This window comes from Onychostruthus taczanowskii, unplaced genomic scaffold (genome assembly GCF_017590055.1).
Source record: "Onychostruthus taczanowskii isolate IOZ18803 unplaced genomic scaffold, ASM1759005v1 scaffold9, whole genome shotgun sequence".
Classification (NCBI taxonomy): Eukaryota; Metazoa; Chordata; class Aves; order Passeriformes; family Passeridae; genus Onychostruthus; species Onychostruthus taczanowskii.
The window spans coordinates 1,548,315-1,619,686 of NW_024506993.1; the positions used below are offsets into that span (position 1 = coordinate 1,548,315).

The window sequence follows — 71,372 nt, forward strand, 5'->3', positions numbered from 1 at the left end:
CAATTGCATTTTTGATATTCAGGCCACTTCCAGTTTGCCACTGCAAAAAGGAGGCTGATGACCTCATCTGCTCTCCTTCGAATGAGAATAAGTTGTTCCATGTTGTCAAATAATTATTTTCATTTTCTCCATTTCTACTGATTTCTGGCTTTATTCCCAGCTTATGTGGTTGTTCAGGGCAGGTGAAGTAACTGTAGCCAAGGCTGTCTTTTACTCTCTCTTGTTATGTCTTATTGTTAACTCCACGCTGAATCTTGATATAATTTAGAGCATTCTGCTGCAGTTGCACATCATTTGATGTCTTCAGAAATCCCACTGTGTCCTCAGCTTCTTAAGGGGAAAAACGTATTTATTCCTTAAGAATATGTAATTCAGAACAAATCCAGGGCTTGTGGAGAGCAGCTTTGGAGACTTTTCCCAACATTCCAGTGGCTCAAGGATGTATCAGATGCTTCCCATTCCCCATCTTGTTGTACATATGAACGCAGTGATGATGCAGTTCAAAATTCTTTGTGATTATGAGATGGATTGAAGAACCATGTGGAAACACCAGATAATATTTATTTAACATTTTAGTTTGACTTGTGAGGATTGGGTGGTAATTGGCTGAAGGAAATACTTATTTCTGTTTCGTTCATCCTATGTTATCATCAAATCTGTTCCTGTGAGTGTTCTTCACATCTCCCAGCCTGGTTTTCTCTTTGCCTTTGCTGGCCAGCTGATGAAATGCACACACTGGCTCAATTTTAAACCCAGTTTTTGACTTAATTTTTGTGGACAGGAGCTGAGGATTTTGCTCTGAGCAGCTGCTCCGGTGAAAGCTCTTGGAAAGCACAGCCACAAGCTGCCAGTAGCTCACAGCTCCAGGAGCTGCCTGTAAATCTGAGCTCTCCAGGAGCTGCTTTACTGCTGTCCTGGAGAGCAGGCACTGCCCTGTAAATTCTGTCACCCAGGAAGGGCTGGTTGACCTGTTCTGCTCACAAATGCTCAGCCCCTCGGGCTCTGCCAAAACCAGGCTGTGCCGTGGGACTGTGTAAATTCAGCAGGTTTTTTCTGGGACTGCCTGGAGTCTTCCCAACACCTTCCTGGCCTTGGCCTTGGATGTTTGCTCTGTAAATGATGTAACAGAACATCGATGTGGCTGTGTCAGGACACTGGGAGTGCCCCAAGTGCTGTGAACACAGGAATTGTCCTGACAGTGACACCAGAGTTATTTGCTTATGGTAACAGAGAGGATGGGAGCCCTGTCATTTCAGCACAGGTGCACCTGGTTTTCAGGCACAGGCAATAAATTGTGTTGGCAGGTGAGGGATTTGAAACACGCATTGCCATGTTGTGCCAGCAGATGATCCTTGGCAAAATAAACTTGGATGTGGGGGTGTCAGAGCTCTGGCTGGGGAACAGAGCTCCTGACACCTGAGGAATCTCCCTCACATCAGTGCCCTGTGCCAGTGGAGGCTGCATCCATGTGAATCCAGTTTTTCCTCAATCTCCTCTTGCTTTTATTCCTTGTAAGTAAGTGGCATTTAATTGAAACATCCTTAATACTTGGAATTAACCACTAATTGGGTGAGCTAGTTAGGTGTGTTTAGCAGCAATCCCCCCTAAAGTGAATGAGCAGTCACTCACCTTCTGTCTGCTGACCTCATGTCATTGCCCTCAGAAGAAAATTCCTTCTAATAAATGGCTTTCAGGCAGAAAAATGTGTTTATTGTGGTATTGATAGTGTAAGTGGGCAGGAGCATGCAGGAGGATGGCCAGCCAAGCTGATCCACCCTCACTGCTGCATCACTGCAGCCCTCTTCAGAATGCTTAATTAAACCCCAGGAAAATGATGGAAACAATTAATTCCCTATTGTAGTTTGGATGACAGCTTATTGAAGATGTCTTGAAGAAGCCATAAATCTGGTGCTGACAATGAAACCTTTGAACCAGAGGGTTGGGTTACATCAGTATTGATCAATGGCCAGCTGGATAAACCATAAACATCAAAGCCTGGGGACTGGGAGGTGAAACTTCTGAGCAGCTCCTGAGCTGTGTGCTCACATCAAATGATGCCCAAAGTCTGAGGCAGGAGGTCACAGCCCAGCATGGCAGGTGCATCATTCCCTTTGTGGATCAAATATTGTCCTCCTGCTACTGCTCTTCCTCCTCCCTGGCATCAGCCTTTCCCAGGAGCCTCCTCACTTGACTTCCAAATCTGCTCTGTGCTGTTGGAGCAGCTCTGAGCAGAATTCTGTTTGCTGAGGGAGAAAGGAGAAACCGGTGTGTTATTGATGGCTCAGGTATTGTGACTTCAGGCAAAGACAGAGTGTAAGAACAGCTCCTTTCCTGGTGCTTGTGAGAGGAGAACTTGTCTGCTTGCACCTGTTTGTGAAACTCCCCAGGGAATTTTCCTGGTAGATTTGACATTCTGTGGATCCATGACATTAGTGCCAAATCATCCTGGTGACCTTCCTGCACCTTCCCAGGTCCTTTCCAGATTTCAGGGGGGTATGACCAGCAGTGCTTCTACAGGCTGTGAGGGCTGGAAATGGCTTCCTGCCAGTAATCAGCTCCACAATGGCATGTTCTTTTGAGAGAGCACAGAGTTCTTTAATAAGAAATAGTTGTAAGATACTGCAGTCTTCAAAAAGAGAAGTTGTTTTGTCACATCTGAAATAATGTGACAAGTGGCCCAGGGACCTTTCAGTGGAAGGTGTTGGGAAGGGAGTTGGAACAACATGAGCTTCAAGGTCCCTCCCAACCCATACCATTTATGATTCTCTGAAATACTCTAAAGGTGATGAAGAAACCAGGCCCTGGCTTTTGGTAGAAATCTTATTCATTGTTGTGGATTTCAAGATCAGGAGAGCTGTAATGCAAAATGAAGAGATGACTTCAAATGGTGTAGTGGGAAGGAGGTGTTTTCTAGTCTTTTGATTATAGTGCTGATCTGAATAGAAACACCCAAATCTATTTTGACATGATGATTGGAAACAAAGCTAACTCAGTTTTCACAAGTGACAATCATACCCGAGGCAAATTTATTTCCCTCTGTCATAAAACTGTACCACCCACTGGAATTAAGCCTTTTCCTTTGGTTTGTCAGGTAGGAGCATTCTTGAGCTGAATTTCAAGCGCTCTCTGTCCCTTTCAGCATTCAGGCTGAATTTTGGTGATATTAAGATGCACTGGGAGTGTGGCAGTGACTCCTCATTATAAATCTGAGCTCGGGAGCCCCGGCGTGCGCAGCGAGGGTCGCTGCTTGCAGAGCATATTTGTTTTCTATTTCTTAACCTGCTCAGATTCAAATGTAGCTCTGTTCTTCTTGCTGTTTAGCTTGATTTCTAACAGTTGGAACAATCAAGCCGAAGGCAAATGTTGTAACAGAGACTGCAAACCGTGGCTGGGATTTGCTAGAAGAAAGCCCCACCTGATGCTTGTCCTTTAAAAGCAAAACTCCTAAAAAGTTTCCAAAAGTTTGCTTTGATCTCAGGTGACCGAATTCCAGGGTCACTGAGGTTGGAAAAGCCCTCCCCAGAGCAGGGAGTCCAAGCTGGATCCCCACCTTGTCCCCAGCCCAGAGCACTGAGTGCCACATCCTTGGGCACCTCCAGGGATGGGGACTCCAAGCCTCCCTTTCCAGTGCCTGAGCACCCTTTCCATGGAGAAATTCCTCCTGATGTCCAACCTGAGCCTCCCCTGACACAGCCTGTCCTGTCCCTTGTTCTCTGGGCCATCTGAGTTTTCCCCCCAAATCCCAGAATGGTTTGGAAGGGACCTTAAAGACCAGCTCGTTCCCACCTCCTGCCGTGAACAGGAACACCTTCATGGCTGATGCTGTGTGCTCCCTTTGAACCAACTGGAATTTCATTCACTGTTCAGTGAGAGCTGAAGGGTTTTAGGCCCTGCTCAGCTCATGTTTAAGTTTGATAGCCAGGCTAAGCCCTGACAGCAGAGGGATTGTGGTGACCATCAGTGGCTCAGCTGTGTGTGGAGAAGGATTTCCAGGGTGTCAGTGTGCTGGGAGAGAAATCAGCCTGCTTACAGTGGCTGCTCCTGCATGTCAGCCTAATAGAATCAGGAGACATGGCAGGAAAATAATTGCATTCTCTTTACTAATGAAAGAGCCCTTCAAGTCGCCGATGGTTTTACTGCCCTAATTACTTTGCAATGGCAATATTCAGTGCCTTTGATTTGAGTTTTGTAATAACAGTTACTTGGACTTATTAGTTCCTGTGTGAACCAGGCAATCTTTTATGCAATTACATCTGAAATGTCTTTAAGTACATAAGGAAAAGTAGAGAAAAAAGAGGGAGGGGAAGTAATTAGTGAGCAGGATTGGGTGTGCTGGGAGAGATCCCAAAGGAGCCCAGAGCTGGGGTTTGAGCTCCTGCTTGTTCCTCTCGTGGTTTCAGTCCCATGGTGGCTTCAGCACCTTGAGGTCTTCTGAAAATACATCCATTTACTTAAATCAAAGTGGATGTAGAAATAAGCTCCTTCTGGGTGAATAAAGGAAAATTAAAGAGTAACAAGAAGTCACAACGTTTTTTAACTTTGCTTTTTCAAACCCTTCTTTTGGTTTCTGAAGCGTGATCTTGGAACTGCTGTTCCCGTTCCATCGCTGAATTCTCAGAAGTCAGTGCTAAGCCCGAGGTGTATGTTCAGCTTAACAACCTGTGTAGTGTGTCTCACTAGGCTGTGCCTTTCTGCCTTGGCCAGCTTGTAATTTCATTTCCCCACTGAGCCTGTTTTCCCATCCGTCAGGAAGGTTTTTATTCCGCTGGATTTTGTTAAACTCTGTGCAGAACCCGCGAACAACTGCGGGCTGTGCATTTCCAATTGTTTCTCCTTCTTTGTCTGGGTCTCTAGCCTTTTGAGATATCCATGGGGTGGTACTGTGCCAGTAGTGAACTGCTGGGTTCAAAACCAAAGGCAGGCATTCCAGAACATTTTTATTTTTAGATCCTCCTTTTCTTACTCTTGGATGCCGTTCCTGCCCTCCTTCAGCGCGATCGCTTGCCAAGCCGCGCAAGGCAGCTTCAAACTGACATCCAACCACAGCTTGAAATGTGCCTGGAAATCTGTTTTAATTAGATATGAGCCATAATAATTTAATTACAGATCCACCCACTAAATTGTCTGTTTTGAACTGGAGCAGCCACTTTGTGTACAGAAACAGAAATGTTTGGAATCGACACTTCGCTGACTCCTATCAAGGGCATTCAAACTTGGAATAAAGGCCCAGAGTTCTGTGGCTGTTTAACCTCTAGCCACTAATTATCCACAATACTTGGAAAATGTGCCAGATTTCTCTCAATACAAGTCAGCTCTGGTTGCTCCTGGGGGATGAGATGTCTGGGACATCTTGCTCTGAGGGTGCTCCCAAGTGCAGGATCGCTGCTGAGGAATAATGCCTGGAGCTAGGGAAGTGTCTCATTGCTTTCTGGACCTTTCCAATAAGTATTTCCCATTAATTTGACTTAAATATCCATTTAGGAAGGAATTCCACCCTTCAGTGTGGGTGCATGGAGGCTGCTGTCCATGAGGATTCCCTGCTGGGAAGGGTACCTGGGTGGTGTGCAGCTCCCTGCTATTGAAGCTGAATTATTCTGGCAAATTGGCCATCCACAGAAAGAATGATAGAGGAATTATTGCATACATATTAATTATACAGAGCGAGTTAGGCTACTTGGAAACACAGGATCACCAGTGCTGTGTGTTGGCATCAGCAAGGAGTGCAGCCCTCAGTGATCAGAGCCAGAAGAAGCAGGGAGGGGCAGACAGGTCAGGCCATGGGAACCTGTGTGATTCTGCTGCAAAACCTCACTTAGAACCCTCAGATTGATTGAATCAGTCACTCAGTCTCTCTGTCTATTACAGACAAAAACAGGGCTTGTTCACTTAGTGAGAGACCAGTGCAATGGCCTTGGGGAAAACACCTGCAAGCAGGCAGGCCAAAGTGACTGCATGAACATCCCTAAAACAATGCAGCACGGTCAGACAGGAAAGACTAATTTAATTTCTTCTGATTTTCATAAAATAAGACTTTAGGTGAATTCTTGAAGGGCTTTGTATGTTGAAACTAGTGTCTGATGCAACCATAGAAAATGTTGGGGTTGATAGCACAAATTTTCTTTACTGATTCTGGTTCTTGCCTGTCATCTTTATGATGTGGGTTCCTTTCACCTTAAAGGTAAGATAGTAAAGATAATCTGAAGATTTGGAATGTTTTTTTTATCTTCATATTTACAGATGAATGGGCTTTAGTTTGGTGATTTTTGCTTCTGTCTAAATCCATGAGATGCTTTGTGGTTAGTTTTTCCAAAATTGTTGGACAGTTACTGTGATGAAATCCCATTAATGGAATTTCTTAACAGTTAGCAGTTAGGGGAAAACTATGAAATCTAAAACCAAAATATCTGCCAGATACAAGCTCCAAAAGAAGATCACAGAATCCCAGAATGGTTTGGATTGGAAGGACCTGAAAGCCCACCCAGTGCCATCCCTGCCATGGCAGGGACACCCTTCCCCTGTCCCAGGTGCTTCAGCCCCAGTGTCCAGCCTGGCCTTGGCACTGCCAGGGATCCAGGGGCAGCCCCAGCTGCTCTGGGCAAGATGTTTTGTGTTGTTTCAGATGGTTGCTGGAAAGAATTAATTTGGCTTTTGTCATCCCTTCTTTTTTTGAACAACTCTCATTAAATGCTCCTTGCTGGTCAGCACCGTGGTGTTGGAAATCAGCATGATTTCATGATTCATTTGGCCATCAGCTGCTGCAGGATTGGCCCAAACTGTTCATCTCTGCTGCCTCTGAAGGAGAAGGCTGGGGGATAACATCTGTCAGGTGCTCCTCTGTTTCCTTGGCTACCACATCATTGAAATGCCATCTCTTTTATTGGCATTAATGAAAATCTGCTGGGATACACAACTTTGCATGATCTGCAGGGATGTCTTTGGAATCATGTGCTGTGTTCAACATTAGCTGGGGTGATGGAGCACTTTGGGTGCCAACTGTACACCTCTCCAACAGGATGAAAATGGTTAAAGAAGATGAAAATATTAATAATATCTATTAATAATCCGTGGGTGACATGTTTTAGTTTTTGAATTTTTCCTTCCATGACACTGATGTGGCACCAAGGAATTTTTTCCCTGAGAACTCAAGTGTGAGTTTCTTAGCAAACACCTATAATTAGGTCAGAATTTTATAAAAAGGCTTTCTATTTGCATAGAATAGCATTAATTTTGCATTCTTCTATCAGATGAAACACAGAGAAGGCACAAATAATTTATTCATGCAAAACCAACCCACATGAATCATTTATTTACCTCTTCTGGTAATTTCACAAGCTTACTTTTTATGCATTGAGCTGCAAATTAATCAACATTTTCTAGGAGTTGATTTTGTCCAGGAAAAAAAAAAAAAGTAATAATGACATAAATATCTTCTTATGTACAGGAAATCATCCAATGAATTTGGGCAAATAGTCTGTGCAAGTCGTTTTGGGGATTTTTTGGTGCAGTTTTTTGTGGGGTTTGGCCTTTTTGTGGTTGTTTTTGCTGTTCCTTAAGGACAATTTGGACTCCAGCCCCCGTTGAATTTTCTTTTCCAAATGTGCACGAAATTCATGAAACCTCTTGGTGGATTTGGCACCTGCAGGTCCCCCTGTTTAAACATTTTGCACTATTGCAGAGCTCTTGGTTTTTATTGAAAATAATGCTGTGCAGCCTGTGGGTGTTTTAAATGCAGACTTCTTTTCCTCCCCACTGTCAGCTGGCACCAGAGCTTTGTGCAGGGAACTGGGATTTTGGCTCTGGAGGGTGCTGGTGGCATCACTGCTGTGCTGCACTTCAGAGTTTTAGGTTCATACGAAGTATTTGTGCTCAGTGCTTTGCCACGTGAGACACTAGAGAACTATTTCAGCTGTTCTGCAGTTAATCAAGCTTTTCTTGTCTCTTCTTAGGGTTTGGACTGAGCTTTTCTAGCAGAGGTTTCTGTAACATTCTGCACTATTAATGTCAGAATCATTTCCTTGCTCTGCTGTCCCAGCTCTTGGGCCCTGGTTCGAGGGCAAGGCAACCAGTCTGATGTTCTGTATGATGGATAATTGGATTGGTAACAAAAGCACTTTAAAGTTTATTGGCTCTTCACAAGTCCTAGTTTCAAGGGTAATTAAACGTCTCATTATATCTGGTAATGTTAATTGCGGTTTTAATTTTATTTGTACACTGACATTTGCTTTGGCTAAAAATAGTGTTTGTAATTGGGACTGAAAGGGGGAACTGGAGAGAGATTTATGAGGTTTTTTTATTGGGAAGGGGAAGTGGGGAGATACCTGTGTCAGAACAAAGCTGCCTGTTCTGATTAGTCCAAAGTGTTGATTACTCAAAAAAGGGCATTTTAAACTGATCCAAGGCACACTGGGGTTAGTGAGACTGCAATGTGGTTAACACCTTGTTTGTGTAGCTTTAAAAACACTATATTTAAATATCATATTTAAATCCATCAGTGTGCCTAAAACTGACACCAGCAGGTTCTTCCTCCTCCTCTGCAAAGGTGTTGTTTGTGTTATTGAAGCCTTAGGGTTTTAGTTTTTACAAGTATGTCTAAAATCTTGCAGCTCTTACAAGTGACACAGGGATTTTTGTTCCCATCTCATGCTTCTTTAGAAGGAAAAAACTGAAATTTATAAATTCTGTTCCCATCCCATACTTCCATAGAAGGAGAAAGCTGAATTACCAGGGCTTGGTAGACTTGAATTGAGAAAAGAAAAAATGTTAATATGTGTTTAAAATCCACAAGGACAACATGAAACAGAGGAAAGTGCGAGTCTGGAAATAATTTATTTGCTTTCTGAATAATTAAAAAGTTATTGTGAGGTAAGTGATAATGCATCTTGTTGGCTATGCTAATTTATTCAGTGTATTAGAGTTGCCAATTAATGTTCTCCTAACAATGTGCCAATTAAACATTCTTGCCATTTATTAGTGACTCCTCTTAGTTTGCCTTGAGATAAACATTACAGAGCACTTTTCACACGTGCCCAGGTAACCCTGGCCAGGTTCATTTATGGGCAGGGCTGGTTTGTTCCCTGGCAGTGCCCAAGGCCAGGCTGGAGCACCTGGGACAGTGGGAGCTGTCCCTGCCATGGCAGGGTGGCACTGAGGTGGCTTTAGGCTCCCTCCCATCCCAACCCAGTCTGGGCTTCTGTGGCTGCTGGAAACAGCTTTTGAAAGGTGAATCCTGATAATTCCCAGAGGAAATTGCAAATGGCTCAAGACATCACCCTGTGTGTTCATTTGCATATATGTAAAGAATTGAGAAAAGAAAAAATGTTAATATGTGTTTAAAATCCACAAGGACAACATGAAACAGAGGAAAGTGCGAGTCTGGAAATAATTTATTTGCTTTCTGAATAATTAAAAAGTTATTGTGAGGTACGTGATAATGCATGTAAGTCCTCATCTTGTTGGCTATGCTAATTTATTCAGTGTATTAGAGTTGCCAATTAATGTTCTCCTAACAATGTGCCAATTAAACATTCTTGCCTTTTGTTAGTGACTCCTCTTAGTCAGTTTGCCTTGAGATAAACATTACTGAGCACTTTTCACACGTGCCCAGGTAACCCTGGCCAGGTTCATTTATGGGCAGGGCTGGTTTGTTCCCTGGCAGTGCCCAAGGCCAGGCTGGAGCACCTGGGGAAAGTGCGAGTCTGGAAATAATTTATTTGCTTTCTGAATAATTAAAAAGTTATTGTGAGGTAAGTGATAATGCATCTTGTTGGCTATGCTAATTTATTCAGTGTATTAGAGTTGCCAATTAATGTTCTCCTAACAATGTGCCAATTAAACATTCTTGCCATTTATTAGTGACTCCTCTTAGTTTGCCTTGAGATAAACATTACAGAGCACTTTTCACACGTGCCCAGGTAACCCTGGCCAGGTTCATTTATGGGCAGGGCTGGTTTGTTCCCTGGCAGTGCCCAAGGCCAGGCTGGAGCACCTGGGACAGTGGGAGCTGTCCCTGCCATGGCAGGGTGGCACTGAGGTGGCTTTAGGCTCCCTCCCATCCCAACCCAGTCTGGGCTTCTGTGGCTGCTGGAAACAGCTTTTGAAAGGTGAATCACAGTGCTGGTTTGTTCCCTGGCAGTGCCAAGGCCAGGCTGGAGCACCTGGGACAGTGGGAGCTGTCCCTGCCATGGCAGGGTGGCACTGAGGTGGCTTTAGGCTCCCTCCCATCCCAACCCAGTCTGGGCTTCTGTGGCTGCTGGAAACAGCTTTTGAAAGGTGAATCCTGATAATTCCCAGAGGAAATTGCAAATGGCTCAAGACATCACCCTGTGTGTTCATTTGCATATATGTAAATGACCTGCCTGCCATCAGTGCTGCCACAGCTGCTGGATGCTGAGGTTGTGGCAGAGAGCCTTGGCGAGCCTGTTCTTGCTTTTGGGGAAGTCATCCCAACTTCTTACACGGGATATTGTCGGATGGCACAGCCATTCCTTCTCAGGCATGTTTTGGAGAGCAGCATTAGCCTCTGCTGCTCTCTGGGGGCAAACCAAACCTCTGAGAGGTGGGAGGGTTTTATCTGTGGAGGCACTAACAAAGAGAGCTGGAGCGGCTTCCTTAACGAGGCGCCCGTGGCAGGAACAACAAGGTGATTTTAATGATGGCTTTTCTGCCTTGACTCACAAAACGATTCACCAGTTGGCAGGAATATTCCCGAGGAGGTGCCTGTTGGATGCAGGACGTGTCAGCATCTCTCTCGACAGGGAGCAGCATGGTCTGTGCCCCCTGTCATCGTGGGGAGCAGCTCAGCCCTTGCACTCCTCACACCTGCACTTCCATGACTCCCATGAAAAATGGCTTTGCTCTTGTTGCTGCTTGGCAGCTTTGCTTTTTTGTCGAAGCGGCGTTGAACGCAGTGCACTCCTCACTGGATGGACTTCAAATCAGGTTGTTCCTTTGTGGGAAATGGAATTGTGTGGCTCTGGGGTAGTGTCACCCTCTTCTGAAGTGATGGAGAGAGAGGTGGTTTCATGAGAGCACGGGAATTATCTTAATTGACATAAATCATTTGCGGGACTGGCAACAGAATATTGCTCCTAATCTGCTTTTTCTGTTTCGTGTAGGGATTTCTATTTCTTTCTAAGGATTAATGCAAATCACACATAATTACAGATTTTGGAGGTGGAGGCGAGTCCTTTTGAGACATTAAGCAGTGTCAGATTTACTCCTTCACATAATCCTTGGGCTCCCTTCTATGGAGCTGTGTCAAACAGACTCAGGGAACGTCTTCAAAACCAGTTTCAAAGTTCTTGCTCAATTTCTTCCACTGAGTGTGTTTCCATTGTAACTGGGAGTGTGGTCCTCGATGGTGAGAGTCACTAATCTCCTTAAACAACCTAATGCTTAATATGATTGTGTGAAAGAAATCCAAGAAAGCGAGCAGCAATTAAAGCTGAAATACATAAAATCAGCTTTGTCCTTAGAAGTCAATTAAAATGTCACCAGGACAAAGGGAAATGCCTGGCTGGAAGATTTATTATCCCAGCAAATCCTGTATTAAACACAAGCAGTTGATCTGCTATCAAACACGGCCGAGATGACAGGTGAGATGATTGAAGTCCAGATGAGTTAAATGAGTTTTAGGCTCTCCAGTCACTGTGGCTCCTCAACACAAACTCTCAGTGATGGAGCTCAGCCAGGAGGATCCAGTGCCCTCAGCACAGCCAGGAGTCCTGCAGGGTTTGTGGGGTCAGGACACGTTGCTGAGGAGCCTCTGCTGAAATTGGGGCATCTCAGATGTTCAGTGATTTCCAGTCTTGTGCAGAGGATAAACTGCACCCTGCAATAGCTCCTGGCTATGTCTGTCTCCAGCACTCCTATTTATAGCTGCAACTTTGAAGCTGATGTGGACTTAAAAAAAAAATTAAAACCCAGCTTTTTCACTGATTCTGAAAACTGCATTAATATTAAACAGCAATTAAAAATCTTTATATGGAGGCAGAGGAGCACCATGAAGGCATTTAAAGAACAAAAACGTCATCCAGAAGAGGAGAGTGCTCAGGCAAGGAGTGGGATCTGCTGGCTTGGGGCCACAGCAGGCAGCACATTCCACTGCAGAAATTCGGCTGTAAATCCAAAAAGTGCATCTTGGGCCTTGTGGTTCAGGGTAACACCACTGCTTTTTAACCTGATTTTTTTTCTTCTAATGTGGAACAAGCTGTCTCCTAACACGTCCTTCAACTTTTTTAAAACTCACTATGGAAGGAGGGAGCTCATCCTGCACATTCTTTAGGAGATGTTCCCTACTCCTGTGATGGAAATTTAGAATAAATTCAGTAAATAAATAGAATAGCATTTAAAGGCTGTGATCTCACAGCTAATTTATGGGGAAACAGTGGAATGGGATGTAACTTAAAGGACTGATTGTTTTAATTGCTCTGCAGCAGTGATACCTGGAGCCAGGGAATTCTGTCTCCCTCCAGAGTGTGAGAACTGCAGGAGTCACAGTGAGCTTCTTGGAGCAGCAAAATCTGCTTTTATTTCCAAGTGGCAAACACACACCTGAGTGTGTTACTTACTGGGGGTCTTATTTTATATCCAAAAGCATCTTCTGTGTTCAGTTATCACATTTACTGCCCTTGAGACTGCCCTGAAAAAGAGAGCAGGGTTAGGTGGGATATTGGGAATGAGGAATTGGGTCGCTTCCAACCCCAGCTGTTCTGGGATTCTGCAATTCTATGAATGCAAAATTCCTTTGCGTTGTTAAATAGAAAAAATAGTTCTGTTCAGGGAGGATTTTGGAGGAAATGGAGGAATTCTGCTGCTTTAGTACAAATTCACTGAGCCACAATTGGTAGCTTTTAGTGCCAGGTTAAACTATAGGCAAGAAAAACTAAGTTCTCTCTAAAACTCGAGTTAAGACTAATTTCTCACTCTGAATGGGAACAATGTACTAAATACTATATAAATATAACTAAATGTAAGATTTTATAGAGCATTAAATATTTATGGCACATCAGCTGCCTTTAAAATGCATTTCCTTTCTCTTCCTGGGCATTTTAGTCAGCTTTTCATTGCCTGTGACTGGTTTATTATGGGCTCTGATTTCTGAGCAGGAATTACAGATGCCCTTAAGTTTAAGTGAATGCATTTGTGGTGGTTGCTGTGTGATGACTGTTTTACTCTGTAAATACACTATAAATTATGTATGGAGAATTTATGAATTAATCTATAGTATGTATCTTGCACTCATAAATATTGTAGAGTACCTTGTAGCCTCTTTAGAGCTCTCTGGTGGAGATCTTTAAGTGCAGGGTTTTCCTGCTGTTCCCTTGTATCAGAAATAAGTAGTTTTGATTTTCTGCAGGACTATTTTTGTTCATCTTTCACTTCTGCACCTTGCCAAGTGCACAGCAGAATTGTCCAGTGTGTATAATGGAACAAGGTGCCTTGCTTCACCTTTCTGTTTTGAAAGGGAAATAAATCACGAGGTTCAGACCTCAAAGGTGTTTTTTCCATTCACCTGGCTCCACTGGATAGTAACACGTTTTCCCCAGGCAGCTAATTATGGGGTGAGATTAATATGGCAGCAGATTGTAACCACAACTGAAGAGCTCAGTAACTAACTATTAACAGACCCTTCATGTCTGTGGAGTGCAGCACTACAACCTTCTGTTCACTGAAATCAGCCTTTAGTGCAGTGCTGAGCACGGAGGAGTGTCCAGCAGTTTGAGAAATTCAAACCCCAGCCACGGTTCAGCTCCCTCTGTGTCACCTCATTTTCTCTTCAGTTAGCTGGGCTGAGAGAGTTGGGGGCTCTGCTCTTTGGGGTGGGATCAGTGAGCTCCAGAATGGATTTCCACACAGGGCACTGTGCTCTGCAGGCACTGCAGACAGTGCCTGGGCTGGGAGCTGGCTCTGCTGCCCAAAGAAACAGCAGAAGATGCTTTCCCTGGCAGCTCTGAGCTCTGTGTGAGGTGCTGCTGCCCCAGAGCTGGGCTTTGGCTCAGGCAGTGCCCAGAGGGAATCCAGCACTGGGGTGTGAGGCTGTGCAAGAGCCTTCTGCTGTGCAAGAGCCTTCTGCTGTGCAAGAACCTTCTGCTGTGCTGGTGTTTCCTCCCGGAGCTGCTGGTGTCAGGAGTGATGGGTGATGTTCCCTTGGTGTTCCCTGATGGATGCCTGGAGCTCACTGCATGTGTTTCTCTCATTCCATCTCTTTTCTCCACCCTGTTCTTCTCTGCTGCTGTGTAGCCTCCAGCTCTGTGGGACTCTCCTAAAGCTACCCACTCTGGAATTTGCCATCAGTGCTGTGTCAGAAGGGGTTCATTTATCCCCTGCTCCCTGCAGGGGTGTGCCAGGAGCCCAGGGAGGCTGCTGAGGAGCAGGATGGGCACCCCAGCATCCAGCAGGAGCTTCCCTGGGGTCAGCACAAGGACAAGGAGAGCAGGAGGCTTGTTTGGGGTGGGCTGGGTACAGGAAACCCTAACGTGGATGTCACTGTGCTCCTCCCCTCACCCAGCAATCATGTACAGAATCCCTCCAGGGATGCATGTCAGAGCCAGCCTATTGATCCATCTGGGTTATAAATTCAGGAGTAGCCCTGCAGAGATTTATCATACCCGTGACTACCCACAAAGATAGTTGAAAATGGAGCAAGGCAAGTATTTAGCAGTACTATAGATTATTCTTTTTGTATTGTAGTTCTAGGTGATTTATACTGGAACAATGGGCATTGGAAGAATAATTAGGTTCCAGATGGATTTGGCTTGTCATATTGCTGGGAAAAGGGGATAATTTGATTTATCTGTAGTGGTTGGTGAGCACAGAATAGGGTGCAAGGTGGAATTCTAGCTCCAGATTTCTTCAGAAAATGAGGAACTGGGAGGTCATTGGAGCAAGGCAGGTGCCAGCAGAGGGAAACCCCAAACTCAGAAAGCAGCTCTGAGTTCTCTCTGCTCCTTTCCTGCCTTTCCACGAGGTCCCAGGAGCCCGTGGTGGGTTTTATCAGCAGTGGCAGCTGAGCCTTTCAGAGGGCTGTGCTGTGAGCAAGGACTGTGCTTTGAGTGCAGGTAGCTCAGAGCAGGATTCCTTGGATGCCCAGGATGGGGAGTTTCTCTGGCCATTGATAATCTTTGGAATTTGGGGCTTTGCTAAACCCAGCTCCTCATTCTGCAGCAGTGCCTTGACCACAGCAATTGTTCTTCACCCTGTTTTTCAATTCCAGCTGTAAAACTGATCCTTAAGTAGTGACTTTCTTAGTGCATAATGAAGGAAAATGCTTTTTGAAATGCAGGATTTTTTTAAAATGGCCATTAAACACGAAAAGAGGGTGCAAAATGCAATTTTTGTGCTTTGGGGATGGATCTTCAGATCTGAAAAGGAGGTGGGGTTTGCAGGAGCTCAGCCACTGCCAGGAGCCCCTGTTCTCCTGGCTGTGCAGTGAAGGGTGTGGGATTCACAAAGGACTCAGGTAAACTTCCACAGAAACCCACATTTGTCTGGTTTGCTTTCAGCTTACTAAACAAACCCTCTGTTATTTGCACAAAGCAGTAATTTTGCTTCCAGCTGTCTGTTTACCAAGGAATAACAAACACCCCTGGGTAGATTTATCTCACCACACAATTCTGCAGGTGCCCTTGTTTTCATATATTTGGGATCTTCTGAGATCATTACCTAATTTCTAGAATTTTTCTCTTTATGCATCCCAAAAATAGTCTGCAATGGGTTGCATCACCAGCAGTGAAAAGTAGGAAGAAATGGCAAATCAGGGGCTATTTTTCCAGACCCAGGAGAAGGGGCTGGATGCATCCTGGAAAGATTTTTCTTGAAAGACATTAAATGTGATGGATGTGGTAAGGTGAGGGTCTGTTTGCAGCTTTGTGCCTACAAGATTTGGGGAAAGATGGCTGGATAAATGTATAGCCTCAAGCTAAAACATGATTTTCTGTTATTTCCTTCAGTCAAGCTTTAAAGTACATTGCCATCCTCAAAGAGAGAAATCCACTTCATCTTTTTTTAAAAAAAAAACTTAAATACTCTAAAAATTGTGCATCTCCTTAGAGACATGTGGAGAGTAAAAATCAGGAATTCAGTTGGTTTTGGGACTCCAATTCTCACTGATTTTAACTGAGCTATTGCTGTTTTTAGTATGAGTCAAAACAGAGCCACCAGCTCCGTGTGTTGATTTCAGAGGCTAAAAAGGCAGAGTAGAAGACAGGGATTAGCTGGGGAGAACATCAATCTGGAGTTCTATCTCACACCTAGGAATTGTCAGGAATTCTTCCACTACTAGAAAAACCTGTGGGATGGAAAGGGTCCATACATACTGCAGGAGGATTTATCCCCTGGGATTAGTGCACGTAGCTCTGGACATCAGCTAGGGTGGTGTGTTTGGGTCTGGTCCATGAGAAAAATGATTGCTGAACCTTGAAACAAAGCTTGATCAAATTCAACATTGAGTAAGATGTAAAAAGCAAAATAATACATTATTAGTCTAGTAGTGATGAAATGGTCGAGTCTGGTTTTTCCCTTAAAATAATCACAAAATCCCAGGCTCGGTCCCTGCACAAGGGACACCCAGGGCTGAGGGCTCCTCTCCAGGCTGAGCAGCCCCAGCTCCCTCTGCCTTTCCTGGGCATGCAGAAGATCCAGGCCCTTCAGCATCTCCCCTGCCCTGCTCTAGGGGCTCCATGTCCTTGTTCTGCTGAGCTTTAACATCTCCCCTGCCCTGTTCCAGGAGCTCCATGTCAATGTTCTCCTGAGCTTCAGCATCTCCCCTGCCCTGCTCAGGAGCTCCATGTCCTTGTTCTGCTGAGCTTTAAACACCTCCACTGCCCTGTTCCAGGGGCTCCATGTCCATGCTCTCCTGAGCTTTAACATCTCCCCTGCCCTGCTCCAGGAGCTCCATGTCAATGTTCTCCTGAGCTTTAACACCTCCACTGCCCTGCTCCAGGGGCTCCATATCCTTGTTCTGCTGAGCTTTAACATCTCCCCTGCCCTGCTCCAGGAGCTCCATGTCAATGTTCTCCTGAGCTTTAACACCTCCACTGCCCTGCTCAGATTCTCCATGTCCTTGTTCTCCTGAGCTGGTCCAGAACCCTGGTTTGTGCTGGGTTTGGGAACCACCATGGCTTGGCACCAGAGCCACCTCAATGGCACAGACACTCGTGCTCAGTGAAGATTTCAGCTCTGCCTTTCCTGTCCTGGTTTCCTTGGCACCTTCAGAAGCCAATCCTAGAGGAAAGCCTTCCCATGAGCTGCAGCCCAGAGGAGAACACCGAGCTTGCTCTGGTTCCTCACTCACTCCATCAGTCTCCCTGCTGCCCTGCAGCTGGAGAGGGCTGGAATTAAACAGCAGGCGCACGTTGAGGGAATACAGTTGGGAAAATAGCAAATAGGATGTTCTCAGGCTCTTTTCTGACCCCAGACTGAAGCAAAAGCAGCAATAAAACACAATTAAATCATGTATCGATTTGTGTATTGGAGAAGAGTTTTCTCTTGAGCTACAAGTGTGATTTCAGATTCATTTCTGTTGTAATTCAGCACAGGCTAAAGGACACTGATGTTTTACAAACCGTGGCATTCTGGCTTTACTGCAATCAGACTTAAAAATGTTATTTCATTAAATGGCGCTTTGACTTTTAATAATAATAATGTCATGAATAATTTAAAAAGAGAGTCTTTCTCATTTGCAGGGAATATGAAGGAGGAGTTATTCATATCCCAGGCTCTTGAGAAAATTCAGGGGATTACTGTGGGGATGTCACATAGCAGACAGCTCAGAAAGCTGAGATTTTCTCTGCATTCACAGAAGTGGTGTCAGTGCAGAGGGGCTCAGGGCTCCCCCCAGGAGTGTCCTGGAAGGATGGGAGAGGGAGCCCCTCGCCCTGTGGTGCCTTGGAGCTGGGCTGAGCTCAGCCTGTCACGTCACAGATGAAATTCCCAGTCCCTGCCAAGCCAGTTGGGGTTAAACTGTTCCCTGTCCCGTGCTCAGCTCCTCACCCATCCAGCAGCCAGGCTTGCTCCTCGTGCAGCAGGAGTTATCTCCTGCCAAGCAGCCTGGGAATCAAATGAGCTCACTGAGCTGCAGGAGCTGTTTCTGGAGGTGAAACCTGGTCCCAAACTCGGTGCCAGTTCCAGTGGTGAAGTCAAAATCCCTCTGCAGGCCTCGGTGCATTTGTGCCAGCAGCTGCAGCAGGGAATGCCCCGAGTGGAGGATTCCTGGCTGGGCTCCAGAGTGCCAGGCACTGCTGGTGGCTGCAAAGCTGGGAAACCAGCCTGACCCGGGGCAGGGTTTGACTCTTGAGCAGTGGTTAAAGGCTGAGGGCTTGCACTGGGGTGATGCATCCTGACTGCTGCAAAAGCACAGCTGCACTGGGGCTGGGTGTGGTGCAGGACACGTCCCCTGATCTGAGCTTCCCAGGGGCACATCAGCTGTGAGAGCTGGACACAGGGTAACTCCTTTTCCTTCTGATAAAGCATTTGAAGGAAGTTATCTTTGAGTGGAGAGATTTGTACTCTGTTGCTGAGGAGGAGGCAGTGCTGGGTTTAATTGTGTTTTCCTGCTTAGACTGAAATTTAAACTGCTTGATCTCTGCTTGCTGGGGGACCTGGTGCTGAGCTTGCTTCCTGTCCTGGAGGCTGGGCTGCATTGCTGCTGCTATTCCCTGGTGACACCCCAGCCCATTCCCTGCTGCCACCCCAGCCCATTCCCTGCTGCCATCCCAGCCCATTCCCTGCTGCCATCCCAGCCCATTCCTGGACTGCTGCTATTCCCTGCTGCCATCCCAGCCCATTCCTGGACTGCTGCTATTCCCTGGTGCCACCCCATCCCATTCCCTGCTGCCATCCCAGCCCATTCCTGGGCTGCTGCTATTCCCTGCTACCATTCCCTGCTGCCATCCCAGCCCGTTCCTGGGCTGCTGCCATTCCCTGCTGCCATCCCAGCCCATTCCTGAGCTGCTGCCATTCCCTGCTGCCATCCCAGCCCATTCCTGAGCTGCTGCCATTCCCTGCTGCCATCCCAGCCCATTCCTGAGCTGCTGCCATTCCCAGCTGCCATCCCAGCCCATTCTGCTGCCATCCCAGCCCATTCCTGGGCTGCTGCCATTCCCTGCTGCCATCCCAGCCCGTTCCTGGGCTGCTGCCATTCCCTGCTGCCATCCCAGCCCATTCCTGGGCTGCTGCCATTCCCTGCTGCCATCCCAGCCCATTCCTGGGCTGCTGCCATTCCCGGCTGTCATTCCAGCCCCTCCAGCAGGACCAGGGAATTACCCTGTCCAGTGTCCGAGCTCTGGGGAGCGATGGAATGAGTTTGGATCAGGGCTGGGAGGGCAAAACTTCCAGCCCCTCCAGCAGCACCAGCGAATTACCCTGCCCAGTGTCCGAGCTCTGGGGAGCGATGGAATGAGTTTGGATCAGGGCTGGGAGGGCAAAACTGGGATTCAGGGGCTCCCAGAGGCTCATCACCCTCCCAGGGAGCAATTCCTTCCCTCTGGCAGTGGGAAACCATTCCCCTGCCCAAGGTGTTTGGCTGCTGCTCCGGGTGTGCTCTTCACCCACGGCGCGTTAGTGGAACAAAGCCAGAGTGTTTCCTTCTCTTTTGGAACCTCATGCTTTGGACAAACCCAGCCTGTTCCATCCTTGGCATGATGAATTCCCAGATGATAAAGTTTCCACAGCACTCCCAGCACCTTGTTTGGTCCACAAAAATCCGAGGATCCACAAAAATCTGAGGATCAGTAATGAGTGTGCATTTTTCAGGCTGCATTTAGACCTTTTTTTGCTTTGAAGGACATCAGTGTAATGAGGGTTGATGTGTTCCCCCTGTGAGGAAGGGTTTGGTTTATAGCCTGTAAAATGGAGGCTCTTTCAGGTGTGCTTTTAATCCACATCCCTCTGATCCAGGGAGTGAGTTCTGCTGTGGTTTTACCAGCACTCTTGTTGCTGTTTAGCATATTATTTTCTGTAGCTCAGAAAGGGAAATCTGAAGGTGGCAGACAGAGAGGTTGAAGCATATGGTATCCAAATAAAACATGATTTAAGGTGGTGTGAAACAGAGAGGACAGACAGCTGTCCTGGCACTTCTCTGTGCTGGAAATTAAAACCCCATCCTTTTGGAGGAATATAAAATACAATTTGATGACACAGGAATTCCTTTGTATATTTTTATGTATAATTTATGTATTTGAATGACTTATTGAGTATAAAAATATGGATTGGTAGGATGCTGTCATATCTTACTGGTGATCTGCACTGGTACAAAAAAAGCTGCATTGATGGAATGGAAACACTGGAACTGAAAATGTTTTTAGTCAGTTTATAATTGCATATTAAATTTTGTCATGTTTGTTTCTAATCATTCTTAATGAACTTTGAAAAGCTCTCCACTGCAGCATTGTGGGAAGCATAAGAAGGGAATCCATGGGTTCTTTCCTTACAAAGCTCTGCCAAGATATTTTTGCTGTAGGTGCTGCTGATTTGGCCTTCAGCCCCTGACATTTTGTAACTAATAAATAACTAAATAGTTATTAGTTAATAGTTATTTAATAGTTAAATTGAGAGGAGCCATGGGAGGAGTCCCAGGCAGATCCCATCAGCTGGCCTGAGCTGTTGCACATACAACAAGTGTTCAGCTCTTTGTGATGGGAAATTATCCCAGGTGCCCCCAGGGAGCACCAGTGGGAGGATGAGCAGCTGCTCGTGCAGTTAATACTGAAATTATGAAAATATTAAAATGCATCTGATGCAATCTTGGTGCCTTCTCTGTGAGATGAAAGCAGCCAGCTCAATGCTGAGCCTGCTCAGCTCCTCCAAAACCCACTTCTATTGTCACAAAGGAAAGGCAACAGTAGGACTTGGATTCCACTTGTGTTTATTTGGAAATGGCACATTGTTCTATCATTTTCTTCTAATATTTTCTGTCTGCTCATTCAAGAGCTCTTCTTCTCTGATCTGGAGTAACTTTCTATTTCTCAGCTTTATGAACTGTATTTCACATAGAATCTGATTAAGATAATTCTCTTGTTTTAAATTTCAGATTCTTCCATGATTTCCTTACACTTGAAATTAGCTGTAACTTGTTATAATCTAAAATATTTGCAGATTGCTCCATGTGAAAGGTGCTATTCCAATAACTGCATGTCCAGCCTGTTTCAGCTGCTCTTTTATGAGGATGATGCTGAAGTTCAGTTCCAGGCTGGGCAGGGCTTGGAGCATCCTGGGACAGTGGAAAGTGTCCCTGCCATGGCAGGGGTGGAACAAGATGAGTTTTCGGGTCCTCCCAGCTCACCCAGTCTGGGATGCTTTGGGCTGTGCTTCCCTTCCTGCAGCACAGGAGCCCAGCTCCAGTTTTCTGCTCCCTCAGCACCCAAAGCACAACCTGGCTCTTTCCAGAATTACTGATTTTGCTTCATTCCATTGGTTTAACCCATTGCAAAGTAGTCTGATCTCTGAATAAATCTCAATTAACTGGAAAAAATGATAGTCTTTGATCTAGATCTCAATCTCTTAATTTGCAGGAATATATTTGATGCAAATTTCTTTTTTGTCTCCTTTTTGACTGAATATACCTTTTTCTCCTTTCATTTGGCTGCTCTGCTGTATGATGAAGGAAGATTAAGCTTCCAGTCCTCATCCTGACATTTGACCTTTACTTATCTCTTGCTAATTCTGTCAGCTTTAACAAAATTGTCTTATTCCCCCCATGCTGATAGACAGTGGAGGTCCTTCAAATTATTTTAAAAAAGGGAGGGGGTGAAGAGGAAAAACTAATGACCTTTAATTAACTTTCTTTAAATTTTCCATTGAAATGATTCATGTGTGCCACAGGATTTCACTGGCTAGAGATGTGGGAACTGGCTGTGTTAAATGTATTTCTGCATCATCAAACAAAGCAACTTAAACAGATAAAACAGAGCAGAGGTTTGAGGTGGATCTCACAAGGTTATAATGAAAATATGGGTTGTATTTCCTGGTTCACTTTGCGTGTGTAAATACCTTGAGTATTATAAAATACATTAATAACTCTTATTATAAATACGCAAGGCTATTAAAAGATAAAAATGCTGCTGTTCCACCCAGCAGAGGAATGGTTTTATGGAAGGCCAGAGAGACGGGAGAGCAACCAAGAGCTGAAAGATGGAAGGGCTGCATTTTCCCAGTGGAATTGGTTTGCATGCTGAGATGGGAAGGGAGCAGCAGGAATTCAGAGCCGGGCTTGTCCAGGGGCTGGTGTGCAGCTCTGCCTGGCAATATTGTGCACCATTAACTTGAACAAAGAAACGGCTTCTGGAAAAACACTGGGTTTGTTAATTAAGTGCTTTGCACCCTAGGAGTGGGGACTCATTAGCTGCTCTGTTCCCCCAAGGACACGGAGCTGTTTGTGAGCTCAGGGATGCTGGGCATCAAGGGCTGTTTATTTTCCAGGCTTAGATTCGTCTGCTTCTTTCAAGTAAAAATAAAAAGATTAAACAATCGCGAACAAGCTCTGCAGCCGAGCAGGAGAACGAAGCCGTTGCGTTGCCTCTAGTAATGAGAAGGATTAAATTTGCACCGAGCCTTCCCTGGGCTTTCATTCTGAGCGTGGCCAGATGTTCCCAGAGCTGGGAGCTGCATTATGAGCAGCAGAGTCAGAGGAGCTGCCAGGTGCTTTGCTGGAATGCCGTACCTGGTTTGGTGATGGGCTTGGAGCATCTCTGGAGCTGCTTCATCCGGGCAGCAGCAAGGCAGAGCCCTGAGAGCAGCTCCTGGTAAACATTTAACTGCTTCGTTTCACACCCCGCTGATCCCGGGCAGCAGCTGCTCATTTTCATCTGCCTTTCTCTTTTGTTCTGTGCTTGCTGGGGATTGGGAGTGACTTTGGTATCGACCACATCAGCTCGGGTGAAATTTTTCCTTTAAATTCCAACTAAAAGTCTGAGATGACTTCACTGTTTTTTAATGGGGTTCTTGTCAATTATACTGAATTATTTATAGAACTGTTCAGGCTAGCGAGAATTCCCTGTGGGGAATTTCTGGTGTTTTCAGCAGATTTCCAATCTGCTGTTTTATTAAGGCACAGATCCAGTGGACAAACAAAAGGCTGTTGCTCCTTCATTAGGAAGGCACTTGTTTAATGAAGCTTTGCCTTCATGTCCCCTGGCCTGTTTTGCTAAGGCCCAAACTCCACAAGTCAGGAGTGAACACCGAGGTCTGTGTCTTCTGTTTCCTTCTAGGCCTTTAATCACTGAAAGGCACCTGATTTGAGCATAATTCTCCCTTAATCTCATTTGATCTGGAAACAGATGTCTCAAAGTCCTGATCCTGTAAGGTCATGAGCTAAAGAGGTGGTGATAAATCTGTTATAAAAAATACCCAAATTGTGCCACATCTCCCATGGCAGCTCATCCCAGAGACATCCCCAGCACTGAGAGCTGCATCAGCACCCACTCCCAGCTCTTCCTGGGAACTGTAGAATAAAATAACAAAGTTATTCAGGCTGGCAGAGCCCTCCCAGCCCATGGAGTCCCAGCTGTGCCCATCCCCACCTTGTCCCCAGCCCAGAGCACCGAGTGCCACCTCCAGGAATGCCTTGGGCACCTCCAGGAATGGGCACCCCAAAACTCCCTGGGCAGTTCCAAGGCCTGAGCACCCTTTGCATGAGGAAATTCCTGCTGCAGTCCAACCTGAGCCTCCCCAGCCCACCCTGAGGCCATTCCTCTCCTCCTGTCCCTGTTCTCTGGAGCACAGCCCGACCCCCCTGGCTGTCCCCTCCTGGCAGGAGCTGTGCAGAGCCACAAGGACCCCCCTGATCTCCTTTTCTCCAGGCTGAGCCCCTTCCCAGCTCCCTCAGCCCCTCCTTACAGGACTCAGCAGTGTTTTTTCAGATCCATTTTCTATGTGTGCTCCTGGACTCACACATTTCCTGGCTGCACACCTCCGAGAGGAATAATAATAATATGATAAGGATGTGCAAATGGAGTGATGAAAGCAAACAGATGAAGTCAATGACAGCACGGTGGTGCAAGGCTGTGTCTCTGAGGTGTGAGATAATGGGGAGAGATCTGAAATACAGAAGGATTTGGAGGCTGGAGGAGAGAGAAAACGTCAGCCCTCGTTAATGGAGTATGGTTGTGTTCGAGGGTGCCAGGACGAGTGAAGAGATGCGAATCTTGACTCCATGTTTCACAAGGCTGCTTTATTATATTATGATATTATATTCTATTAAAATGATATACTAAAACTATCCTAAAAGAATAGAGAGGAAAAGATCCATGAGAAGGCTAGAAAGAAAAAGCATGGAATGCATAACAAAATGCTGTGACTGCTCACAGCCTCGACACTGGTGGCTGTGATTGGTCATCAATTGAAAACAATCCACATGGAGCAATGGATTTGCTGGTAAACAATGTCCAGATCACATTCCACAGCCATCAGATAGTTATTGGTTACATTTCTTTTCTGAGGCTTCTCAGCTAGAATAGGAGAAAAATCCTAGCAAAGATTTTTTCATAAAATATCATGGGGCAATGGAGCACAGGGACAAAACGGGTGCTGGAAGGATCCGTAATCTGGAGATTTTTTTTTAAATTCTGGATTCCAGCATCTCTCCAGAACCAAAGCAGAGGTTTTATGCAGGGCTACAGGGTCAAATGTTTGAGCCAAGGCTGGTCTGACAAGGGGCAGGGCTCCTGCTCAGCCTGGCTGAAGGATAATGCTAATTCTTGTGCATATCATTAGAGCTGCCTTTTCATGATTTTCAGGGACCCGTGGGCTTTGTTTATCTCACACTGGGTTTTGAACTCTTATTACTCTTCATACAACTTTATAAATTACTAATGGTATTTTCTTTAGCATGAGAATATCAATGAACTAACTGTTCAAAAGAATAATGTTTGGGAGTAAGGTTTCTTCAGAAATATGGGCTGCAAAAACACCACCTCTCAGTTTGGGTGCATAGGATTGATGAATATTATTAATTAATTATTAATTTGGATGGTAAATGTTTTAAGGAATCTCTTACAGGAGTGAAGCTGTACACTGAAAGAAAAAAAAAAGTAATATTGTGTGGTTTTGAATATATAGATTAAGCCCTCAGTTGTAAAGGGCTGGGTTTTTTTATGCAGATGATCTTCTGCTGGGCTAGATCTGGGTGATTTCTGCAATATTATTCCTGACTTTAAAATGTCTGGAAAAATTGAGGCCAACAAATGATGAGATTTGCACTGTTTTTCTGTGGGGATTATTGCTTCACTGGACTATGGAAATAATATCTATAAATCCTTTGGTTTCATGAAGAGCAGTGTGCAGAATAACTGTGCTGCAGATGGGGAAGAAAGGAGGAGGTGAAATGCTAAAATCCTGGTAGATTTTGCTGTTGTATTTACAATTAAAAAAAAAATAATTTACAAAAACCCCTCACTTTTTGAAGATTTATCATCATTCCTTTTAAAATGGAGCTTGAAAAGGTTCTATCCCCAAGATAACAATACTTAAATTGCACTAAAATTAATACAATTAATTAAAATAAGGACCTTAAAATACAGAAAATATGGGTTGTCCTACTCTCATAACACTTGGATCATCTCTTTAGAACTCCCACAGGTTCCAGACTCCTGTCCCATAAATCAGCAAATCTTGGGCTAACTCTTGCTACTCTGTTATGGAATCTGTAATTTTTAAAAATTTTTACTTACCTTAAACCTACAAAGATTCATTAAATGCACAATAACCTTTAGAGGCAGCAAGGGAGCCTCTCAGGCATCCAAAACCTGCCCAATTACCCTGCTGGAAGGTGAATTTCCCAAATGATCCCGACCCATGCTAGTCACTTTTATTCCCAATTACTAAGAAAAAATCTCTTTACAGGATGGCTGCTCCCAGTCAGGGGAAGAGCTGAAACGTCAGAGGATGTACAGAGTGGAGGAGAACAGTGGAGCCTCTGCTAATTAGTGCCTGGAGGGAGAGCAATTCCCCTGGCCTGGCTCTCATTCAGCCAAGGGCTTTCCAAAAAATATCCCAAATCCCTGAACCCTGCACTCAGGGCAGCTACAGAGCACAACCAGGTGTAATTTTGCCATGATTTTATAAAAAAAAAATAGGGTCGTACAGAGATTGTCCCACCTAAATTCAGGCTGTACAATAAATGTCTTGTGAAAATCCCTGGAAAGGTTTGGTGTTTAAATGCCCAGGGTAGTAGGAGCTTTAAGGTCATCACTTTGAGAGGGAGGTTTCCTTTTCAAATTAAAAAAAAAAAAGCCAAATTAGGGCATTGCACACACACCAAAGGCAATATTGCCTTGGTGGTGCTGAACACTGTGTTTTATCTTATCCTACAATGTATTAAATATATTTAATTGGTGCAAAACAAACAAATAATGCTGGTGAAGGTGCCCCTCTGTTTGTGCTTTCTGCCCTTCTGTGCTTCATCCCAGCATCACTGAATTCCTGACTCTTATCTGTTTATTTACAGCAAATAGGAGAGGTCTGTGTCATTTCCTTATCTGGTTTTATTTGAAGCTAATTAATAATTTGAATAGTTTGAAGTCTGGAGGCAGTTTTGAAGAGCTCAGTTTTCAGGATTCCACTTCATATTGTCCTAAAAATATTTTCCCACCCCAGCCAGCCCCCAAGATTCAATATGCATTTGAGCCAAGCAAGTGCTATTTCCCATTTATATTCAATAGCAAGTTTAATTTAGATGTTCAAATATGATTCAGGGCAGATTGAAGGTGTGGCAGCGTGACTGCAGAGACAGCAGGGTTTTGTTGTGCTGTCCCAAAATCAGCTCAGGGAAAGAGCTGGAAATTGCACCCTGGTTTTTCTTTCTCTGCATTCAAAAAAATTCTCCCCAGACCATGGTGGCTCCTGTCTCCAGAAGGGAATAATTTCCCTGTCTGTGTGTTAATTACACTGAGCCTGCTGGGGAGGGCTGCAGGTCCCACCTTCCATGGGGAGCAGGAACCTTCATCCTGCCCCTGGCTGTCCCCACAGATCCAGGCTGGGATTCCATAACCCAGGGAGAAGATGGGAGGATTTATTTTTAAACATTTAGCAATTCCATGGGGAGCCCAGGAACGTTCATCCTGCCCCCGGCTGTCCCCACAGATCCAGGCTGGGATTCCATAACCCAGGGAGAAGATGGGAGGATTTATTTTTTGGCATTTAGCAATTCCAGCAGTTCCCCATGGCTCCCCAAACCAGGGCTGGGTGCTGGCTGCAAGTGGAACATTCTTTTGCCCTTTCTTTGCCCTTTGAAAGCTCAGGAGCATTAGAGGAGGTGGAATATAATTTTTTTCTCATGGGAGCAGGGGTCTGAGTGGCCTGGGCTGTTGCTGTGCTGTCAGCAGGTGCTGCATGCAGTGCTCCCTGAGCTGACACAGCTTCACACCCTGCTTCCCTGGGCTCTGTGGCACTGAAAGCAGCTCTGGTTATCCCTGCAATGTCCCAGGCCAGGCTGGATGGGGCTGGAGCAGCCTGGGACAGTGGGAGGTGTCCCTGCCATGGCAGGGGTGGCACTGGGTGGGATTTAAGGTCCTTCCATGTGGCAGCCGTATTTTTTGGAAAAATCCCTTTGCCCAGGATTTCTCTCCTGGGAAGCTGAGAAGCCTCAGAGAAAAAGGAAAACAATTTTATCTCATTTGCTTCTCCTGTGTTTTGCTGCTTTGGAATGTGGTTGTGTTTATCCAACAGGAGGTTGGTTCATTGGTTTCATGTGACTTGTTTTGACTCAATGGCCAATTGGGGCCAGGCTGTGTCAGGGCTCTGAAAAGAGTCAAGAGTTTTCATTATTATCTTTTTAGCCTTCTGTCTGTATCCTTTCTGTATTCTTTAGAATGGTGTAGTTTATTATTCTTTAATATAATATAGATCATAAAATAACAAATTAGCCTTCTGAGAACATGGAGTCAGATCCATCATCCCTTCCTTCCTACAAATACAATACCTCCATCCCAGCCTTCCCAGGGGTTATTGCAGGGCTGGCTGTGCTGGGAGCAGAGGCAGCCAGAGCTCCGAGTGGGGCTGGGGGCTGCTTCCCCCTGTGCCCAGCAGTGACCAGCTGCCCCCAGCTCTGGGGGTTTCTGTTTGTCACAAAGCCCTGGGACCTTTGCACTGAATTGCTGCTGCCCCCAAGGGCACCTGGAGCTGTGCCCTCTTTGTTCCTGCTCTCTTCGTGGCAACATAAAGCTTTTATCATCCGTCTGTGGAGCAGCAATGACAACCTGCTGTGGGCTGGGCTGACCCCAGTGCCACAGGAAACGAGAGGAAGGGCAAAATTCCTCCCCCAGAGCTTTTACAGCAAGAGGCGTTTGCTTTCCTCCCCAGCTCTCCCCTCCTGCACCGGGCACGCAGCAACTGCATTTTGCTAATTAATGCCTCACTTCTTTTATACTTTTATCTAATTGATACAGAAGATGGAGGTGGTTCACCATGAAAGAGCATCAAGTGTTTTGTTGAGCTGCTCCTGACAGTGACTGTTCTGGTGCAGTGATGGTGCTAATGACAGATCCTTGTTCACTGACACTCTTCCCAGGAGAGGATGCCAGGGGATGGATAATTGGACGTACAGGAACCACCTAGAAACTTTTATATCATTTTATATTGAAAAGATAATGACCATTTCTGTCTTGAAGTGACCTCAAACCTGTAGAAAGGCAATATGCCAAAGCACATGGAAGCTGGGTCCTGTCTGCCTCCTGACAGACATTTGTCAGAGGATTCCATATCAATCTGGGATAAATTTAAATGTACTCCTAGCTGCATACTAATTCTGGGTATAAGTGCCTGTGACAGCCTGGCTTGCATGCAGAATGAAAGCTTGTGTTTTATATCTGAACAGCAGCATTGCATTTCATCAAAAATAGAATGAAAAAACCAAAGATTTTAAAAGTCGGGATCTGGAGAGGCTCAAGAGAGATCACTGCGAGCCCCACTCTCTGTGGGCACGTGGACATGGGACAGAGGGGACAATCCTGGCTGTCACTGGGCTGTATTGAACAGTCAGCCCCTTTCTCCCAGCTGTGTTCATGTGAGAATGGAATTCCAGACTCTTTTGGGTGGGAAGGCTCCTCAGAGCCCATCCAGCTCCAGCCCCTGGCATGGGCAGGGTGGCCTGCCACAGCCCAGCCCTGCTCCCCTCTGCTGGAGTTGCAGTTACTCATCAGGAGTTGTTTCCCTCTGGTGCATTTTCAATCCACTTTCTTGTACCATTAATATTTTTAGCAGCCCAAAGCAGGATGATTTTTCTGTTGTCAGTGGGAAGGGAAGAAGGCGCTGCAGGAGAGGAGAGGGGATGCTGAGGAGATCCCAGTGGATCTGTTCCAACACACTGGATACAGTGCCTTGCTTTGCCTGCAGATTTTTTGGACAGGTGTAAGAGGAACCTTCCAGGTGCAGGGGGCTGGAGCTGGGTGTTCCTCAAGGCCCAAGCAAGCCCTGCTGCAACTCTGTGATTCCACAGGATGTCATTCCGGGCAGCGGGTGCTCCGGCATTCCCCCATCCTCCAGGGAATGTTCTTTCTGTGTCTCCAGAGTGACATTTCCTCAGCAGGGGCTGATTTGTGCAGGATGTGGCTGTGACACTAGGGCAGCTCCACACAGCACAGCTCAGGCTCGTTGCCCTTGGATCACCTGGCATTTTGGGATTGGGCAGTGCCAGGGCCTGACAGCAGCCTGGGCTCCTGCCTGGCTTCCAGAAACCCGAGAATTCCAGCAGATTGCAAACCTGCCACGGAGGTTTTCCTCACAGATCCATCACAGTCACAAAGTCCTGGCGTCATACCTCAGGCAGCTGAAAAATCTTGCAGGCACTTCTTGTGTATAAATCCCAATTTTGGCTGTTTCCAGAGCAGTGCAGCTCTGCCAGCCCAGGTGTGGAAGCGTGGCACACCCAGTACCGGTTCCTGCAGGAATTTTTGTACATTTTCAGATTTATCTCTAGGGTTTTTTCACTTATATATTTAGGATGATGTAAATACTTTTCATTTATGTGGAGTTAAATGTCTTGTAGTGGTGTAATGAAGCTTTCTCACTCCAGCCAGGGGTTTACTGCTCCTTGTCCCCAGGAACTGTTAATTACTGATGGGATTTTCATCAAGTGAGATCCTGTGCATGTGTCCCAGTTCCAGTGTTGGCTCATTTTTATTCCCTATTTTTCTGTGTAATTGTAATGGATTTTTTTTTTTTTTCATAAAAAGTCATTTTATACCTGGGGCGCTGAAGCTTGATGGTATTTACACATGCTAGCTGTTTTTTAAATGGCAACTCCATATACAGAGTTTAATTCTTTTTGTTAGATTGGAGCTCAGGGAAAGGTTCTTCCCCCAGAGGGTGCTGGCACTGCCCAGGCTCCCCAGGGAATGGGAACATCCCAGAGCTCCAGGAGCCTTTGGAAAACCCTCCCAGGGATGCCCAGGGTGGGATTTGGGGTGTCTGTGCAGATCAGGGGCTGGATTGATGATCCTTGTGGATGCCTTCCAGCTGATGATTTTCCATGATTCAAACTTGCTCAATTTTTCTCTTGAGTTCTGTAATAGTATAAATGGCACTAAAAGAGAGGAGAGAAAGAAATATATGCAAAGTCAAACCAGAATTATTGTAGTGAGAGCACTTTTCCACCTGCCTCACATGACAGGAATATGTATATGTGATTTATTGCTGTTTTCCATGGAAGGACACCATTTTCCTGGGTAGAATTACAATTGAAGCAGCAAGAATCTCATCAGTCACCCAGCCATGTTTCTGTGACATGTACAACTTGCAAGTCAAACACAGAAATCTTTATTTGAGCAAGATTGTCCTTTGTCACAGTGCAAATTGTGTTTGAGTAAGGAGTTAATTGCACAGTTGCTAGTTCTAACGAGGAGCCATATTAGGGTAGAAGCTGTCACAGGAGGACTGGAATCACCAGGAATTTATATTTTGGTGGTTGTTGGGTTAATTCTTAGCAAACACTTTGGGATTCTGCACACCCAGGCGTGCAGCCCACTCCACCAGGAGTTCATCACGGTGAATTCAGAATTAATAAAAGTCTGAACAGTGGGTAGACTTAGGAACATCCAAACTACAAAGGAGATTTATTACTTCTGGGCATGAAATACAAACCACCGTGACTGGAGCTGCTTCACGTTCCTCACCTTGAATCCCCAGCATTCTGCAGCAGCTTCTCTCAAATGCTGTAATATTTTCAAGGTCTATCAACCTGGAAACTGTCCTTGTTTTTTCCTAAGACACAGCTTTGCTCCTAAACAGCAGTTTGACTCCTGTCTTTCATCCCCACTGAGGTTTTTTGGGAGTCTGTCCCTGCTGAAGGGAGAGGAGCTGTCATTCCAACAAATCCTTATGGGCAGGACTTGGGATGGTTGCTGACCCTGCTCCTTCCCCAGCCATCAGTCACTCACCTCCTCAAATGGAATAAGAAATCTGTTTAGCTCTGAGTAGCTGGAGTAAATCAGGGACATGCATGTGCTGATTGAGAGGCTGGAGGTTTTCCAGACTTCATCTGCAGGATGAATTGGGGAGGATTTATTCGCCCTTTCATTCCTTGACAGCTTTGCTTTCACTCGTGGCAGAGGTTAGAACAATCACACAGACTATTGGGAAGGTATTAAGATTAATGATTTTAGGTGTAAACTGTTTCTCCCCACTCAGAACATTAAGGCATAAGAAAGTGAAGCAGCTCTTGACTTTGAGATGAGATCTGGAAGGTGCTGTCTCTTCAGAGGAGGAGTGGAGGTGGTTTCCAGAAGGACCGAGGGGCTGAAGCTGCTGATCCAGCACCATTAATTAATCCATTGTAAATGGTTGGGCTTTAGGAATTTCACAAGGCCAAGGAACATGCAGCAGAAGGAACCTTCGGCTCAAAAGTATTGGAGAATATTTAGGCTCTTCAGATGAAAAGACCTGAAATTGTATTAACCCTTTAATTCCATTTATCCAGTGGTTTCTGCCACCCAGCACTGCTGGTTTCTATGCTGACTTCCCTATAGAGATAAGAAAACTTGATATTAAATACTACAGTATCTTGTTTTGCATATGATTTGAATTATTAAATGGCTTTTAAATTATTTGCTGCAGGCAAAATAGTCAGAGTATCTATTTTATCTTTTATCCAAGCTGATCGTTTGAGCTCGTGCTATTAGGCTCTTGTTTGCTGACTGGATAAATGTGAGGGGAGAATCCAGTGAGAGACTGGGAAGCTGCTCTGTTTTCAGTGTGTCAGGGGTTCCTTGCCTGTATTGACCCAGGTCCTGTTCTTTATGCTGGGGTAAGTGCAGAGGGAGGAAGGGCAGAGCTGTGTGTGGAACTTCGTCACTCAGACAATGAATTTTTATTGTAACTACATTTAAAAAGTAGGCTCTAGGCATGAATGGGTTGTAGGTGATGTTGGGATTTTGTTTTTACTTGGTAGCTTTTTGTTTCTGCTTGGTAGCCACAGGTCAGCAGAGATTTTGACAGATCAAGAATTCGGCAGGGGTTCATCCCAGGAGAAATAAAGCAAATAAAGTTTGGTTAAAAATGTGAAAATGGGAGAAACAAACAGGAAAGGCCTAGAGAGAAAAAACATGCCATTGTACACGGTTTGTGACGTCTCTTTTGGTCCATTTTTTTGCTGCCTTTTTCCTGATCTCTGTCTCTCAAGGCAGTCTCCTAAATAAACTCAGAGGCAGTTCCAGAAGGCTGTGGAAACAAGCTGGTACCTATAGCAGGAGAGCAGTCCTTATTGACTTTGGGAAGATAAGGATCAGGGCCCTGTGTAAGTTCAATTCATACAATTACATGGAGGAGAATGAATTGCTGGGGAAAGCAAACTAACTGAGAACTCTTTCAAGATGGGATTTTCAAATTGGGCCAAAAGGAAATGAGGTGCCCAGATTCCATTAAAATAGAACTGAAAGCTGGAGCATAACTCTCCCAGTCCCTTCTGATAAACAGCTCAGCAAAAGTTCATTGTGGTTGATAACCTTGAAGGTTTGTAGCTCCACTATCAGCATCAGCCTTGACATGAAAGGAGGAGGAAGGCACAGAATCCACTCCTCTGGCATTAGTCCCGAGGGATGCGTGGCAGCAAAACTTCCCACTGGGGGAGGATGGGGAGCACTTCAGTAACTGCTAACGGCATCAATTCCCACAAAACCTGTTTAAGTTGCTGTTTAGGGACTTGCAAACGGCCTTAAATAGCTCCTGCCATTGCAGATCTCCTTGGGAGTGCTGTTAGTGGTGCACTTAAACATCTGCACCTTCCTTTCACTGCTCTCCGAGCCAGGCTCGGGCCAGCCTGGTGTTTGTGTTTCTCCTGGGCAGAGGAGGAGTAGGGCAGGAACAGCCAGGGCTCTTGGGCTGTGCTCCCAGACTAAACCTGAACTCTGGTGAGGCTCTGCAGATGCTCCTCCTGTGATCTCCCTCCTCCTCTGTGCATTTTGATCAGCAGAATATGCTTTGGTCTGCAGTTTATATGGATTATGGCACGTGGAATGCAGCACTGGGGTTCAGCTGTTTCCTGTGAAAACTGGCAGAGATTTTGCCAACAGCCACTCCTGGTGCACTGGGGTGTTCTGAGATGGTTCTCCCACCCCAGTCCCACATTCCTGTGCTTTTCCCATTGGGCACATCCACTGTGATGCTTTGCAGGATGGGGAGATGGACAGAGGGGTGCCCAAGGACTCATCCTGTTCCCATGCAGGGCACAGCTGTGGTAGAGGCTGGCCAGAATGGCCCCCACTTGTTTATGCCAGTAATTTCAGGAATTCCATTGCAGTGCTTTGTCCTCAGCCTTATTTTCAAGGTTGCCAGCACAAAGCAAAAGGAGTTGCCTGATTTGAACTCAAATTCTTCTTTATTGCTGCTGTCCCAAATTTCAGAGGCAATGGGACAAGTTTATGCCCTTCTCTCTGGATCCCAGATTCCCTGACCTAATTCCAGTTTCTCCCCTTCATGGAGCCAGTGGCCCAAACTACTGCTCTTTCCATGGCCACCTTTTAGTGACCAAAGGAGTAGTCCTGGGCAGGGCTGGAGGTTGTGTGAAAGAATTGGTGAGTTTGTGCTCTTCATCCCAAGCCCATGTCCTGGGTCAGTCTTGGGTTGTGGGTGAAAATACCCTCTCAATCCAATAAAATATGATTTAGGTGAGGAGATGAAAAGTGGGTTTAGCTAAAATACTGCATCCCACACTTGAGTGCATTATTTATTCTTCAGGGGACTGAAATATTTTACTATTGGGCAACCAAGGGGAAGTAACAGTGCAGAAGTTTAGTTGGGTATGAAATATCTGCTCTTACACAGCCTCTTTGAACCAAAAGCCAAATGAAAGCTAACAGTGGTCTTCCCTTCCTGTTTTCCAAGTGGCCAACCTCAGTCCCTGATTCTGAGCAAACTGGGGTGTTTTTTGTCTTCAGTGAAGAGCAGATGCAAATACATTGTGAAGGCAATTAGAGTATTTTTATCTTTGCTCACAATAAACTGCAAGCACAATGAAATTGTTAGCACAAGGTTGAAGGTTATTTACTACGATTATATGCCACATGTCATTAATCTCTTCCCCACTTTTTTATTCTTTTATTAGCAAGATTTTAAATATCCAGGGGATCTCTACAGAATTCTGCAAGGTCAGATGAAAAGGCTGAAAATACTTAGCACAGGTGGCTGTGTGTGCAGAATGCACTGCCTTAACAAGGTGCTTTTTGCTGCTCTCTGGTGACCTGCAGCTCCCTCCAGGACTGGCAGCAGCAGCTTCCCTGTCCTGCAGATCAGCACATCCCAACAAGAGTGTGCCTGTTATCAGGCCACTTTCCCCTGCAGTCCTCTCACAGCACTGCTCTAAAAAGATGGTAAATGACAGAAAAGAGAGGGAACACAGGGCCTGCTATTCCCCAGTGGAAAGGAGCGTGTTAAACATTGCTTTTCTTCCTGGCTGCTGTTGGAGGTTGCTGAGCTCTCTGGGGAATGTGGCTCTGTCCTCCTCCGTGGCCCTGTGTCCCTGTCACCTTCACTTTGACCAGTGACTGTCTTCTGCAGCAGCCCAGATCTGCCAAGACAGCCAGGTGAGAGCAGATCAGGCCACACGCACACGGTCTGAGTCCACCAGCACTGCGGGGACAACACAGCCTTGCTCAGAAGGCAAACACAGCCCAGATTGTTTGGAGTCAAGGATTGGAGGTGGGGTAGAGTGGGGAAGAGCAGGATGGCTGTTTTGGAGGGCAGCCCCATGCACAGGTTCCTCATGGTCCCTGAGGAACCAACACCTTGGCCCCAAAGTGCTGAGTTCCTCCACCAGTTTGGTGGGAGGTTCAGGAGAGCTGTGTGATCCTGGGAGAGGAGATGATGCAAGAGGGGCCTTGCTTTGCACCTTCTGACACCTGCTCAATTAATTATTTTCCAAAAATGGTTTTATGATGTCATGCAAGCTGGAAGCCAACATTCTGTGGCCAACCTTGTCCTCAGTGTCCTTTTCTCTGGCTAAAGTAGAGCGAATCTTTGCTGCAGAAGAGATCTTGGTTTAATTCATTGTGCCTGCAGCTTTAAGGTTAGAATAGAACATAGACAGGATGATAATTATGGCTCTGAAGCTCTTCTGGAGAAGGCAGCATGAGGGAATGCCCCATTTACATTAAAAACAAATCCAGGAGAAGGTGATGAAGAAATGCTTTCACCATGTTCCTTCTCCATGATCAAAAGCCACTTGCCTAACCCAAACATCTAATTGTCACATGATGAAAAATGTATGAGATCTCCTGAACATAGAAAAGATTGTGTGTAGCAGCATAAATACTTGATTGAAATGCATAATTAATAATTAATGCCTTCACTCAGCCTCATGTGGAAGAACAAGACCAAGGGGGCAGGTTGTCCAAGGGATGGATGGATAAGTTTTTGTACCAAGGCAGCAGATTAGTGAAACAATGCTGGTAACTTTTCACTTTTGGAGAAGGAAAAAGAAGCTTGAGGTTATCTGTAAATTTTAAGGGGACTTGGATATATTTGAGAAGCCAATGAGTTAAAAAACTTCAGGCAGCCCCAGGCACATCCATGATTTGAGCAATTAACTTTTATTTACCAAGAACTTTTTTGGTATGTAAAAATATGTAAAAATTGCACACTGAAAGTGGGGATAAAGTGTAGAAAATGCTGTGCTTGTTGCTGAGGGGTGTAGTGTGATGTGACCACGTGCTCCCCAGAGCCCACCCTGCTCTTGACTCATGTGCAGAACTTCCAGGGATTCAGAAAAGACAACGCACAACGCTTCCGTAGGTTCAACTGTAAATGATGCCTTTATATTGTACCCAGTGCACACAGAACTGCTGCTCTCTTTTACCACAGTAATTCAGGAAAATACTCAGAATACGGATTCATTTTAAGCCTGTAAAAAATACAGTTCAGTATTGGACCAAATGTAACTGTCTTGGTAGTTTTAATCTTAATTTCTGCTTTTGGAGGAACATTAATCCAAATAAGTTTCTTTTCAAGTAATTTCCAAGGTTCAACTGGATTATTTCAGTTTGGTAGCACTGAGGTTTTTTTGTCCTAACTGATGGTAATGACAGCTAAATGTCAGCTTCATTTCTATTTTAGCTCAAAATATAAACAGAAAAGTATACAAAAAGGAAAATGTCCTGTTACACAGTCTGTGAGTTCTTCTTGCTGTGTACTCTATGCCAAACAGTTTTGATTCTGCATGTGACTCTCAGTCCAAAAGCCATGCTGAGACATTTTTCTCAATAAATTATTTTCCATATTTTGCCTCTATTGCAGAGAAAACACTGCTATTAACATAAATGCATAAAAAACCTGAACCTGGAACTTCATTTCATCAAGAAAAAACCCCCATGATATTTTTTATATAACATTTTGGATATATTTTATGTCAAAACATGGTCACCAGTCAAACTAGTGACATCTAAACCCAATACATTATTGTGACGTCTAAATTAAAAACATCAGAACCAAACTAAATTTATTATAGCTCTGCCTTCATTAAACACCGTGTGTTGGTGATTTAAACACAACAAAACTCTAGTAATTCTTCAAAAGTGTCTACTAAATAGAATAAAAAGAATAAGAACAATTAACATTTAGTCTGTTACATTAAAAAACTGGATGTACTTATTCCTATTGCCTGTTAGCTTTACCTAAGCCTTCAACTACTACAAAAAAAATAATAAAAAAGAAAACTCATTGCTGAAAGTCAAAAACATTCAAATCAGTTGATACAACATTACAGTACAGTCAACTAACACCATTCAGGGTCTCCTTTTCTCAGGGTAGAGTCCTCAGACCAGGGTCACAAACCTAGATCACTGCAGGTCCAAAACTGAGGGTTGGCTCGGTGCGATCCTGCCCCGCGATGGCTTCGGGGAACGCGGGCTCACCCAGCCCCTCCTTTTTATTCAGCACTGGAGTTAGGACAGTGTTAAGTTTAGCACGATAACTAAAAAAAAAAAAAAAAAAAATTAAAAAAAAAAGGAAAAAAGAATAAAATAAACAGAGGAGTGGAAGCTAGGTGAAGCTGCCATTTGTGTCAACCCATTGCGATACGCTATACTAAAAAATCCTGAAATATCCACCTGTCCTCACCGCTCTGCCACGGGCTAGCAAAGTCAAAAATACAAAAGTCTTCAACTCGTCGTTTTTGCAGAATAAAGCAAAAAAGTCTTTGTGCTCCTTACTACCAGAAGCAAAATATCCTCTGAGTTACCACATGTAATAGCTTCTGGATGTGTCGACTTGGGTCGGCTTGGTCTCTGCAGAGCCATCCTTGTCTTTTTCACTGTCACCTTCCCAGAGATTAATAAGTGGAGGGTAGAGCTCGTTCAGGGGGATTGAAGAGGTCTTTTGCATATATTTTTTCAATGAGTGGTGGTAGTTTTTTCTCTTAAACCTTTTTGCAATATAAACAGAGACGGAGGCGAGGCTGATGACAGCAAACATGGATCCCATCACTGCTGCCAGGGCCGTGCTGGTTTCCTGGTCAGAAATATCCAGTGCAAAAGCCGCGTTTTTGGTTGTGACGTTGACACAGGATCTCTGTGTTTGCTGATGGATGTTGGACACTGTCAGACACACTTCATAATCTGTAGAGGGTTGTAAATGTGTGAGGTTGTATTCGTGGACATCCACCGGGACCCGGGCGGTGTAGGTGATGTGAGGGTTGTCAATCTTCATTGTGGCCGATGACCATTTTAAATTGGATGTCATGATGTTGGAATTGACTTTCCATGAAACCAGGATGGAATGGGATTCGGCTTGCTTAACGTAGATCTTCAGAACCTGGGTGCCATCCAGGAGCGTTCCGTTCACCCGGATGGTAGCGACCCTCGTGTCGGCCCCCTCTATGTTTTGAGCGACACAGGTGTATCTCCCAGAGTCCTCAACCTGGATATTGGAGATTTCCAAGGTGCCCTCACTGCTCAGCTTGTATTTGTCAGAGAGGCTTTCCACGGTGACTTTATTGCCCAGAGGGGTGACCCAGTAGATTTCTGGCTCAGGTTCTGCCATGGCCCGGCAATCTAACAGCACTGTCATGCCGATGTCCAGGTTCAGGTGATTGGGAAAGGTCTCGTGAGAGATCATTGGAAGACATTGCTCATTTGAATCCTGTATCAGCACTTCCTTCACCTGCTGTCCCCGGTATTCTGGAGGCATAGCACAGAACATGGAGAGAGGCTCCATGAAGCGGATGTTGGTTTTGTTGGAGTTGATCCAGTGGATGACGCAGTCGCACCTGAGCGGGTTGCTGTGGATGCTGATCTCCCGCAGGTTTGGGAGGGATTCCACGGTCTTTTGGTAGACTGCATTCAAGGCATTGTTGTTGAGCATCAGGCTCTCCAGGGCGGGGACGTTGCGGAACGCCAGGCGATGGATGTAAGACAGCTTTGGGTTGTTGGTGGCTTCCAGCTTTGTGAGTTCAGGCAGGTTGTCCAGCGCGTACCTATCGACAGACACGAGCTCTCCCATGTTGTTGATCCCAAGCTCTTTCAGTCTGAGCATGTTTTTAAAATCCCCTTCTTGAATTTTATGAATTGGATTTTTGTTGAGATCCAGGAATTTTAAATTGGGAACTTTCTCAAGTGCAAGCTGAGGAACTTTTACCAATTTGTTGTCATAAAAAGAAAGACTTTCAAGACTATCCAAGCCTACCAACGCATTGCCAGGAATGTCTGTGAGGTACATACCTGCCAAAACTAGACTCCTTAAGTTTGAGAGTGGTTTGAAATTCATATCAAGTATTCCAATCACTGGGTTTTCTCCAATCATGAGAATCTCTAAGTTGGGAGTAGAATCAAACCAACGGCTGTCAATAACCTTTAATTTGTTGGAGTTGAGGTGTAATCTCAGAAGATTTTTCAGGCCAGAGAATGCGTTTGCAGAAATGCTGCTGATCTGGTTGTGATTTATGTAGAGCTCCTGCAGATTGCAGAGGTCTTGCAGGCAGTAGTCAGTCATCTCTGTGATCTGGTTCTCCTCCAGGTGCAAAGTCGTGAGCTGAGTGAGGTTGGAGAGCCCCACGTCTCTGATACTTGTGAAGTTATTTTGTGAAAAATCCAGTTCTGTTAAATTAAAGAGCTGTTGGAGTTCGTCTGTGGTTTTTGCAATGTTGTTGCTTTGTAACAGAAGGACTTGAGTGTCACTGGAGAGGTTGCTGGGGATTTTTGTTAACCGGAGGTCGTTGCAGTCAACTGTGGTGGCTTCCCTGTAGGTTGACTGTGGTGTAAACCAGGGCCTGATTTCACAGACACAAAGCTGTGGACATTCACTGCTCTGTATGGAAGACTCAGTTAATGAATTCATTAACAATTCTAGCACCAACTGGCACACAGTTAAAACAACTCTAACCTTTGCCATGCTGGCCAGAGAGGGGGTTCAGCTCCCCAACCCCCTAAAATCCCCACGGAGGAAGAGGGTGATCCCCTATCAGGCAGAAAATGTAAAGCTTGACGTTTAAGGTGAAAGGCTTGGACATCCAGAAAGGTGAAAGATGATTTTCTGGGTTTAGTGAAGTTAAGAAATGTTCTGAAGACTCTCAGCTGCTCCTCAGTGTTTTAGAATCTTCTGTAAATCAGCGCCTGAAGATGGTCCTGAAAGTAGATTAGGGGATATGTTATGCTCAGCTCATATACAGTTCATCTATTATTTAGTTTCTTCAAGCTTTGAAAGAAAACATCTAAAAACAATCATTATTTTTACAATAATCTCATAAAAATCCCAAACTGGTGTAGGTAAATTATGTAGGGTTTGGAACTCTCTCCTTCTTGGGGTTTACATGAGAAATCTCTCTGAGTGAATTATCTAAAATAAAACTTTGGGATGGATACCTTTCAGATTCACCCTGCAGGAGTTTGAATGGCTTGGGAATGCTGAGGTTGGAGGATGTGCTGGTGAGCACAGCAGGGTCTCAGAGAGCATCAACACCCAGCCCCTGTCCCCAAGGCTTGGATTAAGGCTCAGAAAGCTGCTGGTTTAGAAGTTTGAAGCTAAATGCTTATGAACTTTGCCAAAATTTATCCGAGTTAATCAAATCAGTTCCAGATAACAGCTTAGATTTAATCCAGCTCAGCACCAAACAATAACAGTAAATTTGATTAAATGAATGTACTGCCCTTATTTCAGCTGTTTGTACTGCATTGTGATCGTATGAACTGTTCACAATTCCAAATTGCTGTGTAAGCCCCACATTTGTGTCTGCTTAGCCTGAAGTGGTTCATGCAAGAGTGCCTTTAAATTAACCCAGCTGTGTCCAGGCACCTCACAACATCTGGTGTACTGTGAAGCTTTGAACACATATTCCAGAAAAATCTCAGAGTAAAATCTTTCTCCTTCTCCCTTCATCTGAAAATCACTCTGCTGAGTGCAGTTGAGACTTCTCAAACAAAAGGTTTGGGTTTTTCTGTAACTAAAATAATCAGGTTGTGCTGTGTGGATTCCCCATCCCTGGAAGTGTCCAAGGCCAGGTTGGATGGGGCTTGGAGAAACCTGAAACATTGGAAAGTGGCAGGGGTGGCACCGGATGGGCTTCAAGGTCCCTCCCAACCCAAACCACTCTGTGATATCTGAGAGAACTCAGTGATGAAATCACATCTTCTTCAATTAGAATGTAGCAAAGCTCCAACCAGGTCACAGCCCACAAAAGATGGTACTACATAAAATAATAAAACTAAATACAGCATCTAAAATAGGTTTAAAATACTCCTCTGGATAGTGATGACAGGAATCCCATTTGTACAATGCTTACTTCTAAATCTGATCATATTAAATAATGAAATTACTGTGTTTTATTTTAGATTATGATGCAATGCTGTAGGTAGAACACACCCAACAGCAATTTCATTATTTATTTTTATATTGTCCTTCTGTGGTTGTGCTTTGGAGGAAGGGGAAGAGGAGTGGGACCCAGAACACATTTGACCCTGTTGAGTCAGATTTTCTGTCTGGTAGCTGAGACTTGAATGAGAGCTGAGCAGACTCTGCTGGAGGGGGGAAAACCAACTGTAGGACCAACATTCCTTCCCAAATAACTTCCCACTGATGGAAGAATTGACTAAGATTGTATTAAAAACGAAATCCTAATGGCACTGTGGCAGTAGGGAATGTGCTAGCGTGGAGTGCTGAGGAGGCTGGGGGAGCTGAGCTGTGCTGGCTCTGATGGATGCTTCCCTCCACAGCAACACATTTGTAGCTGACCCAAGCCAGCCAGTTCTAGGAAAATTGATGGCATCTGAAGTTTAATTGATTTAATTGCAGATTTTCAAATGGCAGCGTTTTGCAGTGAATAATGCAGGCGGTGCTTTCCCCCAGGCAAGGTGCCCTGAGCTGCTGTGCCCGTGGGCTGTCCCCTCACACTGGGACATGTCCCTGCTCCAGCTCTGCAGCAAAGAGGGAGCATTGCTCCCAAAATTCCTGCCTGTGGAATTTCTCCTGCAGCTTCTCAGTGGATGAAGAGAAGGGAGTTGGAGCCTTACAAAGCTGAGGGCCCTGATGATGTTTTACTACTGCTCTAGCCCTGATGTAGCTGCATGAATCATGTAATGCTTTAAAAACCAAACTGCCTGAAAAACACTTCAAAGGTTCTTTTAAAATATGTAGGAGCGTGTCTAGATGTTGCAAAAAACATCAAATTCGATCTTTCTTTGTTGAATATTTATATCCTCTTACTAGCACGTTACAGTTATTGTTCATCCTTGCTAAGAAGGCATTTGTGGGTTTATTGACCAGAGTTCTGGGTTTATGATCACTGTAAATATATGATTTTACAAGTTCCTAGTGGCTCATTCTCTTCTGTAGCTATTTTCTACTGCAAATGGATTTAATTTTCTTTGACTGCAAATTTAGAAACAACGCACACACATTGCTTTCCTCAGTCTCTCCCAGCCCAGGGCAGCTTGGATGAAGGTGGAAATTAAGTTGCAGGGCAATCCAAGAGTGAATTCTGAGCAGCCCCAGGTGCCCCAGCCCATCTCAGAGCTGTGCTGGCGTGAGTGGCAGCAGGAGGAACAACCCAAGCCATGGCCTTTGGTTTGAGCTGCCTGTGGTGTGTAAAACCCATGCACAGCCTTGACCAAAGCTGCAGAGGCAGCAGAGCAGCCACCAAAAGCCATCCCTTTGCCCCAGGATGCTCAGCTTTCCAGCCTTGGCAGCACTGATCCCAGACACCTCTGCAGTGTTTGGTGTGGCAGACACTGAGGGTGTGAAGGAAAGCTTTTAGCATTCCCTGCCTTCCCTCTCATTTGTTAGATTCATATTTTCTGCTGCTCCAACCCACAACAGCAGTTGTAACAGCTGGTAACTTGATATCAGCAGAAATAATGGCTAATTTTATGTGAGAGATATGGAGGGAATTATTTTACTCCGAGCTAATTAAATGCATTTTCCGTGGCACTGCTCAGTACCCAGTGCAGAAAAAAAGCCACATTTCTGTCACCAGCAAACCCACAGCAGCTGCCTGGGGCATGGGCTTGTTCCTGATCCCTGAGGGCAGAAACACAAGCATCATTCCTGCCTCCCATCCTGGAACTGCCATGGGGACATCTAACTCTTCCCTTCCCACCTAAGTTCTGAAAAATTGTTAATCCTGGGAATTTGTTTGGCCTAAGAAATCCTGAGGGCAGGTGTTTGGTTATGGAGTAGAAGGTCCTTAATTTCAGTTTTCCTGGGAAAGGGTGGATGGGAAGATGTGTGCCCTGGCAGCCACGGCCTTACTGGTGGTTCTTAAAGAGTGAGGTTGGGTGGGTGATTGGAAAAAAAAAAATACATTTAAACCTCTAATGCAGGAAGAGGAATATATGAAGGGACAAGCATGAAGTAAACTGTTCATTAGAAGTGTTCACACTTACCCTGCCAACTAAAAAGAACAGCTATTACACATTTTTGCTTGGTAATAGGAAAACAAAGTGTTGTCACTTCCCTGACAACTGTATTAATGGTCACTATTAAAATTCGCTGAAAAGAGCAACAATCTTGTTTGCACATGGATATCTGGGTGCATTTTGAAACAGTGATGCTGCCACAGCAAATCCTCCCTCTCCACAGTTAGGTGGCTCAATCTTGCAGAATTTCTTTTATATTGCAGTAGCATCAGCCCAGATTTTGGTCGGCAGCCACCCGCACTGAGTGTGCCCAGGTAAAAGTTGGAAGGATCAGATACATGAAAAAATTACCTCAGGCTAAGACAAGCAATTTATTCTGCAGTTGCTGAGAGCCAGGAGGACACGCTGCTCCCCCGTTCCTCCCCTCCTTCCCAGGCTGAGCCTCAGTACCTGAGCTGTGTGCTGGAAAATTGTCTGTTCTGCTGATGGCTCGTGCAGCTCCTGCATTCCCACCACCATCAGGAAAAGCTGTCCTGGCTGCTGCAGCCTGGCTCGGGTGGGACAGCCCTACCCAGGGACCTGCAGCAGGGCTTGTGCCAGCCAGGAGAACTGGGAGGGCTCAGGTGGAACTGGGAAATGGGATTCAGACTGGGAGCAGTACAGATCCAGGCTCTGCTGTGTCCCTCAGCAATGGGACAAGAGGAACGGGCAGGAACTGACGCCCAGGAGTTCCAGCTGAGCATGAGGCAGAACTTCCCTGTGCAGTGACCACACCCTGAGCACCCTGTCCAGAGAGGGGCTGGGGTCTCCTCCCCGGGGATATTCCAGACCCATCTGGACACAATCCTGTGCTCTGGGATGGCCCTGCCGGGGCAGGGAGGTGGCACCAGATGTCCCTTCCAGCCTGACCCATTCTGTGACTGTGGAAGAGCCTCTTGGGAGAGGGGACCTCCAGCTGGAGGTTGGGCTGGAGCTCTGGAAGCTGGAAGCACCACTGGAGGTGAGGGGGCCCACAGGGCTGGTTAGGGCAGCTGGGCAAGTGTAAGGAAAGGTTTTTGTGTGTGCTGGAGATAAAACCCACCCTGCCCTGCTCTGTCCTGCCCTTCAGCAGGGCCTCTGCAGCTGTGCATCCCTGTTCTCCTGGATAAAACAGGATTGGTGCTGTGCCCAGCTGAGCCTGCACCTCTGACTGGGCTTTGGGAGGGAGAGGCACTGAAATAGGAGCAGCCTCTAAATCCCAGCAGTAAGCTCAACACTAAACCCAGCCTAAAAGCAGGTTAGTAAAGTCACTCCAGTCACGAGCATCAGTGACCTTGTACATCCTAGAGACAGAGAAGCTGGAGTTTAATAACCAGCACATTTCCAGCCCACCCACGCAGCAGGCTCCTTTCCCAGGAAGTGCAATCCTGTGTATTTAGAAAAATATTGAGGAATAATGCTTGATAATAAGCCTTTTATAGTGAGGTTTTTAAAGTCTCCAATGTCATCAGGAAATAAGCTGTTTACAGGTCTGAATTGTGGAAAATGCAGAAAAATCAAGCTGGAAATGATGACAGTTGAAGGAGCTTGAAAAAATCTGAACGTGGAGCTGGGTATTAAAAGGAAATAAAGAAACAAGGGCCTGTATGACATGTAATAATGGTATAAAGCCCCAAAACACATCTTTAGGGATTTATAATATTAAAGTTTTGAAGGTTTTTTCCTTGCAAATAATACCTACTTTTTCTTCCCATCTGTACACACATTCCATCAAAATAAAGTCTGTGTTTAATTTTGGGGAAAGCTCTGGTGAAAAGGTGATTGCTGTATCTCGAGACAACCTTAGCATGCTTTATCTGTGTTCTTTTGAAAAATACTACTCTTATCTCCACCAAAGAACTGTGAGGAGCATCCTATTCATAACGTCTGTGCTGCAGAAACAGCATATTACAGCTTGGAAATTTGTAATTTATTGGAGCTTATTCTTAAGACTCCCATCTGATACTGTATTTTTCATTAAAATATTGAAGTAAATTTGCAGGAGAGGGAAAAATGGTTTTCATTCATAGACTGCTCTGGAGTGCAAGGGGCTGGATCCCCTGCAGGGAGCAGCCACTGGGTATTGATGGCCCATCAAATCCACCAGAGAATTGCAACCCAGCTTCTGGCAACTGATGGGAAATCTCTCCCAGATTACTATTAAGCAGTCATATTAGAAACATCAGGAATAACAGGGGCTTGCCAAACAGTGGGATGTCAAATTATAGAGGCTGTTTGCTTTAGGAAAGGAAAAAACCTCATAAACCACTTCATGGCCTTGAAACCTGAAAGGTGAGATGTGTTTGTGCAGCAGGAATAATCTTATGCTAGGAACACAAACTATTATCAGCTTTCTTACTCTTGATTAATAAGTTTGGGACAATATAGGCTGTTCTGTTGTCCAGGACTTGTTTTCATGTCCTGCTGAAAGGCCTCAATGTGAAGGCAAAGCTTTTATTCTGTTTGATGCAGAAGAATCCCACCTGTGACCACTGTTCTGGTTCCACATCATCCCCAGACAAAGTTGCTGGGTTAGATCAGCGTTTCTGAGAGTCAGCCCATTCCACTGCCAGGTGAAGATCCAGGTCCTTGAGGCCTTCCTTGCAGCTCTTCCCTTCTGCCTGCCTGCAGGTGATGGAGGGCAAACCCCTGGGCTGTGCTTTCCTCTCCCCCTCACACACCCCAACCCTTCCCCAGCCCTCTCTCCACTTCAAATGCAAGGCAGAATTGAAACCTAGTTGGTTTCAGTACAGTATCTAGAATTTCCAGAGCATAACTAGTTTGGGAAGACCTCTTCCAACTACTTTTTGCATGTTGTGTATCTTCTGGCTGATGAATGAAAGAGGACCAAAGCTGGAGAAATTCTGCTTTGGCTTCTTACCATATTTAAAGAGTAGAAATGGACTGAGTCATGGCATATTTGGGATCTCAGAACCCAAACCTTCCAGATCCTGGAAGGATCTGAGCATCTTATAACCCACGGGGGCACCTCCCCTGTCAAGGATTTCATATGGAGCAGCTCAAAAAATCTCTGCCTCTTACTATCTATCAAAATCAGCACAACTCAAACAAAAATTAAAAAAAAAAAAGAAAGAGGACAAAGGGCATGCAGAGATTGGGCTGGATTTTGGAGTAGAATTCCCTTTTTGTGTTTTGACCACTCTGAGAGCCAAGGAGCTTGGTCAGTGGAAGAAAAGTGTTAATAATAACAAAAGAAGGAGCCCACAAAGAATATTTTTAGCCAGGAGAAACAGGGCTGCCAGAACTCCAGAGGATTTTCCTGAAGTAACAGAAAATCCTTTTCCTCCCTTTTTGCTGACTGGCTCCTGGCAGTGTGATTATTTTGCTTCCTACACAGTTCTAGATCAAACTCCAGTTTTGTGAGTCACTCAGGATCCCCCACAGTTGGGAAAGACCCCGGCGTGTACGTGGTTGTTACTACCACAGAGGGTGCCAAAAAAACCTGTGCTGCAAACAGAGCCTGATAAATCCCAACCAGAATGAGTCAGGAGCTCTGGAGGTATTTATAAATCAACACAATGGTGCTGGCTGTAGGGAATGCAGAAGGCTTGTTATTAAAAATTATATGTGCATGGAGCTTCAATTGCTTATCTTCAATTCTTCAATCAAGGAAAAAAGTTCTTTTTTGGTCCTTGGTACACTCTGTTTTGATAATTCTGTTTCCTGTGGCTGTAATATGTGTTAGCATTTCAATTATTAGTGATTAAGTATTAAACTGTATTTTACTATTAGCCTAGATCTGTATCTACACAGTTTGTACATGTAGGGTGCTGACACAGACTTCAGCCCTTAGAACAAAACAGACTTTTATTGATTTTTTTCCTGAGTTTTATGCTTACAAAATCCAATTCTCTGTTTCTGAGCTATATATATATTTAAATGCTAATAGACCCATCTATTGAGTTGGCTGATAGGGGAAGATCTGATAGGCAAGATTGTGAGCATACCACTAACAAAATAAATGGATTTAGCATGGGAGGTGCTGAGATGTAATAGAAAGGCTGTTAGCACCAAGACAAAGATCTGGAACTCAACCAAGCTGGGAAGGGACACAACTAATTCCATTAAGTGGCCACAGATTTGGGTTTGGAACTGCTCTGAACCAAGGCTTTACTGTGACCTGAGAAAAAGGCTTTTTTCTCTCTCTCCAGTTCCACTGCTGTATCCCACGACCCTCCCCCTTTCCATGAGTCTTTCTGCACTTCTGCTACATGAAATATGTGTTCTGTTTGATTCCAAAACCATTGCCATGTGATCAGGGCAGGAGAGCTCAGCCAGCTGAGATGTGTGGAACCCCACAGCCTGGGTTCCACCATTTCTCTTGGTCTCAGGTATCACCTGAACGCTGATGCTTTGCTCCATGCAGAAAAGTCTTGCTTTGAGACGTTCATGAGGTTAAGAAAAGAGAAAATACATCTTATTCAGTGTACTGTGTGTTTAGGAACAGGCTATGAACTGTCCCTTGAGCTTTAGTCCTCAGGCTGGTCAGGGCCACATCCCAGGTTTTCCATGGATTGTTTCTTTCATCAGTGCTTGCAAAACACAGAGGTACTAAAATTTCTGCCTGTTGCAGAAAGGAAGTTTTTTCCTCTCAGAATTTTAAGTTATTGGTGCTTTATAGATAAAATCTTTACCTAATTACAGTGGTTCATTTGGGCATGATAATGTTTGATTTGTATAAACCAGCCTTGTACTTAAAGGGGGCAGAAAGAGAAAGGAAAATAGATTTGTCAGTGAACTTAGAAAAAAACTACTGACCTGGTTTTACTTAGTGCCTTTTACTATAATGAACCAATTTTAAAGATCTGTTTTCAAGCAGCAATTAAAAAACTTCATTTTTGCAACTGCTTGTTCACCTATAGCTAAGATAAGTTATTTTTCAATGCATTTATAAGTCACTGGTGGCTCTCTGGAACTATCAATATTTACTCTATTTCTGTTAGAACGATGGATCATTTGTAATTTAAAAATTTAACAAGGCCAATCAGTAGCTCATCTGCATCCCAGTAATTGTATGCAGCACATTAGCAAGGTATGAATTTATTAGATAGTTTTGGACTTGCTTAATCATATAAATGATATGATGCATGAAATAACAGAAAATGAAGGATTCATTATATAAATGATAAACATTTTCAAATTATGAAAAGACAATCCAAGCTTTGATTGATATTTTATTAAAACAAGGTAAAATGTTATTCTTCCAAACTTTGGACAAGCTCAGGGATTCGCTCTGAATAACTCTGAGGTGTTTTGTAGAAGTTCCTTAGGATGTGATCTGTCAGGCTCCAGGGTGGAGGAGGAAGCCAGGGAACATCTCCCATGAACTTAACCAGCCACATGGCTTCTCCAGACATGAGTGCTCCCTTTAGAACAGGGTAAAACTGTGGATAAAAGGAGCAGTGACCTCAGGGGAAACTCTCCAGTGGCAGAGGCAGGGCTGGAGCTCTGGGTTATCTGCACAGGTGGAGCTTCTTTCACTTGAAAAGTGTTTGTTGAGCATGGAGGAACCTGGTTTGGCTCTCAGCCCCACCTTGCAAGGTGTGTGGTGCTGAAATGTGTGTGCTTCTGGCAGGTGATCCCAAATCCATCCCAATCCAGGGCCAGACCCATCCCTGCACCTTCCCTATCCCAGGCTCACCTGTGCTGCTCTTCCATCCCACACCTGCCTTTGGCACCTCCTGCTTGTCACCAACCAACCCCTTTGGGGTGACGCCAGTGCCTCCCAGCTGACCCCAGGGGTGGATGTGCCACTCCCAGGGGCTCCCAGCTGACCCCAGGGGTGGATGTGCCACTCCCAGGGGCTCCCAGCTGACCCCAGGGGTGGATGTGCCCTTCCCAGCTGACCCCAGGGGTGAATGTGGATGTGGATGTGCCCTTCCCAGCTGACCCCAGGGGTGAATGTGGATGTGGATGTGCCCTTCCCAGCTGACCCCAGGGGTGGATGTGCCACTCCCAGGGGCTCCCAGCTGACCCCAGGGGTGGATGTGCCCTTCCCAGTGGCTCCCAGCTGACCCCAGGGGTGGATGTGCCACTCCCAGGGGCTCCCAGCTGACCCCAGGGGTGGATGTGCCACTCCCAGGGGCTCCCAGCTGACCCAGGGGTGAATGTGGATGTGCCCTTCCCATCTGACCCCAGGGGTGGGATTTGCCCCTTCCCAGCTGACCCCAGGGGTGGATGTGGATGTGCCCCTTCCCAGCTGATCCCAGGGGTGGATGTGCCCCCCCAGACCCAGGAGTCCTTTGGGATCCCCTCGAGCTGGGCTGCTCTGGGACAGCTCTGGCTCCCAGCACACGGTGGGGAACGGGCTGTGGGTGCCTCTGGAGTGAGAAGAGACCCCCACCCCAACATCCTGGGGCTCTGCTCCCTGCCAGGGCCAGAACAGCTCTCCCACAGGAGCAGGGTGGGGGCTGCACCTCCCCAGAGCCACCAGCCAGGCAAACCCTGCCAGGTCCCTTCAGGGGGGCTTGGCTTCCAAAAGCCCTTGGTTCCCCTGCTCTAATGCAAGCTGACAGATGCCCAAATTGCTGGAATCACCAGAGTTAGTTAAATTAAATACCTGGAAATGAGATGCTGACTGACAACCTCTGAAGTTTCTAACTAAAAACCCCAAGTAAGGTTTGCCTCTGTGTTCAGCTGCTTTGGCTTGGGAATTGTTCAGGGAAATACTGCCCTGTGTGACCACTGGGGAGTAAAGGGCAGCACCTCAGGAGAGAAAATTATGTAGTAAGGCTGCTGTACCCAATAAAATAAGGGAAAGAGCTGTTTCTTCTGGCACTTTTATAACTTCAGTGCATTCTCACCACAGCAGCCTGTTCAATATTTCAGGCCTGTTACTTAAACTTGCTTTGCCTTGTTGTTCTGTTAGTTAAAAAGGGAAGAAAAAGGCAACACTCCAGTGCAAACACTCCATCTTTAGAAACTGTGCTCCAGGTAAAAACCAGGTCCTGTTCCTTTAATAATTCAGCCAGATGGAATGTCAAGGAAACACTGCCTTGTAACACCAAATTAAGGTCTTACGACATAGGTGAAGTTATAAAAATATTTTACAGGAGAAGTTAAGAGCAGAGACTAATTCCTGTCTCACTGATACCACAGACTTGTCCTGCCTTTACCAGGGGGAGAATTAGGCCAATCCAAAATAGGCCAATCCAGTATTTTTCTTCAGTGCCCTATGCAGAAAAGGGAAAGACGACATCTAAAGAGCAAAACAAAATTTGAATAAAGTTGCAGGGTTTGAAGCAGCAAAGAATAAGAGAGCAGGGTTCAGAAGAACGTTTAGCTGGAGAGCTCTCAGCCCTCCATGGAGGTGTGTTCAGCTCTGACCTTCCAGAGACCATTAGTGAAGAACTTAATTAGTCAGCTGCAGGAAAAGAATGAGACTGGTGAAGTCTGAGTACCTCAAGCACATCTGCAGTGACTGTTTCTTATCAAAGTGATCCTGTGAGGTCCCTGTGCAGAACTTAGGCCCTCCAAATCTTAGAGAAACACCATTATTTAATAATTAATTACAAACCAACAAAACGAGTTCCTAAGCCAGCTCTTTGATTTTCTATGCTCTTGCTCATCTTTCCCATGTTAATTGCAGAGACAAAACAGACAATGGGAATATCTGTAGTGGGTTTCCTTGGATTTCTGTTCTGGCATGGGGCTCTGGCTGGTTCCCACCTCTCCCCTCTCCCAGGAGCCCTCCAGGCACTGCCAACACTCCTAACAGAGTCAGCAGAAAAACCATCCCAGCTCCACAGTCCCTTTTGTGTAGGACTCACAAATGATTTTTGGGAAAGATGTGTTTAAGGCCTGACTCTCTTAATGATTTAACTGCTCTGGAGCACAACCTGGAATTCTGGGCTCCTGGGAGCATCACGGGTCTCCAGGCTGGCAGCTCCAGCTGGAAGGGGCTGCAGGAATCAGCCGTGGAGGGGCTGAAATGCAGGCTGGCTGTCCATGAGCCTTATGCAAACACAGAGGAGGAGGGCTGCATTTATGTGCTTCCAAAAACTTTACATAGATTTTCTTCAGTTCTGTGTCTACAAAATGTCTGCCAGGAAAAAATCTGGAGCTTGGCAGGATGAAGCCTCACACGTGTATTGTTCGTGTAGCTATGGTAACCTACAAATGCCACCAGTGTTTCCATTTCATACACAAATGAGGGGACAGCTGTGGGGACCACATGTCTGCCAATGGAATAATATATGTGAACTAGGATGGCTTGGTCAGAAAATTACAACTCATCTATATTAATCAGGGCTTCAAAGAACAGGCACCTCCGTGGTGACAAAGTGCACAGAAAGACAGGGATTTTTATTTTGGAAAATTTTGGCTGCTCTGTAAATATTTGCAGCATCTTGCTACTTTGCTGGTTGGAAAATAAACTAAAATAAATATTGTTCAACCAGAGCTGTTGTATAAACATCACTTAACTCTCCTCCTTGGGTTTTGTTTGTTTGGGGATTTTTTTCCTGAAGCCTGATCCTGGTCTGAGCCTGACACAAAGCCAGACCTGGGACCATGCAAGTCACTCACCTGGGGGAGGAGCAGCTCGAAAAGAGACAGAAAAAATGTGGCTCAGAGCTTTGTGAACAAAGTCCCCATTTTTACTCATCGTTATGATTAACAGAAATAAGACCTTCAAAAGATTCGCAAGAGAAACTAAAAAAATATTTTAAATGTGGACGAGTCTCTATCATCCCTAACAACAACAAAAAGAAACCTGCAGACCCAAACATGCAAATAAATCCCTTTTCCAGTGAATATCAAGCTATGCAGGCTGCAGTAGCAGCAGTACTTGACCGCTGTTATGATTCATCCAAGGTGTTTTAAGTGTCCCTACAAAAAAAGCCTCGGAGCAGGGACGTGCCGCCCTCGCTGGCAGCAGCAGCCAGGCAGCAGCCGGCTGCAGCAGGAATCCAGCACGCCGATTAGGAAAAGTTTTCCCTGCCTTCTGCAGTGCCACGCTACTGTATCGGTGTGAAACAAAGGCTGCAGCATCCCTTGCTCCGCCCGCGGCAGCGAGCTGGGCTCCGGGCACCGGGGGGATTAGGAATGGATGATGGTGATGGTGATGAGAGCTTAACCACTGCCCGCTGAAATGATGCCATTTGCTCCATGAGCTGGAACCACATACACATGGAGAATCATGGAATCACAGCCTGGTTTGGGTTGGGAGGGACCTTCAAGATGATCCAGTGGCACCCCTGCCATGGCAGGGACATCTCCCACTGTCCCAGGGTGTTCCAAGCCCTGTCCAGCCTGGCCTTGGGCACTGCCAGGGATCCAGGGGCAGCCACAGCTGCTCTGGGCACCCTGTGCCAGGGCTGTTCCCTGTGAGGTCAGATTGAACAGAAGTTGCTTTTTTTCAGCCTGAATTTGGACGGGCTCAGCATTATTTATGGCAGTAAAAATGGTCCTTCACAGTTCACGTGAAAAGTTGTTATCCTTCTGTAATTAATGCAAAATCCTATTTCCTTCAATGATCACTAGTGTTATCGTGTCTGTTCTAGGTAAATGGAAAAGGCTTTATGGTCATCACAGTAACTGCTCTAATAATGCCCAAAATGCCTATTGGGAGAGATAATTTTATGTGGGCTATCTAAAATGTTGTGCAGGTAACTTCTAACTGCAGAGGTAAAAGTCACACTGGAGCTCTTGTCCCGGAGCAGTGGCACAACAGAGGCTGCAGAGCAGGGGGACAGGGACACCAGGGGCTGTGCCCTGACCTGGGGATGAGAGCAGAACATCCTGGCTCTACTCACTATTCCCATCTGGGAAGCTTTGTGCACTGCTTTGTCCCTCTCAGCGTGTCCGCTTTTAATTTAAATTCCGACTTGCAAGACCTTGGGACTCAGTTTGGTCGGATCCTTTGGACAACAGTGGGACGGATGCTGGGTGTGCCCTCGGTCATTCAAAGCTCTGTGACCTCCCTGTGGGTACATCTGAGCTGTTGTCCAGAACAGGTTTATGATCTTCAGAAATATTGGGCTCCTTTTATAGGGACCCTTTAAGTCCATAAGGAAAAGACTTAAAGGTTTCCAAACTAGTTTTGATGGAAGGGACTCGTTACTTGGGAGCTCTCGCACAGCTCCAGGACAAGAACAGAAGCACACTGTGTGTGATCTCTCACCTTTGGACAACATTATCGCCTACTTTGAGTTTAATTCTGCTACTTTCCTTTCCGTCGCCTGAAATGGTGGGAGATGCGCCCCGAGCCAGCACCGGGGGAGAGAATAACTTGGGGGAAGAGCGAAAATCGCAGGCGAACATCTGTTGTGCTGCCCCGGCAGGGCTGAGCCGCCGGCACAATGCACCTCGCTGCTGTCCCTCCTCTCGCAGGGAACGGGGGCCGGCCCCGCGCTCAAAGGACTCTTTGACAGGGGCGACAAAGGGGCGGCAGCGGGGCCGGTCCCTTTGTCCGCAGGACCGGGGCCAGGGAGCCCCGGCCCCGGGGTGATGAGCCGCCGCTGCCCCGCGCTTCTCCCCGCACCTTTCGGGTAACAGACTTCGCAAAGAACCCCCCGAAGGGCGGGTGCGCTGCAGCGGGGACCCGCGGAGCATCTCCCGAGGCCGGTCCCGCAGCCCCGGCTGCGAGCGGCCGCTCCGCCCGCAGCGCACAAAGCCGCGGCCGCGGGAGGAGGGCGGCGGAGCCGCGGCCCCGCTCACACTGCGCCTTTATGCCGCTTTCTGAAGGGCCATTGTCACACTGAAGGCTCCTTGTCTCCTCGCATTCCTCCGGGTGAATGGATGAGGCAGGACATCTGCCGGGATCCGCTCCCATTCGCATGCAAATGGGGGACGCGGGCAGCGCTGCCGCACCGCCGGCCCCGCGCCCACCGCCGGCTCCCGGCACCGCCGGTTCCCCCCCAGAACCCCCGATTTACCGCACACCGGCCCGGGGAGCAGCGGAGCACCCGAGGGAGAGGAGGAGGAGGAGGAGAGCGATGCTGCAGCCGAACCCCCGCAGCCCCAGAGGTGCGAGGCGGCCGCAGCCGCGGGGCGGTCCCGGCGCGGTGCGGAGCCACCGAAACCCCGCAGCCCGCGGGGACTCCCCCGGGGGGCACCGGGGGCGCGTCCGCCACCGCAAACTTTGCCGTGTCCGCGGGCCGCGCCGCACGCCGCTGCATCGCGGCGCACATCCCCGCAGCCCGCAGCGGAGCCCTTGCACCCGCGGCGCTCCCGCAGCCTCCGCTCGCTCCCCCGAGCCCGCAGGACGCACTCACCGCCGGCCGGGCGCTGCCGCGCTTGTCCCCCGGGGCTGCACATCCGCTGCTGCCGCCGCGGTCCCAGCGCGCCGGGATGCGGGGAGCGATGGGTGGATGGAGGGATGGATGGATAGATGGGTGCGTGAGTGGGTGGGTGGGTGATGGATGGAGGGACGGACCGGTCCCTCCGTGCCTGCTGCCCGCCCCCAGGACGGCGGCAGCGGCGGCGCGGTGCCGGTGCCGGTGCGCGGTGCCGCCCGCTCTGAGCCGCCGCCGGCGCGCACCTGGGAAGGCGCCGCGGGTCAGCTGACGGGCCGCGCTCCCATTGGCTGCCCGGCGCGCGGCACCGGCTGAGGGGGCGGGGCAAGGCCTGGCCCCGCCCCCGAGCGGCCCCGCCCCCGGCCTCGGTGCGCGCCCGGGGCTGCCGCGGGCATCGCTCGGATCCAGGGGAGCATCCCTCCCCTCCTTTGGATCCAGGGGAGCATCCCTCCCTTCCTTTGGATCGGAGCGAGCATCCCTCCCTCCCTTCCTTTGGATCCAGGGGAGCATCCCTCCCTTCCTTTGGATCCAGGGGAGCATCCCTCCCTTCCTTTGGATCCAGGGGAGCATCCCTCCCTTCCTTTCCTTTGGATGCAGGGGAGCATCCCTCCCTTCCTTCCCTCCTTTGGATCCAGGGGAGCATCCCTTCCTTCCCCTGGATCCAGGGCTAACATCCCCCCCATTGTTCAGATCCAGGGTTAACATCCTTTCTTTCCATTCTTCGGATTCAGGGGAACATCCCTTCCTTTCTTTGGATCCAGGGTGAACGTCCCTTCCTGCCATCCTTTGGCTCGAGGTTTAACAGCACCTTCCATGTTCAGTTTTAGAGTTAACAACCCTTCTATCCTTAGGCTTTAGAGTTAGCAGAGTGAAGAGTTCCACCACCGGGCTTGGTCGTCAGCAGCCCCCTCCAGTGGCACACACGCCCCTGGCACTCTCTGCAGGTCACTGGGGCTGGCATGAGCAGTGTCACCCTCACGATTTATCACCTGCGTCTAAGACAGAGCATGAACCTGCTGAGTGATTCGCCAGCTGCCCGTTGAATCCTGGTTCTAAACGTTTTTAAACTTCATTCAAAGTGGCACAAAGGTGTAGTTAGAAAGCTCTGCAGCCCGGACTCAAACATTTGGGTTTCTGTGCTCTGTAGAGAAGCAAACCTCGAGCCAAGGGGATGGGGACTCACCCCCAGAGGGTGCTGGAACTCACCCCCAGGCTGCCCAGGGAATGGGCACGGCCCCGAGGCTGCCAGAGCTCCAGGAGCCTTTGGACAGCGCTGCCAGGGATGCTCAGGGTGGGATTTGGGGTGTGTGTGCAGGGCAGGGGTGGCACTGGATGATCCCTTTCCTACTCAGGATAATCCATGATTCTGTGAACCACAAGAGTCATTTGAGCCTGAAACTGGAGGATGTAAAGCTGTCTGTGTCAGCCCTCTGAGACGTTCTGTTTCCTGCTCTCTCCCGGGTTTCTGTGTTGTCTCCATTCCCACTTCCCTTAGTTTGCAATTATTCACTTACACATTTCCCCACGCCTCCTTCTCCTGACCTTGGTCTTCACCCACTTCTCTGGCCGAGTTCCCACGGTGCCCTGGCTGAATCCTCACATTGGATCTTAGGTACAGTTTTAGTCTGTGCTACACAAGGAGATTGTGGCCGAAGCTGTGGCAGTGATACAAAAATCAGCTTTTCTTCATACCATAAAATCTTTATTTCCTGATTTTTTATTATTCACTTAACCAACAGAAAGGAAACCTGTGGCAGGATGGTGCTGTGCTGCCTCATCCCTGTGCCCTTTATTAAGGTCATGGAAATTCTGTGATGCTTTTATTGACAGACACCCCAAAAGCACACGGGATATTCTTCACTCTCCTGCTCTGCACAGTGTTGCAATCCCATGGGCAGAGTTTGCTGAGCACAGCCTGGGTGAAAAGGCCCTGCTGTCCATGACAGGCAGAGCTCAGCACCCCCTCCAGACATGTCCTGAAGTGGTGCCTTCTCAGGAAATTATTTTAAAGATTGGTTTAACACTTTTTAGTACGAGTTAACAATAAGTTAAATACATAGCAAACACGGTTTGCAGTTAATGCTTCAGATTTCTTCCTGAGGTGGTGATTTTTTTCTGAGAGCCCAGAAGGTCACTTGGTAACAGTAAAAGTGACGTTTTTCATACATAAGGAAATTGAATTTTCAGAAGGAACTCATCAATGTTGCCCAAAAAGACACTTTTCCTTTCTCAGGGGTTGTTCTCATCTGTCCGGATGTTCCTTCCCCATCTATCACTTACTCCTGATGAGGAAATAATGCAACAGCAGAAGCCTCTTGGAAAACCCAGTGTTTTGAACAGCTTCAGGGCTTTGTTTCAGGGTAGGGAATTTATTTTCACTTTCTTAGCAGAGTAGATCCGTCCTTGAAATGCATAAACCTGATGGACCTAAAACCTCCCTGCAAACAAAAAATGAGGAGAAATACAGCGAGCATTAAAATTTTACAGCCTTAAGCTGGTGTCTTCATTTCCTGGCAGTTTGCACAACATCAAAACACCAGGAATGAGAATAATATTGAGATGGGAGTTAAAGCATCTTTCATTCCTACAGGCTGCAAATGAGTGTTTTGGTGCAGGAAGGAGCCAAATGAGTTGCTGGCTTGGCCAGGGTTTCTCCACAGGCTGCGAGGTACGAGCAGCTCAGGAGGAGCTGCTGCAGGACCTCCTGGAGTTAGGGGGGTTTGCACTGAGGCAGGAGGGCAGTGGATTTGCCTCTCTGTGTCATATTTCATGCTTGAGGAACAACCTCTGCCAATACTTTCCCGTCAGCAGAACTGAGTATTCTTCCAAAACATTCCTGCTCAAGCAGCCTTAAAAGAGAAGGTCCCAGGAAAACAGGAGGTTTCCCTCTGTGTGGGCTTCTTGTTTGCCTCTTTGTTCTCATCTTCTCTCCTCCTGTGCCCTCTGCCTTCATCCCCTTATTCCCCCATTGTCTTTACATTCAGCTGCTTTCCTGGTTCATCTCTGTCCCAAAAGTGCTGTGAAAGGAGTGTGACATTTGCTGCTGTTCCTGTGCCCACTTCTGTTCCTGCCCTGGACCCGTTTGCAGCTCTGGGACAGAGACATGGCTTGGATCTGTACAGTGCCTGGCATTTTGGGGAGCAGGCCTTTAATCCTTTAAGAGGGTCTAAATAACTTAAACAATAAAACAATAGAGCCCTGGGTGACCTGTCACGCACGTCCCTGCCTTTTCTCTCTGGAGCAGACATCCTGCCATTAAGCTGCTTAACATCCTGAGTGTGTGCATAATCCATTTCCCTGAGCTGTGCCTCGGGATCCTAGTGTGCCATCTACCCAGAAATACAAACTGGGAAGTGGTAGCAAGTGGGAATGACAGGTGGAAGGGGCACCATTGGAAATTAAAGAGACTTGCTGCTGGAGAGGTAAAAATCTTGCTCTGTCCAGACAGCAGCAGGTCCTGATGGTTGGGAGATTGGAGTAAGTCTGTGGACTCAGTTTGGAACAGTAAGAATTTCTGGAGGAGAAGGATGACTCTTGCTGAGGTGTGAGTTAGACAGAGAAAGAAGAATTGCAGTTTGTGTGTTGTGCCAGCAGGTTCTCAGTGTGGCCCACACTTTTTGTCAGCCAGGTGGACCCAGTGAGGTTTCTCCTCACTCAGGTTTTGGATGTGGACACTGATTTTCAGCACTGCCCAAATGTGCTGGATTTAGTCAGAAAGGTACCAGCACAGCACAAATTACCCACAGTAACTGTGCAAGCCAATGCCCAATTACCTCAATAAGTGGCTATTTGCATAATGCATTCCCAATTACGCATGCGGGTGCAAGAACTGCATGCACGACTGCTGGGAGCGATTGCAGCTGCAGCACTGGGGCTGTGCTGTGTGCATGGGCTGCACAAACATCTGGGTGGGTGTTGTGTCTGGTGCCCCATGTGTGGAGACAGGAGCCTTGACTCCGTGTTTCAGAAGGCTGGTTTATTATATTATGATATCTATTATATTAAAATACTACATTAAAACTATACTAAAAGAATAGATAGAAAAGGATCATCAGAAGCTTGAAAGAACAAGAATGGAAGGAATAGCAAAGACTTCTGACTCTCAGAGTCTGATTGAGCTGCATCTGTGATTGGCAATCATTAATTAGAAACAACCAACGTGCACCAATCCCAGCTGCACCTGTTGCATCCCACAGCAGCAGACAGTTATTGTTTGTATTTCTCTCCTGAGGCTCCTCAGCTTCCCAGGAGGGAAAAATCCTAGCAAAGGATTTCTCATAAAATATCATGGTGGCAGGTGGGAGCAGCAGTCCCACCAGCACCACTGGGCTGCTACAGAGCCTGGTTTTGTCCTGGAAGGTTCTCCCCCGTGGATGACTCCCTGGAATTCCATGTGTGTCCCATGAGAAACGAACCAGCCCTTCAGGAGCAAAGGCTGTCCTGGTTCTCCCTTCCTGTCAGGGACAATATGGAGGCAGGTGGGAACATCGGGATGGTTTTATGTGGGGAATGAATTGTACAATAAGGAGCTAAAATGACACCCAGCTGTGTTTGTAAAGCAGGTCAGTCATTTCACACGCTATTCCACCTCACTTCTCCCCTGTATTATTAATTGGGGAGCTTTTCCTTGTGGTTGATGTATCTTTCCCCAAATGATCTGTCATGTGAATGTTTCATTAGGAGGGACTCTTAATCTCATTTCATCACTTTGCAAGGAACCCCCCAAAGCTTCTTAGAAATCCAAAGCTCCTTAAAGACAATTGAGGAGTTTCCTGGCGAGCACATCATTTGTGTTTATTGCAAGAGCAAATGTGGTAACACAGGGAGCATGAAACTCCTGCCCACCCCAGTCCTGTCATGTGCTAATGCAAGAACAGCCATGGGGGGATTTCTCTGCATCTCCTGATGGCAGAAGTGATGCCCTGGCTCCAGTCAAGCCCCTGCTGTTCCCAGCCACCCTGGAGCAGAGGTGCTGCAGACAGGGCAGCTCTCCCAGGTGTAGGCTTAGCTCGGGTTTAAGAGCTGGATTTGCAATTCCTTATGAGCAGGATGTGAAGGAGCTTCTCTGAGCAGCAGAGAGTTCTTTTTTCCCATCCTCTCAGCTGCTGCTTCCCATATGCCCAGCTCAAAAATCAGCTCCTGGTCCCCTTTTCTCACCCTTAGCTCTCCACTGTATTTTGACCATGTCAAAGAATTCAATATTTAAGTATTTTTCTTTTTAAGTATTTTAAAGTGTTTTATTTTCAAGTATATTTAAGTATACTTTTTTTAAAGTATTTTTTCCTTTGTCTGGTTTGTTGAAACTCTCTTAGTGTGAAATTAACTTGGGAATTCCTGGACCTGATGAGGAATTGAGCTGACATCTGTAGCTCTACAGATCTGCTCTGCAGAGAGAAATCCCTAATTGGGTGTTCCTTGGGCAGACTAAGATCTTTTTAGCTCAGTATTTCTGTGCATTAGCATTGGATTTCACATCCCAGTGATTGTGGTTTGAGGATTGTTTCCTGATTTGGTGTGAAATAAATGAAATTCCTCTGCAGTATGTAAACTTACATATTTAATATCTTGACTGTGTGTTTGTTGCATTGTGGCATGTTTGAAAAACCAAACACACCAACCCCATCTTTTACTGTGTTCTGTCTGCCTCTCAGACTGGGCTCAGGAAAGAGCAGCGTGAAGGTCTAAGGTTTGTGCTCAGCAAAAAGCAGCATGAAGGTGAAGCAGGTAAAGCAGCTGCTTTGTCCTTCCCCCACGTGGGGAGGGAGCAGAGGCGGCTGTAAATCCATTTTACTCAAGGAATCAGTGATGTGCAACAAAAATCTTGTGCTCACGGTCAATGGGTACAGTGGGAATTTGGAGATTTCCGTGTGTTAATGAATATATTGTGTGTGTGCTGGGGAGCTGGGCAGGACTCTTTTGTGGCAGATACAGTGGTAAGTCTGTTTTAACAGAAATCACTTTAACTGTAAGCTTGTCCCCTGTGTGTATGGGTGGGTGACAGGGAGCATCACTGACAGGGAGCAGTTTGCTCACGGGAGCATCCCTGGGCTGGGATGCACACAGAGGGAGCTGTCACAGGAGTTTCCTCACTCAGGAGGTGTTGATTCAGTTGTTGGGTCTGTCACACACATGGCCACGGCCTTGGCTGAGCTGTGAAACTGCTCCTCTCTGTGAAATGAGGTCTCACAGGCTTTGAATTTCCCTCTCTTGCCTGCTGCGGATGAAATCTCTCAGTCCCCAGAGCCCCCACAGCCACTGCTCTGAGAACTGTATTTCACATGGCATAGCCTGCACTGTAGCTCTATTAATACAAAGATAAACAGAATTGAAATTCAGTTTGACCTTGTGTGGCAGCTGTGACAAAGCCTGGCGTGTTTGAAGTCTGGATACAATTATTTGGAATTGCTAAACACCACACTTCAATCATGACCTTTAGCTGGCACTGAGGCCAGAGGAGGGCCCTGATTTTAACTTCTGAACTGCAAATCACCCCGTTGGAAAGAGACTTCAGAAGCCATTATAATCACAGGGAATGTTTGAAAGGGTGTGGAAGCTATAAGCAAAATATTTATTTTACACACTTGTCTGCATTTAAGCCATAAATCTGTCTACTATGAGAGTGTTTTACTGATGTAGAGAAGACAAGTAAGCTGAGATCATAGCAGACATGTCCTATAAGGCTTTGCTGAAAATCATTGCTTTTTAATCCCTTTATCCCTGTTATTTCCTACCACTGTGAAAATCCAGCAGCAGGGAAAGCTGGCACAGTGTAGGACAGATGCATAATGTGTAATGCTAAGCAGGCAAAAATCCCTCTGTTTGTCTAATGCTCCAAACACATTAGAAATGTCAATGTTACTGCTGGGCGTCCTACATAAACACAAATAAATTATCAATACTCAGCTGAGTATTGCAAACCTTGTTGGATGTGGTGTTTTGATACCAATGAGTAATCTTCTAATTAGTCAGAGGAAAAAGTCTTCTAATTAGTCAGAGGAAAATGTCCCTTCTCATGGCAGGGGGGGGGAATGAGATGGTCTGAAAGGTCCAACCCAAACCATTGTCCATGATAGTAAAAATCACCCAGAAAAGTTGACCTGAATTGTTTCTGTGAAGAGCAGGTACCACATGAGTACAAAATCGAATTGTGTACTTCAGGTGTGCAACACCAGATCTCACACCTTTGCTTTTTTATTTTCCTTGCCTTGTTTTTTCCCTGCATAAACACTGAAAAGCTGCTTGGACAGGAGGATGGAGCCAGAATGTCCCGAGGGCATCTGGAAATGCTCAGGTGCATGATTGCTTCCCTGAGTTCCACATTACAGGCTCCTCCTGGCCCCAGCACAAATTTAATCAGCTGAGCTGCATCCTCTGTGGCTGGGGGAGCCCTGGAGCTGGCTGGGCAGGGCATGGGGGAGGCTGTTTGTACCACAGGGGTGAGGATGGAGGGATGGAAGAGCTGCAGGAGGCTCCTGGCAGCGGTGACAGCGAGACCGCGCTGTGCTCCTCACGTGGGGAAAATCAGTCTGTAGGAATTCTCCCTTCCTCACACGTGTCTTTTGAGAGGGAGTGTTTGAGGATACGCTCAGCAGTGAGTGCAGAGCTGTGTGAGAGAGATTTCTGTGAGCAGCAGCAGCAACAGTTTCTTCCCAAAAGGAATCACAGCGATTCCAGCTCGTTCTGCCTGGCTGGGACAGGGCCTCAGTCCCCACACCCACTGCTCCTCATGGCCATGGGTGGGAGAGGGCCTCAGTCCCACACCCACTGCTCTTCATGGCCATGGGTGGGACAAAAACTCAGCCCAACATCCACTGCTTTTCATGGCCTTGAGTGGGAGAGGGCCTCAGTCCCACACCCACTGCTCTTCATGGCCTTGGGTGGGAGAGGGCCTCAGTCCCACACCCACTGCTCTCCATGGCCATAGGTGGAACAAAAACTCAGCCCCACACCCACTGATCTTCATGGCCTTTGGTGGCATCAGGGGCACCCCAAGCCTTTGGGTTATGGAGTGTTTCATCAGAAAAGTCAAAATGTGTCTTTCTCTCTTGTTGCCCAGAGCAGCTGTGGCTGCCCCTGGATCCTTGGCAGTGCCCAAGGCCAGGTTGGACATTGGGGCTGGGAGCAGCCTTGGACAGTGGGAGGTGTCCCTGCCATGGCAGGGGTGGCACTGGATGGGCTTTCAGGTCCTTCCAATCCAACCATTCTGGGAATTTATGATTCTGTGATTCTCCTGCTCTCGCAGGGAGGAGATTGGATTGATGGGCTCTTTTGACATGCTGAGCATAACTCAGTTCCTGTTGGAACCAGAGGTTTTATTGCCCAGGCAGCAGAAGTGCAGCAGGGCCTGAGCTTTGCTCGTGTGGCACCACCGGGGGCAGGACAGGCTGGTCCTTGCACGCCCACCCCAGCATCCCCTGCATCCATCCCCCTGCTCCACCACTCCTCTCTCACTAGCCAAGGTTATCAAACTGCTATTTATACAGTTCAGGCTGCAAAGTGGAGCTAATTAACATGTGCACAGCCTCTTCCCCCTGTTATTGACCATGGAGGACAAAGCCTTTGAGCCACCTCTTCCTCTCTCACCCTGCTAATGCTCTGTGTGATTTCCTGGCAGCTCTGCCAGAGCAGCTCCCAGGCTGGAGCACAGCTCTTCCAAAAGGGCAGCTGCAGGGACACAACTCCAACTGGATAAATTAGAATTTATCTGATCTTTTAATCTAGGGCAACAGAACATATGGAGCATTGTGGCAGAGTCAATTTAAGATTTTGACAACAAAAATATGGGTTCTTTCAGCCATAATAATTTAAAACAATGGTTCATTTTCGTGCTGCTCCTGACATACAGTAGAAGCTGTGAGAGACAGACAGGGTCTGGGGCTGTTCTCATCCCACTTTAAAAACATGGGCCTTAGGAAATGTCTTTGCACCCAACCAACAAGCAGATTTCCAAATATTTTACTAAATAAATACAAGTATTCTGTAAAAGCAGCTGGAACTCTTAGAAGATCTTTTTTCCATGAGGTAAAGTCAATCAAAGGGAATGTGTTTCAGACAGTGTTCCAGGAATGACTGCAGAGCAGGGCTGTGATGCTGAATCCTGGAGCAGAGGAGCCCTCGGAGCCCCCGGCTGCTCCCAGAGCCCCCTCTGCCCCTGGCTGTCCCCAGCTTCCTGCAGCCCCTCCAGCTCCTGCCCTGCTCCAGCTTTTACTGGAGTTTTTATGGTTTTATTCCAAGGGATAGACACTTCACAGTCCCTCGGTGATGGTTACGTTGTGTTTCAGCATCCCACCATCCCCATCCGTGGCAGAGGCTGATATTTGATCATGGTTTGGGCTGGGAGGGACCTTAAAAACCATCCCACCCCACCCCCTGGCATGGCAGGGACACCTTCCACTGTCCCAGGCTGCTCCAAGCCCTGCCCAGCCTGCCCTTGGGCACTGCCAGGGATGGAGCAGCTTTTCTGGGCACCTGGTCCATGGAGAACCTACTCCTCCAGAGCAGAAAATGTATTTTGCCAATTTCAGAAGTTTGTGGCAGGGCTGAGAGCTGAACCCAAAGATTTGGAGTTACCGATCCAAGCCTGGCTGATCACCCAGCCTTGGGGGTCTTCAAAACACTTTTAAAGGTTTTTATGGGTGGGATGGAGCTGTGGCCATGTGCTGTTGATGCTTGTGGGGGTGGCTGGGCAGAGCTGTCTCCCCCTGGCCTGGCTGCCTGTGGCTTCCACATGGAAGCTCCAAGGCCAGAGGGGGCTGCTGGCCAAGGACCCCCTGTCTGTGTGTGCTGGATCTGGGGGTGACTGTCCACCATCCAGCAGGGTCACTGGGCACCCAAATCCTACCCAAACCCCTCTACTTTTGACCTGGAGTCCACTCCAGGAAGCCAAGAGGAGCCCTGGTTGTACATGAGGGATGCCAGAGCACAGGCCAAGGTGAAACCCAACAGAATGGTAAAATATCTGTGAGTTTCTTGTGTATTTCAAAGCATTTATTAGAAATAAACAGGGCATTATCCCTCGCAGAGGAATGATAAGATGGCTGCAAGAGCAGCTTCTATACACCCTGCTCCTATAAAATCGAATTGGTTTCATATATACTAAATTCTAAAGGCCTTTTAGACTTATGGATTTATTTAAAAAGAAAAAAAAAGGTTTATTCTTGATGTCCTGAGCACATTATTGCAGTAACCTCACTGCTGGACCACAGCTTTGGCACAACACACACATCCATAATGAGGGACTGCCTGTTCTAGGGAGGTTTTATTACAAAAGAAAGTGCACAAGTATATTAGGAAGAGGGGGGAGAACAGAGAAGTCTATTTTTTTGGCAAAGCCTTGTATTATAGATCTCATTTCTCTGGTTGCAGCTGCCTTTAGGCACCCATTTCAGTGAGCTGCTCTGTTCTGCTTAGCTGTAGATGCTTCCCAAATTTCCTCTTTGGTGAAACAGGCATTTGTGCAGGTTCCCCATAAAAATGACTGATTTGGGTTTTACCAGGAGCTCTGGCACTTCTCCACTACAAGAAAGAATTGCATTTATAGAGAGGTTTATCAAGATGGGAATAGTGAAACGAACATTTTAAATGTCCAGCAGAATCCTCTGTCTTCCCTGGGCAGGAATTTCAGCCATTCTGGAATGAGAGCCTCCTGAAAGGAACCTGTTTCCCTGTGGGACTGCCCAGCTTCCAGCCCTGCTGCTGGGGGAAGGTAAGAGAGCTCTGTTTTCATTTACTATTTATGAGATGTTCCTATTGCCAAGTGACCACAGCGTTCGGTGCTTTTAAGAATCTGCAAATGAGATGAAGCTCATTATTTTTTCATGTGAAAGGGATTATTGCAATGGGAGTGCAGGGATCTGTAACCTCAGAGATGGCTCTTGCTGGGGGATAGATTTGGAGGCTTTTGCTTTAGGAAGTCAATAAAGAACACAGAGTGTTTCCCAGTCATTCTGCTCAGCATGTAAAAGCAGTATTTATTATGAATAACATTAAAAGGGATTTTTTTTTAATTGCAGAGTGGGACTTGTAGGAAATTGCCCTCCTTGTGTGTGCATATTACTGTGCAGTGTTGAGAAAAATGCAGGGACACGTTTCCAAAAGAAATCTTTTTCTTAATAAGCAAAAATCCCTCATTATCCATTCCTGCCCCCACCCATCAGAGCTGATCTCAGGGTCCTGAGGGACAGCAAAGGCTGGAGGCACAAATGCAGCTTTTCCTTGGATTTTGGGGTGCCAGGGTGCCCTGAGCCCCTGTTCCAGCCCTCCCTGCAGGTCACACACAGGATTTAAGCATAACCTGAGTATTTTTCAGACGTGTCTGTGTGAGCAGAGCTCTCAACAAGTGGCCAAGGCACTGCAGCTGCAGGAGGGGGCACCTGACTGAACAGCGTGGCTGAGGCAGCTCAAGCTATGACAGAAAAGAGTCAGTTCAAGGGAAATATCAGAACTCTGCTGCATGTGGGAAGGATCAAGGGGCAATGAGTAACTGCTGAGCACTTTCTGGAGGCCTGGGAGTCACATCCCTGCTCCCCAGCAGCGGGGATGTGCAGGGAGCAGGCACAGGTCACTGCTGCCCCTCCAGGACAGCAAGGCAGCATTAGTACAGTGTCCGTGGGTATTTGCTGACCAGCTGCCAGGGAACAGCACTTGCAGTCCTCAGGTGCCTTTTAAGACCCCAGACTAATTTCCTTCCCCGTGTTCCTGCTCTGCTGAGCTCATGCTCCACAAATGCAGTAATTGCAGGCATTTGTTTTGAGCCACACAAGCCCGAGCTCCAGAGCGAGTTTTATTTACTGCAATTATATCTGGCAGGTAATTTCTAGTAAACCCAGGGAAATGATTAACCTCCCACTAAATTCATGAGCAGAAAAATAGGGCAAATTGATCAAATAAGCTGTTTCCTACCTAATAAAAAAAATATTACAAATATAACATCCTGGAACAGAAATAGCTCTGATGAAACCATAAAGACAAGCAGGAACCTGCTAGAGGCATCTGTGCAGAGTTTTTAAATTTCTAGCTTATCTGCTAACCAGGAGTTTTTATTATTTTACCCATTGCTGGTGGTGGAGCTGCTTCAGCTGTGCCCATACCTTGTGTCACAGATGAGTGACTTCTGTCGCCTCAAGAATCACAGGCAAAGGTATTAGCAGAAGGGGATTTCATTTAAATTTGTCAGAGTGTGATTGAGCAAAGTTTGATGCCTAGTTTTACTCTTATTCATTACTGCATGGATGAATTCTGCAAAGGAAAATGGCGTTAGAATTGATTTAAAGTGATTTACACAGAGACTAAAGAGCCAAAAGGGTCAGGGAGACCCTTCTGTTGAGTCATCAGGTGCAGAGTGGAATTTCTTATTCATTTGAGTTTGGATAAGAGGCAAAGACAGCCTGAGATGTGAGAGCATCCATTTGGACAGGCTGCAGAATGCTGGAAGCAGAACTTTTTTGATTTCCACAGCAATATCTGTCTGCATTCCCCCCTCAGCGGTGTTTGAGAACCATCCCAGGGCAGTGGCTGAAGGAGCTGCCACAGGGCTGGGATCCTTGTACAACAATGCCCAGAACTGGCATTTCCAGCTCAAAGCTCTGCTGTGTGACCTCGTGTCACTTTAAAATTCATTATCCATCCCCACCTGGGGCTGAGGGCAGCTCCATCCCAGCCTGGCTTGGGAAGTGCAGCAGGAGACGGGAGATGAGGAAGAGTTCCTTATCGCTCCTGGCAAAGGAGATTTCATCCTCACCCCTGGTGCTCCCCAGACTCCAGACACACAATAATGTCACTCTGAGGCCCGGATTTCCCTCCTCCTCTGGCGTGATGTTAACCAGGAGTGACAGGCTGCGAGCTGGAGCTGATCCATCGTGTGGCACCTCTGTCCTCCTCCCGTGCGCCGCTGGCCAGGCTGGGCACAGCGGCATTCCAGCTGCTTTCTGCTTGCCCTGGCGTGGGCAAAACCAGGAGCTGTGTCATTTGGGGAAGGTTTTTCCTCTTCTGCAGGGCTGCTGGGTTTGCTGTGCCCACCCAGCCTCAGCCTTGGTGGGTACAAAGTGGGTACCTGATGGGTAGATGGCAGCAAGGGCTTTCCAGGCTGGCAGGGTGCAGGTTTGAGGGTTTCTATCTCCTCTTTGTCCTCTCCCAGGCACAGTTTCCTCTCTGACCCTGACTGATGGTTGATCCCCTCGAGGTTCCCACACAAACAGTGGCAATGGCGCCCTGATGGAGCCCTGGGCAGGCAGGCTGTGCCAGTGGAGGTACCCACTTACCTGCGCTGCTCCCTGCCTGCCCAGGGCTCAGCCTCCAGGCACTGCTTGCTCCTGCTGGCATTGCAGCAGTGTGGCATGGCATGGGGGTGGCAAGGGCTGGGACAAGGGGAGGGGGGCTGTGCTGGCCCCTCATGGCACAGCAGGGACAGCCAAGTGACACTGCTCCAGCCCCTGGGTCCCATCCCACAGGACACCTGCCCTGCTCCTGGTGCCTCTGGGAAGGTAAACCAGCTGGGTTGGATTCCAAGGGACCTCCCTGGCACAACCCTGGGCTGTCAGCATTGCTGTCAGGAGCTGAGCTGCTCCTTCCTTGGGCACTGAAATGAATTGGTTTTGAGGTTGCATTACAGAGGTTCAGGTTGGGTATCAAGAAAAAATTCTTCACTGAAAGGGTGGCTGAGCACTGGAATGGGCTGCACAGGGCAGGGCTGGAGTCACCTCACTGGAAGTGTTCAAAAGTGGATGCAGCACTTTGAGATGTGGTGTGAAGGTTGGATTTGATGTTCCTGAAGGTCTTTTTCATCCTTAATGATTCTGTGGCCTTGGGTGATAAATACCACACTGAAGGAAGCTTCCAGAACCTCCACCTCAAATGTCTTTTATGACTTTTAAGTACATTCCCTATTCCCTAGAATTTCCACATCATACAGAGTTGTTTTATTTGTATCTTTTCCCTCTCTTCCAGGCTCCATCCTTTTGAATGCTTGACCAAATTCATGATGAAATAAATTCTGTGTATATTGCTAAAGTTTATTCTGCTGCTGAAGCATGGCACAGAAGTCTTTTGTCTGTCCTGAAACTTCAGACAAATCCTTGCTTCTTTTAAAATAACCTTTGAAATGTTTTTCATCCAAACGAGTAAAATAGCAAGAATAATAGATGTTGTAGGATTTGTAGCCACTATAGTTTCCTGCTTCTCCAAATGCTTTTGGAAATGCTGATTGATTTGTAACAAAGCTTGAAATGTCACCAGGAGGAATGAATGAAAAATACACTGTTCCAATGTATGTAGAAGTTGAAATTGCTCAAAGTTTTAACCTTTAGAGGTGTTTTTTTTTTTTCCCTTTTCTTCCCTTTTTTAACTTTTCACAGCAGTCAAGTAGTTGGAAAGATAACCAGGAACAAAATGCACATAGAGGAAATGAATAAATTATGCTCTTATTTTTGGCACATTTACAAGAGAGGCATTTTAAAACTCCATTTCAGTGACAAAAGAAAGGATTGCTCTACTTAAAATAAAGCCTGTTCCCTCTGCTACAGAGGGATGCTGTGCTGCTGAAGTCTGATGGATCCCTGGCCTGGCTCAGTTCTGCAGGTCCTTGAGAGGGGGGAAAAGCCCTGACTGTGCCCACAAACACCCCAGAGGCTGCAGGAAGGGGCTGTTTGGGGCAGGAGGGGCAGGAGGGATCACGCCTGCCTTGCTCAGGGGTGAGGATGTGCTGGAGATGTGCTGGCAGTGTTCCTGCCCAGCTGGGTGTGCTGGTTCAGTGGCAGTGCAGCGGCTCGGTGAGCTGGGGTGGCTTTGGGCAGCAAGGATAACAAGGCTTTGCCTGCTCTGGAATTTGCAGCAATGGGAGCTGCAGAATCAGGTAAACATGGTTTGATACCCATCCAGTTTCAGATCCAGCACCCTTCAGGGACGTTGAGGCTGCTCCAGGGCCACCAGCTCCTCTGCGTTCTGTCCCTGCTGTCACTGGTTGTGTTCCAGTCCTCGCAGTGCTCAGCGCTTGTCACTCAGGTTAGAAATGTCTGCTGCTTTCTAGGGTTTGCTGCTTTTCTTTTTCCTGAGGAATTTACTCTCTGGAGTATAAAACAGAATACCAAAAGCCTCGGGATCTGCCTCACTGCAACCAGTCTGTGCTGGAGGATGTCAGGAGCTGGAGCTGCAGTGCTGGGAGCATGGGACTCCTTGGGGCTCACTCTGCCCATCCTCCTCCTCCGTAACCACTGATCTGGGCAGTTTGAAAGCCAAGCAGGAGCTGAGCAGTGAGTGGGACCCGAGTGCATTTTGTTGTCACTTAGAGCCAGCGAGGTGGCTCATCCTCCCTGCCCTGACAGGACCTGTGAGCTCCAGCTCGGTGCTGCAGCAGAGCTGTGCAAACCTGCTGACAAATGAGGTGTTCCAGCTTTCCCACAGGATTTTGTGGGTGGAAGTCAGGGCCCTTTCTTTCCTGCAGCTCCCTCTGCCCCTGTACCACGAGCTGTTTCCTGGGGTGATGCTGTGAGGAAATATGGGAGGCACTGAGCAAAAGCAGGTAACAGCAGCAATAAAAACTGCAGGTCCTCAAGTTCCAGTTCATTCCAGTGCCCTGAAGCTTGCTGCCCCACTGGAGGTGGAGTAAGCCAAGCTGGTACCCTGGTGTGTCTGGAGGAAGGTCAGGAGGGAGCTGCATTGCAAATGAATGAAATGAATCCTGGAGCAGTAATTACAGGGCTCTCTCACCTTGTTCCTAGACTTTTTTTTTTAACAGAAAAAGGCTCAAGATGAATCCACCTATCTCATTTCAGCCTCATGATGTGTTTGTTCAACATAAAAAATCAATGTTGAACTAAAATTTAGTGGGGAAGGAGAAGGTCTGTGGGGATTACATTCCTGTTCAGTGCAATTTTGTGTTTTACTGCTGCATAGCCTGGCTGGTTAATGAGGGCTCCTTGAATGGGAGTCTGTATTATTGCTGTGCTGGTATGTGAAAATCAATCCTTGTAAATTTATTGGTGGCCACGTGCTCTCTTTGCTGTTGTTATAATTGGGGCTGTCACTGATTGACAGCAGCCAATAACCAAAAGCACTTTTGCAATTCTGATCCCCATCAAACACCAAGGGCGGGGAGTGTCCTTGTGCCTCACACTCTTCCCCAAGCTTGGATCACTCCACAGATTACTGGGATGAAGAAACTTGTCTGGAATTGAGGGGAAGCAGCTGGGATGGCCGTGGAAGGGCTGTGCCTTTGGCCAAAACACCAGGATAAAACCCAAATCCTTCCTTTTGGGTTGATGAATCCTTTCTCCCTGCATCTAACATGAGCCCATTGAAGCACCTGGCAGGGATTCTTCCTCTGACTTTGTGTTGGGATAATGGGTAGTTAATGACAGTTTTGTACTTGGCTGGGGAAGGGTGATAAGGAGAGGGAAATTTGCATCCTCTGGAAGCAGCACAGGCTGGATTCCTGTCCGGGCTTTTTATCTGATCTGGAACAGAAAGGAGATGGCTTCAGAGAAATCTGAGTGTGATCATCTTCTGGGAAGGCTGAGAGAGGCAGAAGCAGCCTGCTGGAAGGAGAACACTCCTGGGCTTCCCAGACTGTTGGTGAGGGATTTCAGGAACAGCCAGGGAGCTCCTCCATCAGGCACCAGGCTGGCTCCAGCAGGGCTCCAGCCCCACGGCTTCAAACCCCGAGTCAAGCCACTTATGGCACCTGATTACCTACATAGCTCCCAGCATCTGATTGAAAAGGTTTGATTGCTGAATGTGAATGGAGATTAATTTGGTTAGAGCACCAAAACTAATGGCATTTACAGGAATTAGCTTTGGATATCAAAATGGAGATAAAACCTCCACCTTTCTTCTTGTGAGA

The 71,372-nt window shown here is 46.7% G+C and overlaps 1 protein-coding gene across 1 annotated transcript; it reads right to left on the reverse strand.

Moving 5' to 3' along the window:
• Window positions 1-37,336: 37,336 nt before the first annotated feature.
• On the reverse strand, window positions 37,337-40,032 carry LRRN1 (leucine rich repeat neuronal 1). Its single transcript, XM_041425823.1, has one exon. It carries the CDS (start codon window positions 39,802-39,804, stop codon window positions 37,654-37,656), a length of 2,151 nt encoding a protein of 716 aa, XP_041281757.1. The 5' UTR covers window positions 39,805-40,032; the 3' UTR covers window positions 37,337-37,653.
• Window positions 40,033-71,372: the final 31,340 nt, after the last annotated feature.

What these genes read in the sequence shown, in the direction of transcription:
- LRRN1 (XM_041425823.1), bottom strand. Translation starts at nt 39,804, where the DNA reads ATGGCAAAGGTTAGAGTTGTTTTAACTGTGTGCCAGTTGGTGCTAGAA.